A 60948-nucleotide genomic window follows, 5' to 3' on the forward strand; every position below is an offset into this window, starting at 1 on the left:
CACATTCAACAAAAATTCATGTTGGGTGATGAACCAAAGCAAACACCCTCACACTAGCAGAAAGAAAAAATCAAATCACAACAAGAAATCACCAGATTCAACAAGTTACACAACTAATACCACTTCGCAGTATTTAGCCGAATGAAAAAGACTACAACATCAGCTTCAATGACAGCCAAGATTATTATTAGTACTGGCCCTGAGCAAAGGTTAGGGGTTCGGCTTGGACCCCCAAAATTTTTTTTAAAAAGCGGGGGCCACCAAAAAGTTGTGCTGTATTCAATAAATAAAGAACTATAAAGTTATAGAGCACTCGGTAATTCAAAACGAGCATTTCAAATAAGTGAAAATTGATTATACAATCATGATTTGTACTTTAGCCTCTAAAAATGCAAGAAGAGCGATCTTTAAGTGATTATTTCAATTTTGTGTAACGACTCGCATAATTTTGAATTTTAATCTTGTTGAATAATAATAATATTGCTTTTTGAAGTTGGCTTATCCTTTTATCATTTTGCTCATAGCATAAAGGCCTCATTTTTCCAAGTTCGCTTTGGGCCTTCAAAGTGACAGGGTCGGCCCTGATAGGGGCAGACCTAGGGGGTTCAATTGGGGTCTCGGGTCCCCACACACCTCCCAATTATTCCTCTATTTCTACTATTTTTTAGGTTTTGTGTGTAAAAATTATGAAGAATGGTCCCCTCAAAATTGTGTTGTTATTACATAAGAATGATATTTTAGTTGTTAAATCACTGAATACATATAATTTGGTCGCCCTGCATTACGAATCCTGCATCCACCACTGGCCCAGATTATTATATGCCAAGGCTAAGGTCTACATTAACGATGATAAATTGGGTTCTAATCCCACAACATAGAAAAAGCAACCACATTAAGTAAAAGGACGAGGTAAAAGATAAACCTTCTTTCGAAGACCACTTGTTCCGGTTTTCTGGCCTTCGATCGGCTTTGTCGGAACAGATTTAATCTGATCACGAATCCAATCACAAACTAGTCAGCAACAACCAAATCCTCTTAAGCTTATCAAACGGGTGTGTGATTGTGTGTTAGAGAGAGAGAGAGAGAGAGACCTTGATGCCTTGAGACTGGGCTACGGAGGCGGGAGAAGAAGAAGAAGCTTTGACGGCGAACGGAGGAGCGCTGCGAGGGGGCTTCAGAGACGAAGAGAGGTTCGGGAAGAGAGAGGAGGAGGGGGGAGAGAGGAGAGGGAGAGATCTGACGGGAGGAGAGAGAGGGGCGTTGGGCGATGGAGCGAGCTTGGGGGATGAGAGAGAGGCGGCGGTGCTGAACGACGACGCCATTCCGTGTTGCTCTGCTGCTGAGGTGAGTGAGTGCGTGCGTGTGTGAAGGAGAGGAGAGGAGAGGAGAGGAAGGGTTGCGAAAGTGGAGGGAGTTAAAGATTTGATCCCCCTCCTCAATTCATCAATGCCATGTGATGTGAGAGAGATTTTTCTATGCCGCGTGTCCTCGCAACATCTTTATCTACAAGACTTCTGTCTTTTTGCTAGTACTATAATTATTTTCCGTTTGAATTGGGGAGGGGCCCAGGATAAATATTCCAAAGATCACTCCAACCCTTTGACTCTAGTATCAAATTGAGGTTTATTTACACAAAATTCGAAAGACATTTTCTCTTTCTTAAATTTACAATTATGTTATTAATATAATCAAATGTATACTCAAATTGAAGGTGGGTGGATTTGGATTAAAAAGTCAAGTGAATTATTATTTTTTGCCTCTGTTCAATTTATTTATCTTTTTGCATTTTTTTTTACTTTACTTCAAACTTTTGTGACTTCTTGATTCATTTTGTCAAGAAGAATCGAAAAAATAAAAATGTATGATCGAAACTCATAACTTTTTTAATAAAGACAAAAATAAGTCAAAAAGACAACTTATTTTACGTATTTATGTCATTTTAAAAAAAAATGTAAGTTTCAATCAACATTTTAAATTTTTTCGTTTCTTCTCGCCGAGACAAATCAATAAATCACAAAAATTTGATGCAAAACTAACAAATGCGAAATTTTTTGAATAAAGAAAAAAAAAGACTATTAATTGACTTTTAAAGCCAAATTAACCCTGAAACTTGTTCATTGAAATGCTTCCTACCAAATAAAAATTTTACTCAAATTTGTTAAAGTTGTTGGGTAAGGGAAGAGATGCTCTAACATAGTTTTGGAGTGGCATTTTAACATTGTTATGTGCTTAGGTGGTGTTCTCACCGAATGAAAGTATTGTATTCGGTTCAAAATTAATTCGTTTCAAAATTTTAATTCATCATAAAATAGTCATATTATTTTTCAAACGAAAAATAAAATGCTTTCGCATATACGTGTGGATGTTTTTCGCATCCCGAAAATTACTTCTGTCCCTGAAAGATGGTCTCTTTTCTGAAATTTAACTTTTATTTGGAGACACAATTATTACATGGTAGTACAACATTCAAGTTTCAACTTTCAACCCTCACAAGTATTTAAGATGGCAGCTATTTTGAAAATTTGTTTGAAAGGAGTGGAAGCGACTTTATGCATTATGCATTAAGCTTTGAATATCGTACCAGCTATAATACTAATTTTTTTACTGGTACGGTAAGTATCGATACCAAATAGATATTGGATACTGTTTTTGGATTTATTGCTATATGTATTATTTTTTCACATCAAATAATTTAGTACAATATATTTATTTATTAAAAATATATAAAAATTAAAAAAGAGTTCAATACCATCCCGTATTTGACCGATACTAGAAGAAAAAACTAATTTTAGACGTAGTCCGGTACTGTCCAATATTGACCGGTACGATCGGTCTTTAAGCCGAAAACAAAATTAATCAATACCAATACCAATACCAATATGTATCGACCTGTATGGCATGGAATTCAAACCTTGGTATGGGCAGCCTTGGACAACCAGAAAAAGTAATAAAGGAACAACTTTACAGGATCGGAGAATACATAATATTCCGTATTTTGTAATGAACTAAAGTTGGAGACATATTGGTAGTTCATTTTCGTTGTGTTTCAATTACTTCACAGAAGTAAATAATCGAATTTTATCTGTTAAGACCCCGTTTGATAACAGGTTTGAGAGTTGGGATGAGAGTATTAATCCTATGGGATAATATTCTGTTTGGTAACAAAAAAAAAGTTCGGACTATTAGTCCATTAGGATGTCCAAGCCGGCTAATAAGGGTATTAGAAATATCCCTTGGGACTTGGTATTCATAGTCCAATCCCAATCCATTTTCATTACCAATTACTTCTATCAATCTGATCACATCATCTAATCTCATCTCAACCAAACATGATATCAATAATCTTATCATCTAATCTCATCTCAAACAAACATACTCATTATCAATCTCTTCTCATTAACAATTCATTCTCATTACCAATCTCAATTATAATCTTATCTCCTTACAAATCTCATTCATCTGTCACTGTTATCAAACGAGGATAAACTTATTAGTAATGTTTATTGGCTAGGTTTATTTTTTGAAATTTTTTTGTCAATCAATAGAAGAGATTGTTTACATCATGTATGAAATAAAAAATATAAACCCGAAACATTACATCAATTGTAAGAGTCTACGGGATAATCAAGTCCAACAAGTCAACCACTATCTCCTAGTAAATAAAGGAAGGAAAAAACACCACATGCAGGTATGGAGATTCGAACTCCTGATCTTCTAGTAAATGTAAGAGTCATGACCAACTAAACTAGCCCCAATTAATTTGGATTTATCACTTGAATTTGATCGCATGTTTTCCCGGAAGAATAATCAATTTTACTCCTAAAATGAGCTTTCCGCATCTTTGGTGGTGGATCCAATATTGGGCTGCATCATGTAGCCTAAAGTCACATAAAGCGCGAGCGGGTATAGATGTGGAAGTACGAGCGTAAAAATGTCTCTCAAAAATCTTCAAAATAACTTCGAGAGCGTAGACCAGTTTAAAGGATCGGTCCCGCTAATAGGTGCCCCGGAAGTACTAGTTTATGTGTAATAAATGTACTTAGATATATGTACTCACAAAGCACAAAGTTTCACCACTATTTTCTAAACTAGCCATATATATTTATAATACTTTTTCTAATGACAATCTTACCCTCATTAGTTAGATGAGACCTAATGAAATGTATTTCGAGCAATAACTGCAGGTAGACTTCTAGCACTTCAAAGGGTTTTTTTTTCCCAATATGAAAACATGAAAATTTCAATTCTAGTGGGCAATTACTATCTCTACTAGCACTCCTTCATTCAGTGTATCGAAAGAGAAAAAAAGAAACAGAACAAATTTTCATAATGCATGTGGAAAATCAAACAATTGGATAGTACTATAACAAACAAATAAATTAACTCATGAGTCTCAACTTTTGAAGTCCAAAAAGAGAAAAAATTACAGTAGCACAACAACTATACAAAACATGATACCAAAATGAATGAAGGCCTCTTCTTCACCAAGAAAATATTTTCCTAGAAAAGAATCAAATTCATTTTCCACTAAATTGTTCCTCGTTTTGACACTATCACCAGACTCAATATTATCGTCTTCTTGAGGAAGCTAATTCAAGTCAAAATTATTTATTCTTTTTAATTTGGTTTAACCCATGCTCCAGATATTCATCATCCATTCTCCTATGCATTAAAAGACCGTTATCTATTTAAAATAGTTATACAAAAAAAAAAAAAACATCTTCATCTAGTGAAAATAGCACGGGAAAAAAATCTTTCCATGTAACTCTAAAAAATCTATGGAGATGAAGAAAAAAAAATTCATACCTCAATTTGGTTGGTGAAATGGTAGAATTGGTCTGATTTGAGAGCGAGCATATGAAGTGCTTGGTTGAAGTCTCAGAGAAAATAAAAGTGGCGGGTTCCACTTTCCCATTCTTCCTTTTTTATTTTACTTTAAATATAGAGGAAGATAAAAGAGTCATGGTCATTTTTGTCATTCAAAATACTTTAGAACTTCTTTTGAGTAGTATTTTCAATGTGGTTATTAATCAATCTTCAGATGGATATAACAGAGTGCAATTAATGTACCTAAACTTGTACCCAAAGATGTGCCACACATGGGCACCCCTTAGAATTTGCCTCAAAGGATTATGTGACTGAGATGTGGCCTACATGTAACAGCTGGAGTAATTATCCGCATTGCCTCGTTCGTAGTCTTAGAAAATTTCATTGCTTGGGCCTTATGCCTGAAGAGCAGAATCCAATGGGCTGGTGGCAGCCGATTTGGACTTGGCTCTTGGGCTTCTAAAGAGGAGAGTCCATTATTTCAGCAGCAATTTACCTCTCGGGAAAAAAACCATTAAAGAGTGATGGGCGTGAATCCAATGGTTTAAAAACCTGGCCAGCGAGCGAACTGGGAAAATAATAGTGTACAACATAACACACTCAGGCCCCATTTCAGAACATTTTCTTAAAAAATAAGTACTTATTTCACATTTTCAAACTCAAAAATAATGTAAATAAAAAATATATTTTTTGATTTTTTTTGCACCATATAAAAGATCTCGATAAAATCAATTAAACAAGATCCATATTGTTAGGAAAATTATTTGTGTAAATACATTATTTTTGAGCTTGAAATTACCTTCTTAAAAAATAAGTACTTAATTTGCGTTCGGGAATGGGGCCTTATTAGTATGAACAGGGCCGGCCCAAAGTATTTGGATGTCCTAGATCAAGTAGTGGAATAGTGCTCTACATAAATTTTCTAATTTAAAAACAATAAACAAAAATACTTTTCTATATATAATTTTCATTCATATTATTCAACATGATAAATATTTTGGCCTTAATAGCTTCTGCGGTTGCAATAATATTTAGTGAACGCAGGTTTGAATCACAGTAGCCCCAATTTGTGTGATATGAGGAATTTTTTTTAGCAAAAAGACACTACAAAAAAATACCCTACCTGGATTTGAACCTAGACATCTTATGTGAAAGAACAAATAATTTACCATTGAACTACCAAATGAGCTTGTATTATAGTTGCACATAGAAAATATATATTTATCTAGAAAGGGGTGTCCCATTTTTTACCCAAAATGTGGAGGCTCAAGGCGGCAGCCTATTGGGCCTTCCCATTGGGCCAGCCTTGAGTATGAATGGCTACATTTTTAGATTCGTGAATGTGTTAAAAGTGACTCACAATACACTCATTGGAGATGCTCTTATGTAGGGCTGTTCAGCGGATGAATCGAACTGCCCAATTCGCACTAAACCGAGACATGTTACGGACGGATACGAATCTAAAAATACTAATTCTGACGGACCCAGATTGGTTCCAGTTCGATTCTGCTCAATCCACCAATCCGCAATGTTCCTATTATTCTATGGAAGGTTATGAATGATGTTGACCAATTTGAACAAAATTTCACAGATATAAAGTAATAAACATGTATTCTATGATGTTTTTATGTTGAAATTTCACGGATTGTCTAGCATGCATTGGTTCTCAACAGGAGGATGACCTTGTTGTTACCAGGAATGTTTCCTTCGCGGCAAGGGAATTCGTTATGGCAGATGCCCTTGGTGTGGGGCATTTTATAGTTTAGGGTAGGTATTGTTTTGATTGAGTTTCCTATCTTTTATATTTGTAGGTGTTGCACCTTGAGCTTATTCGCATAACTTAATTTTAACTATTCCGTTTGACAAAAAAAAAAAGAAAAGAATGTGCCTGTGTTCGTCCTTATAGCATCATTATGTAAAGTTTCTCTTTAACCACTTTAGTTCGATTGATCTGCGACCGGTTCAACAGTTTAACCCTTTAGGCCCAGAGCCAGAGCCCAGAGGTTATCAAAATGGAAGCCGATTTTGGACATATACAGTTTTTCAAATAGTTGGGACCGGAGCCTAGCCAGGTTGACAGTTGAACTGGCTGGGTCGGTCCATTTTTTGAAACACTGCTTGAATCAGTGGGAAAGTTATTCATTGCACTTGGAGCATTGTTCAACCTTGCTAACGCCATACATACGTACATATATAAAGAATTACATACACACTCACATTCTGGGTGCACTAAACGACCTACAATGTGAAGGTGTTTGTATCTGGTCGTTTATGTTCGCAGTTTTAGGATTATTATTTTTCAAAAAATAGGAGCAGGTAATTAACTCGGATTTTTTTTCTCAACAAACGAAATATTTTACATAACTCGAAAGGGGTACATCGAGGAAAAGCAAACTTAATTCGGATTTTGTTAAGGATGAACTCACGGAGACTTCACCCACGGACTTTGCTCTAATGGTTGTTGTATAGGATAGCCAAATGACCAGTTATTACCGTGTAATTTCGTAATGAATTTGGACAAACTGTAAAAAAAAAAAACAAACTGTAACTTATGTTGTTTTATTCAAAAAATGTCAAATTGGATTCTCCTCATGACCCACATGATGAGATAGATGTGGTATTTCTAAAACAAATAAAGGGAAATGATTGCAGGGGAGTTGCATTAACAAAAAATGGAGTGACAAAATCAGCAGCCCAAATAAAATATAGTTGTCTAATGTTGTATCAAATTTGGTACGATATTAATTATTAATTAATACAGCAAGAGGCAAATCCAGTAAGCCTTTTACTTAATTAGCAAATGCCAAATAGAGAGCATATTTTTGAGAAATGATTTTGCCACTCTATTTTTTGTTAACGCCACTCCCTTGCAAGTGTTTTTTGCACCAAAAATACACTTACATGGGAGTAGCGTTAATAAAAAAGGGAGCGGCAAAATCAGCGGCCTATTTTTTTCCTTTCATTCCAAATTCTAGCAGACTAGCATGCCATTCAGCTCCACTGTAGAAGCTTGGTTTTTAATTATGAAAAATGCTAAAAACATCCCTGTGAGTTGTCAATAAGGTTTAAAAAGTATATTGAAATATGTGAAAAACCTCTAAAATATGTGAGAATTTATTGAAAAGTGTACAAATTAAATGCATTAGAGTCTGTATTATTTCTGTCTTTTTTCTTAGCTTATTGTTAGCTTACTGAGCTATCAATTGAATGACCCTTTTATTATTTATGTTTTACTCGTATTATTATTGTTGTTTACGAGGGGTTGTACATTTTTAGTGGCTTAATGTCTCATCTTATGGTCTTTTGCTCTTGAAAGTTATGCGAATTCTTTTTGTCTTTATCTTCTGCCCAATTAAAGTTAGGAAAATCATTTTCACTTGTTTTATTTAGATGACTTTTGAAATCAACTTTCGTTAGGGTTTCACTCCAACAAACACCTGCCAAGTAAGCTAAAGTTATCATGGATTATTTATTAATTTTTGCAAAAAATCAATTCATTTGAATATCGATAAGGGCTTGATCGTTCATTCAATTTTTGTATCCAACGACGTAAATGCATCAAGCCCTCACCGATATTTAAAGGAGTTATTTTTTTTACACACTTAAAAATATATTTTAAACAAATTATACGATTCCAATCATTCAAGGTGTGGTAATTCAAGGTGTTGAATCCCATACAATCTGATGTAGAGGTGTACCATCAATTTTTTAAATTGTTTTGGCACTTCACTATTTGATAAATGCACTCCGAAATTTGACTTTTAATGTACTTTGAAAAATGTGTTCTAGCCTTCTAGATGTATTTTAAATACTACCTATATTCCAAAATAAATGTCCGGTCCGCAGAACGAGAACTTAAAAAATACATTTTCTACAAAAAAAAAAATTTAACTTTTGTTTCATAAACTAAAAAAACTCATGAATATCTAGTAAATTGTTGAAAAAAATTTGAATTTTTCTTGAAAAATTTGTACTATTAATTTTTAAGTTATCGTTTTGCAGATCAAACATTTATTTTGGGAAGAACAAAGTAATAAAAGACCAGTTTTTGAGTGCATTCATAAAATAAAATGGAGTGCAAAAATCATTTTTTTTCTTTTTTTTTTTTGTTGGGTTTTCTTTTTGGTCTTCATGAAGACACGAACCATGTACTACCAAATGTTCAATGGGCCAGAAATTACTCAACGAACCAATGAGATTCAAAAGGGGAAAGAACTAGAGGACTCTGGGTGGGACCTTCTCTTTAATCATTCCATACACGATCATCGTCGTTAAATCTGCCGAGGTTCCGTGAAAAGATCAAATAGTAAATGAATAATTCCGGTGAGGTTTCCGTACCCCAACCCCTTGTACACCGCTCGACACGTAGCACTGTCACTTTTCACCACCATCTCTCTCCTTGTTTATTATCCTTCACCACGCTCTCTGGTCTAACTTCACCCCCACTCTCTCTCTCTCTCTAAAAAAAAGTTGAAAAAAGAAAACCCATGGAATAAAATGGACGATGCTAAATAAATTGGAAAAAGAGGAGAAGCGACGTATGGGCACCGTTCTGCTGTGCTCATTTTAGACATTTTCACTTCTAGTTGAAGCTCTTATTAGTAGTAACACATAAACCTCTCTGCTTCTCTCTCTCTCTCTCTCTCTCTCTCTCTCTCTCTCTCTCTCTCTCTCTATAAGTAGTACTCCTATGTAACATAATTCTTGTAAGTCTATACAAGTAATACAATACACTCCTGCTCCCGTCTATATATCTGTTTGGGTTTTCTATTGAAAATCCAAACAGAAAAAGATCAAGACAGCGAAAGCAGAGAGAGACAGAGGGAGGGAGGGAGAGAGAGACAGAGAGAATGGGGAGAGGTAAGGTGGTGTTGGAGAGGATAGAGAACAAGATCAACCGGCAAGTGACGTTCTCGAAGCGGCGGAGTGGGCTGATGAAGAAAGCGTACGAGCTCTCCGTCTTGTGCGACGCGGAGGTGGCTCTGATCATCTCCTCCAGCCGCGGCAAGTTCTCCGAGTTCGGAAGCACGAGGTTCGACTCTCCGGCCCCCCTCCGTCTCTCTGTACATACATACATACATATTTGTTTCGCAATTCTGTGAAGTTATTAATTCATGTTTTATTTTTCAAACGAAAAACAAATTGGCTGAAAATGGATTCATTCATGGGAGGAGCGAGAGACGCATGTGAGAGAGAGGGGCTTCGGTTCGAACCGTTGGTAGTAAGTTTCAAGATAGAGGGGAGTTAGGGTTTAGTAGTAGGTCATTGTGTTTTGACATGGATTTTGTTGTTCTGATGATATTGGCTGTAAACAGCTAATAGGAAGGCGACACGACTTGTGGAATCCTTTTTCTTCTCTCTCTCTTCCAGTACTACAGATCAAAGATTTACAGTACTCTTTACTCAGAATAGGCAATACGGCGTCTAGGGTTTCTCTCTGCTATCCCTAATTTGTGGAGGAAGCTAGTCCTCTCTATTTAGGGTTCTGTTCCTGCAATTCCCCGGCCCTTCTTCTTTTTTAAATTAAGCTATTTCGGGAGAAGAGACTGGGTTATGATTTTTCACAAAATCTCATTATTTTTTTTGGTGAGAAATTAACCAGATCTCATCATTTTTCAAGAGAAAATGCGAGAAAACGAAAATAGACATTGGATATGCATGTGTTCATCATTTTATTTCTCATATATTTGGTGAGATTCTTCTTTTATCCTTTTCTTTTCTCAACAAATCCTTCAATTCAAAGAAATCTTAGACTCTGTTTGGCTCGTGTTTTAAGGAAAGTTTTTTAATTAGGGTTGATAAATGGAGAAAGATACTTAGAGAAATAAGAATAATAACTTAAGAGAAAACTTTTTAGGATCGTGCGGGGAGAGAGAGACAAAGAGAGGTTATTTTAGAGATTCAAAATGAACACATCTTAGTTTCAAAAAACTTTTTTGGTTGATAAATTACGCAACTGATTTCTGTAAAATTTGTAAAGGTACATATTAAAAAAATAAAACATTAATTACAAATGTATCTTCACAATGCTATGTTTGGATTGAGATTTGAAATTTTTTTTGAAAAATAGTAGGGGTAATAAGTGAAGAGAGGTAGGGAGAAAAATGTTGGAAATAGGGGGAATCTAGGGGGAATTTTTTGAAAAATGCTTTTTAAGTGTTCATTTATATTGAACGAGGGTTAACAATTACTTCTAAAAGTTTTATGCAAATTGGAATTTAATTTTTTCGGATTAGTTTTTGGGAGCCCCTCTCAACATATGCTAGAACCGTCCATGATTCCTTCAAAAATAAATAAAATACAGTTTTTTGAAAAAAAGTTTTTTGTATATCAATTTTTTTTTTTTTGATAGACAACAAAATTTTATTCAGAAATCTTAACAAATGGTACATTAAAATAAGGGAAGGGAGAGGGGAATTCAACCAAAGATTAGATGAAAAAAAATTGCTGGGACAAAGCCCAAGCACGCCCAAACATAAAGTTTTCTGTATATCATTTGGAAAAAATAATTCTAGAAATAGAAGCCAATTGTAATGTCAAAAGACATATTCATGGCTGCAAATTGTGGTTACCGGAAGGATAAATTACAGGTCAGTCCAAAAAGTGCCTCCTAATTTTCATTAAGGAGTATGACTCATTTTTATTTACTTGCAAGTCTAGGTAGAAAAGTGTGGGCCTCATCTTGATGATGCCATTTTAGATTGGGTTGGAGTTCATGGAAATATGGGCCAATTGCCTGGACTAACCCGTAATTTATCCCCAGAAAGAAACATCGTATGGCTAGAAGTGACAAGTTAACAATAGCAAATGAGCTACCCTATAACTAATGGATGGCTCATAAGGATTTTGTTTAGGCAAATTTATTAATCTTCCACTAAAGGGAACAATAATAACAATTTTGCTAGAATACTCTCATCCCCGCCAATCATATACCACCCGATATCCCACAACAAAAAAATAGTTGGCAAGAGACCGAATATAGAAAACATTACATTAACAAACCAAGAAACTTGAAGATTACAAAACCATAAGCAAAGGAATGCAAAATATCATCAAAGAATCAGTCCAGTTATCAAACAAAAATTAACTATCTTTGGCAGCCCAGGATATTGCCTGATCGGCTGCAGAATAACCTCAACTTTTCCTCCAAAGCACCACTTATACAGCAACACCTCCAACTACATTTCAGTAGCAGAAAACACTTCCAAATAGCTCTCTTGGAGTTGGATCTTCCATTCGTGCTATTCATAAGATGGAACGGAGAGTGAGAAGGTTGAAAAGGAAGATTATTAAGAAGAAGCTTCTCGCCGGAGTTTTGAGTTAAGGCCGATAATATTTTTTTTTCGGTCAAGCGGAAAATTCAATAAAACTTAAAGAGAGTACCACATTAAGAGTACAACCAGAGTTTTGGATACTAGAGCACAAGAACTCGCAACCTAGTCAAGCACTTGCCTGATATTCAGGTTATCTCTAATTACAAATTCCCTCATCGCGATGGGCATGTCCATAACAAACACGAGGTCTTATGTGCATTCTGCACCCATCCTGGCAAGGTGGTCGGCGCATTGATTGGCCGAACGAAAGATATGCCCAATCGTAGTGTTAGTCTGAGTCAGGAGGGCATGGATTTCATTGATCAACACACTCTGGGGGTGATTGCCTGGGTTTCCTTCTGTGGTGAGGTTCACTGCTACGAGAGAGTCGAATTCAATCTTCACATTTTCCAGCTTCCTTTCTTGTATGACTTCCAGCCCCTTGTATATACTCCATAGCTCTGCCTCCAAGCTTAAATGAAAGCTTCGCTTGCCATAGTATCCCATGATCCAATCTCCCGAATGATTTCTGAATAATCCTCCAAACCCTCCTGTTCCATTCGATTCATACCAGCATCCATTCGTATTCAGTTTGACATTTCCTGCAGATGGGTTAGACCAATAATAAAATAAGATTGTTCCCTCTTTTCCTAGCTCTTTCTGCAGATGACTTTTGAAATAGGAACTCTATCTCGTTAGCGTGGAAACTTTATATTCATCTCAAAACCAATTAGCAATGAGTGGAAAGATTTTAAATGTTATTAAGTGATCACCCATTCCACTTCCAAACAATGTGGGACTCTATTTTCTTGACATTCCCCCTCACGTGCAGCTGCGTTTGAGGTCTGTCACGTGTGACCACTTTTGGGTTTTATCATCGTGCAACCTTTTTGTTGGTTTGTCATCGTGGGGTGTGGATTGTGAATTTTTATTATGTGGGGTGGAACGGGCTCCACTTTGATACCATGTGAAAACTTTATATCCATCTCAAAATCAATTGGCAATGAGTGAAAAAGTTTCAAATGTTATTAAGTAATCATCCATTCTACTCCCAAGCAATGTGAGACTATATTTTCTTAACAATTAGGCAATGGATATAAGAGTCTTTGTGGGCATCAAATTTAGAGGTGGGAGAAGTTTTAACTTAAAAAAATTTGTTGAAATTGAGGAGGCCGAAATAGCATATATGAATTGTCTGGATGAAGTCGGGGACTGGGAGAATGATGAGGACTTCGAGGATGATGAATCTCTCTCCTTGAAATTTTAATTCCGTGGTTTGTTTTAGGGCTTAGGTGGGTGTCTTGGTGGGTTTTTTTTTTGGTATTTGTAGTTGGTTGTCTGGCGTTTTTTTTTTTTGTGTGTGGTTTTGGTTGGCTTTTTGCTTCTTTTTTTTAGGTGTGATTGTAGAGTGCTGTATGCTGGTATGCCTGGGCCGGAATCCTTTTAATCTTTGTAATCTTTTTCAAAAATTAATAAAATCTTTCTATTACTGATATAAAAAAAAAAACAGCAGCATTCTACTCAGCACTTAGAAGGATTTTGTTGTTTCACCACAAAAAAAAAAAAAAAAATAGAAGAAGAAGAAGGAGGAGGAATTTGTTGTGATATATAAAGTGCTTATACAACAATCAGTATGGCTTTGGTGTTCGAACTTGATATATTTCTTTATGCGCTAGCTCAAGTGCGTTCAGGCGAGTACCCGAAGGTCGAAGTGGTTTTTTTTTTTTTTTTATCGTTAATTTTTTTTGTTAGAAACTTGACAAAAGGTATATCAAGAAAGCAAAAAGAGGGACATATATAACTCTTGCCTCATGATGTTGATACATGAGAGAGAGAAAGACGCAAGACAAAGCATCCAACAAAAAGTTAAATGGAACCCAGAAAACTCCTCAACCTATGCCTCAACAATCTCAGGAGGTGTTTAGGTTATTACCCAAATGAGAGGAGGGTATTTTGGTCTTTCAACACATTTTGTGAAAATGAGAAAATGCAAAAAGTACCTCAGGACCTTTTTTCACTTCTACTCTCTAAACCTCAAAAACCAAAACTTATTCTCCTATAATGCATTTTAAAAGAACCTACCAAACAACCAAAAGGTGAAAAGGAGAAAATGAAAATGTGAAAAGGAAGCATCCAAACAGGCCCTCAAACTCTTTCCCACCTCAACCCAAATCACACAAGAATACAAGAACACCGGAACACCATCTTTGATTGATCACCGAAATGCCTTGAATTTGACCATGCAACCTGACCTTTCCAGCTCCCCTGAAGGCTGAAGTGTTTCTACCCACAAAGTAGGAATTTTTGTTGCTGCTCCAATTTAAGGCAGAGTTTATAGAAAATTTGGAGTAGGATGCAAGAGAACATAACGGTCTAATAAAAGGTCCCAAAAAAAAAAAAATTACTCTCCCCGTCTCAAAATGGATGAAAATTTTAATATTTTGGATTTCTAAAAAATTTATCTATATTTTTGAACTTATAATGCTTTTTATATACATCGTGCATCTTTGATAAATTTTACTTTGCTTTATAAGACAAATCTTATTTTGAAATCATAAGAAGCATTGTAATTAGTAAAATATACTAGAAAATATTTTAAGAGGCATATACGAATGTCAAAAATTGTCATCAATTTTGAGACGGAACGAGTGTATGAGGGAAGATTATAACCACGAACGTTGTGATGATGCACTACTCCCAATCTTTATGCAGTGTGTGCAAGTATGTTTATGAATTGTCTTTGACACATGGACTCGGGTTCCTGTTGTGCCGCCAATTTGATCTCATCCCGAGCTATAAAATGTGATTCAAATTGTTCACTTTGTAGATCTTGATGCATACAATAGCCCCTTACAATTCAAGTAAATCAAACAAAAAGATTTTTTGATTCAATCACCAAGCTATCAATACCCAATCGATTTTATTTATTTTTGCTTGGCAAAAGAAAATTTTATTAAACTCGAAGAGGGTACATCGAGTAAAAGGAAGGGAGAACTAGAAAGTTCACCACAACCCTAAAAAGGGAAGGAAAATAAGAGGAAAGTTACACCCAAAAAAAGATACCTAAATAATGAGTCTTCTAACATTGTCAAGGTTTGATTTGATATCTTTCACCGTATACATCTTTATATCAAACTTGGCTTTGATCCACATGGCTGCTCTTGTTTTGATTAACTCTTCCAATATCCGATCGACTTGATTTGTATAGGGTGTTGTTCGCGTCTAGCTCTAAATAGTAGACGGTTAAAATTATCTTTTCGACCTCAAGAAAATCTGAATTGACGGCACAACATGAACCCGAGTCGGTGTCACGTGCATTGGTGGTTGCAAAGACTGCTAGTAATACTACATATGGTTCTTTCCTTTTGTCGTAGTTTATGGTTCCCTTATAATTTTTTTCAGCATAAGCCAAACAATTGAGCGTTACCGGCAGCATTGTTACGCAGCTCAAGTCAACAATGCTCATGGGCATGAACCAGAGGTCTCTCTCTCTCTCTCTCTCTCTCTCTCTCTCTCTCTCTCTCTCTCTCTCTCTCTCTCATATTTGTGGTCAATTAAAGGGTCTTCGATTAGTTCTAAACGCCATATCTCCATTGACGATTGTTTGGTGAATGCAGTGTTCGAGGCAAGAGCTCACAAGGCTAGAGGCCACATACGAATCCCTTCTGCACACACAAAGGTTCACTTCAGCTCTATAATTAGTATAATGTCTTAGATCCTGTTTGGGCGACGAACTTTCACCTTTTGGATTTACAGAATCGTCGGTGCTTGGGTTACGCATAAAAATCTTTTCCACCAAAGTTCAATTTGGGGAATGAATTGCAAAATGAAGAAACGAAAAAACACCCATGCAGAGAAGCTTTTTGAATACTATTATCCTTCCCTCCAAGGCTCCAAAACCTTTTTTCAGAATTTATTCTACACATATCTTTTCAAAAAATCTGTAATCTACAATCTATAATTCAAAATCTGAAAAATAATTAGCCCTAAACATTATTATCCTACTCGTCTTGAAGAATGCTATTGACAAATGTTGTGGGCTATTAATTAGTCCCAAACATTATTCCAATAAGAAAGAATAACAAATCTTGTGGGCATGTGTGAAAGATTAAGTCCTACATCGGATAAATAGAAAAAGAGTTGGACCTTAATATACAATTGCATGGCTCACCACTTACAAGTCTTAGCCTTTTAAGTGGATATGAGTCATTCAATGTATATTGGGTTCAAGCGATGTGGTGTGGACTTTGTGGATACTCTCCAACGGATTGGGCCTGCGCACACACGGAAGACCTCAGGCGGATCAGACTCCTAACATGTGTGTGTGAGTGTTTGCGGGAACCTCATTGGGATGTTTTTACCTCATGATGCATTTTGCTCTCGTCCTTTTAATCTTTTGTATTCGTAACATTTGATTAATAAAATCTCATTTTTTTGCCGTTAAAATGAAAAGGACGATCAAAGAGCACATCATAGTTTATTCTTCACTTCATATTTCAAACACTACCCTGATCAAAACAGTTTCAGACATTCATAATCTATTTCAATCATAATGTAAAGTTCACAATACAAAATGACCAATTTTTTTTTTTTTTTGTAAAATCTAATTATTCAAGTTTTGTAAAATACTAACGAATCTTTGTTTAAGGCATTTGCTAGGAGAAGATCTTGGAAAACTTGATGTGGATGATTTGCAAAATCTTGAGAAACAGCTGGACCGGGCGCTCTCAAAAGCAAGAGAAAAGAAGGTATTCGTTTATGCTAAAAATAAGGTCAATATAGTTCATAACGTTCTATTTAGGTTACGTTCCTATTTCCTGGTACTTCATTTGTCGCAAAAAAATTTCGTTCTGGTTTCTGAAAATAGAAAATTATCGTGCAGACAAATATGCTGATGAAGCAAATGGAAGCATTACGCGAAATGGTAAGGAAATTATGAGAAGAAAATCAAAACTTGGCCTTCAGTGAATTGCTGCAGTAGATTGGTTATCGCACATACCAGATTATCATACTCGTCCAATTCATTTCACAGTGCCAACGTACACAATATGGTTAACTGAGCAAATTCTATGGTTTTGCTACTGGATACTATAGAAATCAAATTGATAACGTTTAGCATCAAGTTAGTATTTTAGCAGTTTTGTGTGTGTGTGTGTGCGCGCGCACTAAGCATGAGGTTGGTTTCGCTATTTTAGCAGGGTTTCACATTTGAAAATCTAAAAGAAAAAACTTTGAGAATTGGATCATATGATGTGAAAAAGATTTCAAGAGGAGCTTTCAAGGAATTAGAAGTATTAAATCCATAGGATTTTGTAGGCTATGGTAGGTGGTTCATTGCGTCCGAAGTTGATATCTTGCCAATTGCTTGGAATTTTTTTCTAGGCTTGTAGAGTATATGATTGGCTTGGGTGTAGGTGCCAACATAGTTGAGAGTCTTGAAATGTACACTCTCTACATAGCGATTGATTCTACTATGTATCTTCCTTTTGTTATTGATGCAGTAAAGCAGCTTATAACAGTATATTGTGCTATTGTGCTGATCGAGTGTAAAAACAAAAAGAACAAAAAGAAATCCAAGGGGTTGGTCTAATGATTAAGGTTTGAGAGACTTAAGGGCTATGATGCACGGATATAGACATAGACATGGATACGGGGACACGAGATTTCTAAAAAAATAGAGACACGAATATTGTAGGGGACACACCACGTGTATATTTATTTAAGTAATAACAGTTTGACTTCAAGGTATACTCAAAGAGCACATGTAGATCCTAAGGTTGCAAATAAAATAGCCCACGCACCTTATTTTTCATACATGAGTTGTAGGCTACTAACCAGTACAGCCAAACTGTTTGCAACTTTTGAAATCAAGAATCGAGGCCGAAACAGGTTTCGATGTCGAATCTCCGGATGAAGCAAATCCAGGATGGATGAAGACCGTAGCAGTGGTGGAGACAGGCCAAATTAACTCTGGGGTACTGAACTTTCATTGGCAGGAGAATTCTTGGATTAAGGAGCTCTTAGATGTGGAAGTCAAGAGGAGAGCAGAATATGATCCTCGGTTTAGTTTGGTTTGGTTTGGTTATTGCTTGGTGTGGAGCTTTTGGGTGGTCTTTGATCGGTTGTATTTTGGGTAGTCTTTTGCTCTGTGTTTGTTTCTCGTTGGTGCCAAATTTCCCTTCTTCTCGGTCTCTTGCTCTTCTCATTTTTGTTTAGGGGTATATTCCATCTTTGTCTGAGATCTCTCCTTGCATGGATGAACGGAGGCTTTGTCCCTTATGGTGTTTTGTCCAACTTTTTGATGGATCTTCTTTTTTCCTCTCCCCGTTTTTAATAAATTTTTGCCTATCAAAAGATAAATAAAAAATAAACATCATCGATCTTCTTCTTCTTTTTTTATTATAGGCAATAAAATCTTTTTTTTTCGATAACAAAAAAAAAACTTTCGAAATCAAGATTGTAGTAAACCTATTCCCACTTCAGTTCTGTCCACTTTGCCAGTGCAGCATTGATTATGTTTTCTCATATCAATAAACATATATATCTGCATGCAGGAGCATGGTCTTGAAGAGAGAAATAAGCAGCTCAAAGCAAAGGTACTCGCTCATTTTTTTGATATATCACAATATAGTCTCTGTTTCTGAAATTTGAAATTTCAGCTTGAGGAAGAAGAAGAAGAACATGTTCGAGCTATTCAAGGTTTATGGACTTCTAGTTTCGCAGTTGGCAACACTGGTATTCAGGTGCAACCTGGTCATGATCAGCCCGACTTAAATTTTGGGTAATATATACTTCCTTTCTTCGTCATCATTTTTATTTTGTCTTGTGGTTTAGAGTGGAGCGGATGGACCGCTCGGCACCGCTGCCAAGCGGGATGCTTGGTAGCATCCCCGGGTCCAGCTTCAACATGATGCATGAATTTTAGTTCAATTATGGTAACCAGAATAATGAAATAAAATAGAAAGGAGGTGCAATATGGAGTTCTACATTTACACACGCACAAGAACCCCAAAAAAAAAATTTTAAGAAAAAAGAATCAGGTATGGAGACTTCAAATTAATTAAGGAAGTTGAGAGGTTGACTTCAAATAACTTAATTTTTTAATCTATTCAGCTATTGTTTTGTTTTTGAACATTTTTTCAATTTTTCAAAAAAATATAAATAAGCTAAGTCAAAATGACCTATTTTTTGTCTTTATTCAAGTTTTTTTTTTGTGTTCGTTAATTTTGCGTCAAATTTTTATGACTTAATGATTCGTCTAAATCTGAAAATTAAAAAAAAAAATTGATCGAAACGCAATTATTTGATTAAAAAGACAAAAATAAGTACAAAAGACTGTCTTTTTGACTTATTTTTTTCTTTATTCAATCACAATTTTTTTCTTTTCTGATTTCTCTTGTTGAAACGAATTAACAAGTTACAAAAATTTGATGCAAAATAAATCAATGCAAAAAAAAATTGAATGAAGACAAAAAAATAAAAATTACTTAACTTCTTTATCCAAAACCACCCAACATGTATTATTTTTATCATTAGTGAACGCTTTTAGCTTTTAAACATGAGTGAATAACTATTTCAACCCAAACTCAAAAAAGTTTAGAAAAGAAAAAAGGAATTTAAAATTTTTAATAAATTAAGCCGAACATATGTATATATCTAGTCTTAATTGGAATGCTTTAACATTGAACAGGGGTAGAATTGTCCTGTCAAAAGAAGCAACGACCCTGCCTGAAGACAACTGCAACCTTCCTCATGAATGGCTTCTTTGAAAGGGAGGAAAAAAAGAAGGAAAGAGGCAAAAAAAAAAGGGTTCTGTGTTTAATTAATTAGTAACCAGAAAAAGGAAAATAAACGAAAAGATTGTGTGTTTGCATGGCTTGACTATTGGAATCAACCTCAGACTTCAGTGTGTCAATCGTTTGAAATGTTTATATTTTTTTGATTTGATGACAAAAAAGCATCAGCTAGTGTCTCTCTAGTGTGCTTACTGATCAGATCGAGGAGGAACATGTTGGAAGGATTCGGATTCTCACTGGCCCATGTTTTGGAATTGAAGAGACAATTCTGATTTAGACCGTCCATTAATAGATTCAATGATTCGAATTTTCTCATAAAATCTTACCGGTAAGAGATACTTCAACTTTTACTACCGGTAAGAGTTCAAAAATACATCCAAAACATGAGCTAGAGAAGATCCATTTTCCATATCGGAAACATTGCAGAGAGCCCATTTCTACTGGACAAATTGGGCCTATTAATTTCTTAAATTTGTTATATTTTTGACGGGAATGTATCTTCTGATCAATAATTAGTCGTGACAATTAAGAAATTGCATATGGTTGATCATTCTGATACTTGACGTAGACTACTTTGTTCATTTACAAGTTTTAAGAATTTTCTTTACTCTGTGCATAATTCTCAATAAATTTTTCTATCTATTTTTCTCTATTTATTACCACTCATTATATCAAAAAAAAAATTCTCAGAACTAGCATGCCTCAATTTTGTCTTTGCGTTTTAATTTGTCTTTGCGTTTTAATTTTTTCAAGGAAAGTGGCAGCTTCATATGTTCTTTTTCTTGCGGGCTGCCAAACAAACAATAGAAAGTAGAAAATAGATCCGGGCCAAACACTAGCAATAGGTACCTAGCATGCCTCAATTTTTTTTGACTGAACCCGATCAACTCAATATTGTTAACAAATCCAATCAAAGTAAACACAGTACAATAAGAGAGGATACTACCAATCCAAAAATACATAATTAATAAAATAAAATACAACAAAACCAAAAAAAAGATTGCCTCTATTGAAACCAAAGACCAAATGAATGTAATGTACTATAGCCAAAAAAAATGAATGTAACGTACATCATCGATCGCACTTGATGTCCGAGAAAGTGCAACCAAAGGAAAGAATTTTCTGTTTATGCGGTTTAAGGTGTGAGAAAATTATCTCTAAGGATAAAAAATTACATATTTTTTGGTAAGTAAAAAAACATGTAATTTTCTATCCTTAGAGATAATTTTCTATCCTTAGAAAATTACATGTTAATTCTCATTAAGGATGAACTCAATTTTCGTTTACCTCTAAGGACGATCACATTATGAAGATTGTCATTTTACCCTTCATAATGAAGATTATCTTCGTTATAAAGATCACATTATGAAGATTACCCTTTTCCCCTTCAATAAGGATGATGTCCTTTATTATTTTTTGCTATTGTAGGGCTAGGGTACCTTAGGGTTTAGGCACTTTCATAGCGTTTTAAGGTGCACTTTCCTATTATAAGGTTTTAGTGATTTAGGCATTTTCGTAGAGTTTATGGTTTTAGGCACTTTCGTAGGGTACCTTAGGGTTTAAGCACTTTCATAGAGTTTTAAGGTGCACTTTCCTATTATAGGGTTTTAGTGGTTTAGGCATTTTCGTAGGGTTTAGGGTTTTAGGCACTTTCGTAGGGTACCATCGGTTTAGGCTTAAGTACTTTTATAGGGTACTCTAGGGTTTAGGTTTAGAAGCTTTTATAGGGTTTAGAGTTTTAGATACTTTCATAGGGTACTCTATGATTTAGATTTAGGCACGTTTTAGTGGTTTAGACACTTTTATAGGGACAATTTTGAAAAATATTCCAGAAATACTTAACGGTTCATTTCTTCTTTTTTTTTTTGTCTGGACCTAAAACCCCCTAAGTTGCTCCCGTTTTGTAATAGTCTTCGATCATCTGGACTTTTAATTACAAAGCTTTATCTAGCAAAATCTCATTTTTACTATCATGGATTAACTCTAATTTTGTATGCTTCTTATTTTTTTAACCTAACTTTAACCTTGTGATAGTTTAAAGCAAAGTGGAATTTGAGTGCCCTTGGCCTGGCTTTGTGAGTCTTGAACTGAAAAAGCAAAAGGCCATTGCTTATACATATTCTCAAGCAAGCAGATTCTTCTTCCTTGACCGAATTTTCTCTTTTCTTTTTTTAGAATTCTACCCCATCCTTTTTTTTTTTTTTTGTGAGTGTGTGAAGGATGGAACATCAAGAAATTCATTAATATAACTCGCCATGTGCACCTTAATACAGCTGTAAAAAGACTAATTGCACAAGTGAATGACGACTAAGAGCATCTCCAGCCTTCACCCATATTTTTCTTCAAATTTGAATCAAATTTTTCGTAAAAATCCATTTTGGGTAGACACATTTCCAACCATCAAACCCAAATTTTACACATCTCCCTCTTTCTCTCTCTCTCTAACTAGCCGTTGGAGAAATGGGTCAAGGTAAAAGTTGTCTCAGATTTGGGTAAGAAAATGGGTAAAACCCAAAATGGGGAAGGGTTTGGGTCAAAGATTGGAGAGAGATTTTTGTGATTTTTGCCCCATTTTAAAATTTGAGTCTTAAAATGGATCAAGGCTGGAGATGCTCTAACACATTCAAATCAAATGAGAATTTTTTCTTCCCGAATGGAAAAAGGAAGGGTCCACTTATTTACGGTTGCTGTTAAAAAAACAGAAATTGCATGTTATTTATAGCAGAAAGTCCAATGGTACAGATGAAAAATCTGTACTAGTGGGTACAAACTCCTTTCTAGGCTCATTTTGGGTCTGAAAAAAATGATCGAAGTCGCTTATGTTGTTTAAAATATTTGCTTATGGTTCCTGCAAAAAATATGCTCAATCCGGTATCGGTAAGAGCATTTACGAACCATCCAAATTTTGCTCTAGAATTTAGGCTTGAATTCTGGGACAAAGTTGGACATTTTGTAGGTGTCTTAACTGATATCGGATTGAGGTAACTTTTTATAGGAGCCGTAAATAAAATATTTTAAACAAAATGAGCGGTTCCGATCATTTTTTTGAGACCCAAAACGGGACAAAATAGGATTTATACACACTGGTGCAGATTTTATATCTGTACCAATAGCACCATTCTATTTATAGTTCCATCTCATGGAAGTCATGTTATGGAACTGTGCTATCTACACAGATGTGAAATCTGTGTCAGCGCACAGACCTCTTTTAGACTCATTTCGGGTTTTTAAAAAATGATCGCAGCCGCTCATTTTGTTTAGAATACTTTATTTATGATCCCTACCAAAATTCAGCGGACTAGGATATCAGTAAGAGTGTCTAAGAAACATGCAACTTTGTCCCAGAATTCGAGCCTAAATTCTTGGACAAAATTGGATGTCTCGTATACACCCTTACCGATGTTTTATTCATTTGATTATTGGTAGAAACTATAATCAAAGTATTTAACACAAAATAAGCAGCTTCGATAATTTTTTTGGGACCCAAAACTGGCGTAAACGAGGTCTGTGTGTGCTTGCACAGATTTGAAATCTGTGTGGATATCCTATGTTATGTGGCGCACAATCTGTCTAAAATTCTTAATTATTAGTAATAGACAGATTTTTCACAATTACGATCAATTTACTTTTATCAATGTTATATGTTATTCCTTGAGTCGAACATTAGAACCCCCAAAAAAAGAGTGTATAAACTAATACATCTACTTTTGTTACTCAAAAATCAAAAAACAAAAACCCATCACGACAAATGCAATATTGGCTTAGTTAAATTGACATAGTTATAATACGTGTTCTCTTTGGAAATAAGTATATCCAGATTCCAATAAAAACAAAAAGAACATGCATAAAATTGATACGGATGTCGAGTGCGACAGATGAGAAGTTATTGGACGTAACTACTCCATAATCCAGCCAAGAGGTCTTTTGACCCAACGCATTAGGGGTGCTCTTCTATACTAGAAGAAAGGAGGCCAAGTTTGATGGTGCTAAAATCTAATTATTCTCATACGCTCTTTATCGGTCACATATTTATCTGGAAGTCATTACTAAATGTATAGATTTCACATAAATATATAATAAAATAGGGACTCGGGATGCTTCCAAGCACTTCCTATCAAGCGGGGTGTCGAACGACATCCGACCTGTTCATCTCGGCATGGATGACTCGAATTAAATCTGACCGCATACACATCTAAATCATATATTGCTCAATAAAAATCTGAGCCGTCGATTTTCGAGATGAACGATTGGATTCATCGTTCAGCACCGGTATAAAGCATCTCCCAATCCGTAAAAAAAAAGCATTGCAAAAATGTGTCGGTGAATGGTAACTAGGGGTGGCAAACGGGCGGGTTTGGGTCAAATTGGGTAAGTTGTTAGTGGGTTGGGTCTTTAATGGGTCATTGACCCATTTAGACCCATTAACTATGAGTCTAATTACCCATACCCAACCCGACCCATTTATTTTAAAGCAAACCCGACCCGCCCATTAACCCAATTACATATATACTAAAAATTCTGATCGAAAATTTAGAAAAGTAAAAAAAAATTAAGATCGAAACTCATAAATTTTTTCAAAAAGACGAGAATAAGTAATTTTTTTTGTCTTATTGATTTTTTTTTGTTTTTATTCAAAAAATTATAAGTTTCGATCAAATTTTTTTACTTTTCCGATTCCTCTCATCAAAACAAATTAATAAGTCACAAAAAAATGACACAAAACAAAAAAAATGCAAAAAAAATTTGAAAAAGGACAAAAAAATAAGTCAATTTTTTAATCCAAACCCTTTGCGGGACTACCATGAGAGAAATTTATTCACGGCGGAACACAATTTCACGGGTCCATTCGCGCAATTAATGGATGAGATGTGTTTTTAATTTTGACTGATCAAAATAATTGTTACCGGTCACAATTGATTTTTAATTTGGATCATTCAAAATATTTTTGAACGCGTGTAATTTAGAACAAAATAATTGAATAAAAAAAAGAGAAGGTCATGATACTGGGGCAGAGGAGAGAGAGGGGGGGGCTCCGGGGGGTTTGGGTTTTTCGGGGGGGGGGGGGGGGCCCGAGAGAGAGAGATGGGGGCTCCTGGGGGGGGTGGGAAAGGGAGAGAGAGAGAGCAATTGATGAGTTTGGGTTTGGAAAAGAAACCAATTAAGAGATGAAATTTGGTAAGTTACTTTCATTGCCCATTGGGTCATTTAAGTTGACCCAATTGATGCCCAATTATGACCCAACTAATAATGGGTCAGCTGGGTTTGAACTCATTCTTACCCAACTAATAAATAGGTTGGGTTGGGTCTATTTTCTAGTTGACGGGTCTGAATTTGTTAATGAATCTGGGTTCAATTTGCCACCCCTAATGGTAACTAATCAGAAGATTCAGAACCATTGACAAACAAATAGCATTCGCCATTCGGTGAAGTACGTCACACACAACGACTTTTTTATTTTTTATTTTATCCGCCAACCACAACAACTGATGTGCAAATTGCTGATGCATACATTGTCACCAAGCGTTCAAGATTTCTCTTCTCCCTCTCTCTCTCTTTATCGTATCCCTCTTCTTCTTCTTCCGTGTACTGAAGGTGACGCCACAACGAAGTTTCTTGAATTTGCTTTCTTTAATTACGTGTAAATTCTTGTTGATACCCTTAATTCCTCTACCTGTTTCAACCCTCTCTCTCTCTCTCTCTCTCTCTCTCTCATCGCACAATGGTTGACACTGAAAGACCCACATCAGGTTCGTCATTTTCATTCCATTCCTTAAAACTTATACGCGAAAATTTGCAACCTGTTTGATATTATGCATACAAATGTTTTTTTCTGCATAAATAATCTTGGATTTGATCAGAAATCCGATGTATGAACTTTTCATGTTTCGGGTGTAATTCTGTGTATGATTGTTAATTGCACATTGACTTCTATTCTCTGGGTAACTTGTGGTTTCCGTTTAGATGCCAAATCGTCATTTTTCTGTCGATTTGTTATCTTTCATTGGGATCTCCGGAAATTGGTGTTGGACTGTTGTGGGTATATTTAAATATTTTTCATAATTGACTTTTACGGTTACTGTTGACATGTTTAACAGTACGTGATTCGGAATCTGAATAATTGTAGAAAAATACACGCCCTTCACGTTTCTTGGATGGGTTCGTTAGATTGTAAGGCACATATGTTGTGAGGCTCCTCTGGAAAATATCACAATTGTGAAGGGCAGTTTCAGGAACCGAAAAATGGGTCCAATTGGGTTCGTTACCAATCCGATGAGGTCTCAAAACATGGGGTTGGAAGTTGGATTTTTTCAGGCATGAATAGGAAATAAAATTTGAATCCCTGACCTATTTTGAAGTTTGTAAAGAGCTCCAAATCGTTTTTGGGTAGTTTCTCTGTTGTGATCAAATATCAATCAATCAATCAATTCGAAAAGTTTTAATTTTTGATTTTTAAAAATTGAGAGAGAGAGAGAGAGAGAGAGAGAGAGAGAGAGAGAGAGAGAGAGAGAGAACCTGGAGCGAGAGATTTTTGGTTACTGGAGAGTTGGGTCTTATAGTATTATGTAAAAGTAAAAGTGTGAAACCCAGGAAGCAAGTAGTTGCCTCCCACCAATCTACCGGCTATAAACTTCGTCACGGTTTTTTTTTTCTTTTTTTACGAATTAATTTAAATAATATGATTCAAGCTTCAATTTTTTAATTCAATACAGTAGATATATGTATTCTCGTGCATAGTATGGGAACTACACTCGTATTGTAAAAGTTTGTAGGTTTCTCGTCGTTGGACAACCGCTGAGAGTTCCAAGCGGGTCAAACTACTAGTGTATCTTCCATTGGGCATATGATTGCAAGCAATCTTATTGATTGGTGAATGGTTTTAGTATTTCTTGTCAATGGTTTATATTACTCAATTAAATTGCTACGTTCGTCTTGATGCATTTTCCTATGTGGGTCATTCTATGTTCTGCCTTGAAAAAAACAGATGGAAGTTCGCTTGTTGTTTGCTTCGGGGAGATGTTGATCGACTTTGTGCCAACAGTTGGTGGAGTTTCACTAGCAGAAGCACCTGCCTTCAAAAAAGCTCCCGGTGGTGCTCCTGCTAATGTTGCTGTTGGTATAGCAAGATTAGGAGGTTCTTCTGCTTTTATCGGAAAGGTGCACGATTACCTTATTTTCTTCTTCCTTGAGCTACTGGTGTGTGCATTTGTATAAGTCCCATAATGAGGATCACTCATACGTCATAATCATATCCATTGAACCCAATTTCAGTCTGACCCATGTACCATAGCATCATGCTTTCTGGGTGGGTTTTGTTCTTGAATGTTGCCAAAATTTGAGATGTTAAGACTTTATTGTAGAAATGGACATATTTGTTTACAGAGAAGCATATGTGTATTGGCTTAATGTTGCATTTCCTTTACTTGTCTTGTGCGGTATGATCATATTCTTTTGTTGTAGCCAAAGCAGTGTATCCTTTGTTTGCTACTAGCTTGAATGGGATTTGCTGTGAAATGTTTGAAATCTGTGTTAGGTCGGTGAGGACGAATTTGGATACTTGTTGGCCGATATTTTGAAACAAAACAATGTTGACAATTCTGGAGTGCGGTTTGACCCCAGTGCGAGGACTGCTCTAGCATTTGTTACACTCAGGGCTGATGGTGAGCGTGAATTCTTGTTCTTCCGTCATCCTAGTGCTGACATGCTTCTGCATGAATCAGAGCTTGATCGAAACCTTATTAAGCAGGTTTGCTCCCCTTGGCCACTTGTGTATAGGTATTTTGCACAAAATTTACTGTTTCTGGTGGAAATGCTGATTCGGTCCAAAATTTTACATTTCTATCCAGGCAAGGATTTTCCACTATGGTTCAATTAGTTTGATTGAAGAACCATGTAGGTCAACTCATATTGCTGCCATGGCAGCTGCCAAAGAGTCTGGTTGCATCCTCTCCTATGATCCAAATTTGAGATTGCCATTATGGCCCTCAGCAGATGCTGCTAGGGAGGGCATAATGAGCATATGGGACCAAGCAGATGTCATAAAGGTACAGTTTTTAAATTATGGCATTTCACTGTTACTTTTAAAGCCTATCTTTTGTTGGCTGCTTATAAGGGTTAGTAGAATGTCTTTACTTTCAGTAATTTTTTAAGAATGAAACTGCTGCTTTCTTTGTACTCACAGATAAGTGAGGATGAAATATCCTTCCTGACTGGGGGTGATGATCCTTATGATGATAATGTGGTGATGGAGAAGCTTTTTCATCCTAACCTTAAGCTTTTGCTGGTAACTGAAGGGTCCAATGGTTGCAGATACTACACAAAGGTATGTATTTCTGTTCATTGCTTTGATTTCAAGGATCGCACTGGAAACTCAGCTTGAACTTTGATTGCTGCTTCTTTTTTCTTCCCCAGTCAAATGGCATTTATGTGCAGTGCACGTGGTGGTCTGTCTTGAGTAAGCAATAAAATGAACCTAAACAGACTGGTTTTCTTCTTATGTAATGCCGTTGATTTTCGTAAACAATCACAGGGCTCACAGAACATTATGATTCGTAATATAATTTGAACCAAAGGCCCTAAAGTTTGTTAAACAGTGGAACATGCATGCTGACCAATTGCTTTACAGAAAACTAATTGTAGTTTTAGTTTACCTGATTACTTCTATGGATCTTGGTATATATATCAAGTCACTTGGAATTCCATGGTCTTTTACCTGTTGTGAACGTACTGTGCAGCAATTTAAGGGTAAAGTTCCCGGTGTTAAAGTTAAAGCTGTCGACACAACTGGTGCCGGTGATGCATTTGTTGGTGGGATACTGAACAGTTTGGCTTCTGATTTTTATCTTCACGAGGTAAGTGGTCCTTGCATGAACTTGTGGGTTTATGCGGCATATTTGTTGTTTTAGCGACCCGTTCTTCCAAATGTTTCTAGTGATCTGTTCTCCATGATTTTGAAAATATTTTGCATCGCACGCCTCGGCATCATGCCGTCATTGATATAGTGTCTTTTTCCTTGTTTCATTATTAATTGATTTGTCTTGGGAGCCTCAACGATATGACTCTTTTGTTACTCCATGGTAACAGTGTCTTGCAGATACTTCTCCCACGGAGCATTTTGGAAAAGCTTATTTGATGGCTTTACAATGTTCCCTAAAGTTCATAACTTTGCCATCCTGTCTGTGGTTCTTGATGTGATTAATCGTGGAACAAGTGAGAAATTATAGGGCATCCAAGGCATCTAGAGTCCATGAGATGAGTTTTAACATCGTATCTTAGAAAGCCGAAGTCAACAGCCCAGATATTACATTTTTAAAAGCATCACAAGTACTTCTTCCACGGGTAACTTGGGCTTTATTGGTGGTTCTATTTGCCTTATAACCTACTGATACTGCCTCATGTTATACTTTAAGATCACTTGGTGAAGTGCCGAGCTAAGCCAGCTATTGCGCTTCTCCATTTAATTTGACTTTCTCTTCAGAAAGCCCTGTGCTTTTCCAGAAATTTGAAAAGGACATCATACATAAATAAAACTTCAGCTATCTTGTTCTGTTCTTTACTTAAAACCCTGTGGAAATCTTCACTTCACCCCTCACTTGAGTCAATCTAAAGGACCTCACACTGCAACAAGTTAACCGAAACTGTGCACGAGATGGTTTCAATCACTTCATCTCCACGCCTAATTCTCCCTAGCCATGATTTTTTTGCGCGTCATAAAACTCGGTCTTGACTTGTTGGCAGGATGAGGAACGATTAAGAGAAGCTCTTCTTTTTGCGAATGCATGTGGTGCCCTCACGGTAACAGAGAGAGGCGCAATTCCAGCCTTACCCACGAAAGAGGCAGTACTCCAAGTCTTAACGGGAATCACTGCATGAAAGACGAGAAATTGTAACCTTTTCTTAGTTTCTTGAATCTGTTTCCAGGCTCCCCTGCTAGGGTAGCAATAATGAGCTCTATATTCCTTTTCCTCTTTGATGTATGCCATGTTTTTGCTTTGTTCGTCAATAAATGCGCCCAAGTCCCCATTATTTCTAGCATGGCTTTTAGGAGTGATGCTACGGACCAGGACATCAGCGCAAGCTCCAACCCATGATCACTATGATTGGTTCAAGTTATTATCCTGTGTGGTGTAATTTAGTTACACGTGGTGCATCTGTATGTACTAATTACTCTCTTTTCCTACTACTTCTTATAATTACAGTTCAATCCTAATTCTGAAATGATTTTGCTCTACGATACTGACCTTGTGCTTTAGCTAACTGTTACTCTAAATTTCTGAGCTTATTCTGTTGTTTTCCTATGAATCTAGTAAGAGTGGTACTAGATCTAGGTCTGTTTGTATATAAAGCCGTATTTAAAAGTCTGTTTATGAAAAGGTTTTGAGTAAATATTTCTTCTTCTAATCTACGAATGTAAATCAGGATATGTTCCTCTTTGTTCATACATGCAAAAGATAAAAGCTTGTCATCAATTATTTGTAAATCCTATTCGGTACTTACCACCACATGATTCAGATAAATTGTTTAAAATAAACTGGATATTGTAAAGGGAATGATATGTCTGATTACCAATTAACTAATCTTTCTTTTCATTATCATTTTATTTTGTGTGTCAAAATCTTTCCAAAGAAATTCCTTACTTTCCTTCTTAACCTACCTCCGAATACTATGTTCCCTCAACGTCACTCTCTGGCAAAACGGGTTTAAGACTCAAGAAGGCTTTATGGTTTAAAGGCCTGAAGTCATTACTTCTTTAAAATTTTAGATTTTAAATACTGATGATAATCAAAACTGGATTAAAATCTTTGGGTAATACAGACATATAACTCATACAATATTCATCTTATTTATGATCATGGGGGTGTTCCCTTTCGGGAGTTCCTAAAGAATAATAAAGAACTGAAGAGAAACTTACAATATTATTACTGCAAACTGTTAATTACAAAGATCAAAGGCTCCACTGCTGAAGATTGACTCGACCAAATACAATTGCAACAAATGCTTACAGATAGCAAGTGTTCAAATGCTAGGAGAGTCATGAGTACAACTGAAAGACTCAACCTTATTTATAGACTGACCCAAAATTAGAATGACTGGCAACCTATTAAGAAAAGAGATCCGATTTTTCAAAAGAAAAGTAGATGCCGCGTGATCACTGGCCCTCATCGTCACATCTAACTTTCTTTTTAAAAAGGTAGGGTCTTCATTATTGATGCTTGAAGATATATTCAGGAGTGGTTGTGGTCATCATTTCTTCTGGCTAGTGAAGAGTGGTTGAAACTGGCTAGTAGAGAGTGGTTGAAACAGTAATATTCTGCTTTCGGCAGATATTTCCAAACTACTTTTACTGCTATCCCATGTGATGACAGAAATGCTGTCGAGCTACCTTTATCTTCATCCTTCCATGGCATTATTGAGGTTCTGGATTGCTTTGTCATCAAAATCATAATCTTCATCTCCTCCGTGATCAGATAAATTTGATAAATCTTCTCCTGTTAGTATTGCTCTTTGCTGGTCTTTCTGTTCCAAATAATATCTAACTAGATTATCATATCTTGTTTCAAAATGAAATTTTAACTCTGGAATGCGATCATTGGACCTAATTTTTTGAAATAGGTCTTCACATACTAAAGGTGCTTTCCCATAATCATATAGATTATCATAATGAAAACCTTCAACTATGGTGAAGGCAATGGCATGCCTGATCTGCTTTCTTATAGAATTTGCTTCGCAAATCCTTGGATCATCATTATCACAGTGATAAATTCTTCTGAGGATTGTATTTGCAGGATTGGTGTTGATGTGAATATTGTGGTAGGTAGGGATGAGTTGTCCCGTAGATGTCCATTTTGAAAGCTTTGATTCCACTACCACCTCGACTGCTGTATTTTGATCTGCCATGGAGTTGAGAACACATGCTGCAATTTTTCTTCCAAATCTGTTAGTGTCTTCTGGGTCATGGAATATAATTTGTTGAATATATCCAAAATCCAAAAGAGTTACTTCTGTAATTTCCACCTTTTTATCTTTGAAATTAAGATAAAAGGGTTTGAAGTGCTTCATGTCTATGTTGGCCATAGGGATGCTGTAGACAAGTTGGCATGTACAAGTCATCCTCTCCAAAGGCGTTTGAATACAAGTTGGTTTAATCTTTGGACATGGCACCACATCTTTTTCTTGTAAATAAAGAGTTTTCAGGAAATAGTGAGTCCTGGAATACAACCTTCATTCTGGTTAATCTTGATCAGTTTTGAGAATAAGAATTCTTGAAAATGAACTCTATCTTACCTGGCTAAGTACTGAATATGATGGATAACATCTGGGGGGAATTTTGAAAGAAAAGTGGTTGCCTTTGCCCTTTGGTTGCAAAAGCTCTATTGGACCATATTTCTTACTCCACTCACTCTTTTCTTCATCTTCCAGTGGGGAAGACTGCTTTCTCACTTTTACCAGTGGGGTAAAAGGGCTTCTAATTTTCTTGAGCTCCTTCTCTGATTCTAACAACTTCTTTTTGAGAGTTGTTATCTCTTCTTCAAGCTTTTGTTGATTATTGATCAACTGTTGGTTAGCCTGTTCAAAATCTTGATTTCTTTTATTTAAAAGTTTGAAATTTCTAGTCATTGTTTCGCAATGACCACAAAATCTTATTTGCTGGGAAAATGGTTGGTTAGAAGATAGTTGGTTGAAAACCTGGTTATTTTCAAAACCTGCAGTTTCAAGAGCTGCCTGAGTATTTAATCTTCTAAAAGACTCCGAAAGGTAAAAATTATTTCCAATGGTGCGATTTGCCCATTGATTTGCTTCTGCAAAGGTATGGAAACCTTTCCATGTTGAGGAAGGAATTCCATCTACCTGTTTTAAAACTTCTAGCCAATAGGAATAAATCCCTGGGACATGACATATGGCTACACAATAAAATAAAAATCTTTTTGTTGGGTTTGACCCATTTTGTTGATTAAAAAAATATTTAAAGCATTTAAACAAGCTAAGAATCTAGGGACATCCTTGTGAGAATCCCAAAGATTATCTGAAAGACATTTCTGTTCCTCACTGATATTGTGGATGAGGTACCTGAATTTGGATCTGGATTGTTCAGGGAAAACTCTGAGAGTCACACTCCCCTAAAGGTTAAGAATTTCTGATCTGTTCTGGTTGAACTGGTTGTAATGCTGGAAGATGCCATCTGAAAATTTGGAAATATTAGTATTTATTTCCCTGGATAAATAATCTGCTAAGGTGTTTTCTTTTCCTTTATTATGCTCAAATTCTACTGTATAACCATTTTCTGTTAATATATCTATAAAATTAAGCCATCTACAATTACTGATCTTTTTCTTATTGAGAAGTTTATGGAATTTAACTATTGCTTCACAATCTGTTCTGACTGTAAAGGGTTTAAACAACCATAACTTGAAGCTATTAATGGCGTTAATAACTCCGAGTATTTCACAATCTATGCTGGCTAAATTTCCCTTTTTTCTATATTTTCCACTAGAATATCTACAAATCTTTTCTGTGAATTTTGCTGAGTACTTGGTGGGTTTGCTAAGGAGTATTGCTCCCCATCCTTTCTCACTAGCATCTACTTCTATTACTATGTAATCAGATTCTAATGGTAACTCTAGTTCTGGTAAATCTCTACAAATTTCTTTGATTTTCCTGACAAGATCTATATCTTGCTGGTTGAAATATTTTTGACCTGTTGGGTCGTTTTACTATATAAAGGTCCTATGATTTTACTAAGATATTTTATATATGGTCTAGCATAATTCAAGGTTCTTAAAAATGACTGAAGCTTCTTTTTATCTTCTATTTTATCGAAAAATTCTAGGATCTTCTGTGCAATGTGTGGTTGTAACTGAATTTTTTCTTTCCCTATTCTTGCTCCTAAATATTTTATATATTCCTTGCATAGTTCCATCTTCTTTTTGCTAATGATTAAACCATTATTTATAAATAACTGAAATGTTATCCTGAGATGTCTATAATGTTCTTCCTGTGTTCTACTAAAAACAAGAATATCATCAATATAAACAAGAATAAATGAATGGTATTCTTTGAATATGTTGTCCATTTTTCTCTGAAAAATACTGGGTGCTGTTTTTAAACCAAATGGCATGACAATCTATTCATAACATCCTTGAGGACATGTGAATGCTGTCCATGGTCTACTAGACTGGTCTAACATGATCTGCCAAAATCCTGATTTGCAATCAAACATACTAAAAATTATTGCATCCTGAATTCTATTAATAAGCTGTTCTTTACTGGGTATGTCATAACTATCTAACTGAATATTATCATTAAGACGCTTATAGTTTATGACCATCCGTGCTTTTCCTCTTTTGATTTCTGCATGATTTCTTACCATAAAGGCTGCACTTCTGTGTGGGCTAGTACTCTCTTTTATAACTTTAAGATCTAGTAATTTCTGGATTTGTTTCTTAAATTCCTCTACGTCTAATGGGCTGTATACAATTTTCTGGGTACTAATCTTAAAATCTGGATTAATAATTTTTAAATATGCTAAGGTCTTGTTTTTATTCCAATGTTTGATTGGATTTTCTCCTAAAATCTGGGTTTCTTCTGCCAACTTAATTAATTCTTCTAATTGTTCTTTATCTGTCTTCCTCTTTTTGGGATCAAAAACTGACAAAGAATATTCTATTTGATTAAAATCTACTGGATCATAATCTATCTGGATTAACTGCTCCTCTTCTTCCATTAACCATTCTGTCTCAATATTATCATCTACTGTTTCTTCATATGAATCTAAACGTTTTTCTGGAATATCTTTTAGTATTTCATGTATCTTATCTTTTACTATCCTATTTTCTTCTATTATTTTTCTGTTCTCGTTAGTAGGTCCACCACGCGTAGCTGACAACTCTGATTCTAAATGCTGGGCGTGTAAGGTTTCAACCTGTAGACTACGCTTGTGAAAGGTGACAAAATGTCTGCTAAATGTAATACTGTCATTCATGCTGTCGATAAAGTTTAATCCTAAGATAAACTTATAGCTGTGATTGATTTCTCCTATCCATACCATAGGTAACGGGTAGGTATGCTGCTGTTGGATTCTGTTGGTAAATCTGATGCTACTATTCATAAGGCATGTATCATAAATGATACTGGTATTATTCATGAGATCTGCTCTGGCTATGTAACCTGATTTAGTAAAATATTCAACTGGTATAAGATCACGACTAATATGACTTTTGCTGGCTCTTGTGTCTACCATAACTTTGGTTTCTATGATCTTTCCTGGATTCTTTCCTCTAGCTGGTAATAAAATCTCACAATTTATCTTTATAAGACTGTTTTCTCCTATTCTATTGACCGACTCAACAATATTGCAGTGGTCTTCTATAGTTTCAAATACTTCAAATGATTTTAGAGGCTGGTTTTTCTCATATAACTGGTTTCTTAATCTACTATTTTCTATTTTATACGTTTCTATTTCTATAGACAAGATTTCTATTTTCTTTTCTAGTTCACTCACTTGTTTTTCAAACTGGAATTTGGTTCTATCCAAATCTAACCTAACTGTGGCTGCTTCTAATTTGGCTTCTTAGAATGCTAATTTTGAATTCTGGTTTAATACTGATTGCTGTATGCTATCACTTAAATCTATCAAATCTCTATTTATTTGATGATTCTTTTTGAGACAAAATTTACAAACATTTTTCTTACATTTATCACATATGCTTCTAAATAATCTAAAAGGATAACCATTGCATTCTGAGCAAGGTTCACTATCCTGTTCTATATAATGTTGCCACTGGTGTATACATTCTATACTAGAACTTTTAATCATAAAAGTATATTTTGGTATGTAGCTGGGAAGTTCATCTTTTGAACTACTACTGCTACTGCTATCATTATCTTCTAAGAAATTTATTTCTTCTAGTTCTGTACTGACTAAACTGTATATTGATTCAGTATCACTTTCCTCTAATTTTATTTCTATAAACTCAATATTATCAAAATCTTCTAATTCTGCTATAAGATTTGCTTTCTCTACGTTTTTCTTGTTTTTCCCTTTATTAGGGCATCTGTTTGCTAGATGATCTTCTGAATCACATATAAAGCATTTACATTTACGGTTCTGAGTTGGTTGAACTCTTTTCCTAAAATGTCTCTTAGGTCTTGGTCTAACTGTTGTCTGCTGGGTGCTTGCCTGTAAGACTGACTTTTCCTATATCTTTTCCTAGGATAATAGCCATGTTTTTGATATCCATAATTATACTTTCTTGTCTGTGCTATTTTCTTACGGTATTTACTGGCTTTCTTCTGATATTTATAGAATTTGTTTTTCTTTTTCTTTCTTTTTTCTTTGCCGTATCCATACTGTTGTGGAGTATATATGACTTGGCTACAAAAGTTTAATTTATTTTTCTTTATTCCTTTCTGAATTTCAAGTGTAGTGCACTTGTCTCTTAGTACTGCAAAAACAAACTGAATTCTAGGGCCTATTCCTAGATGCTGGTTTTCATCTCCATTAGTAACCTTCCATTTTTCCCATATTTCTTCTCCTAAAGGTCCTGAAAGTTTCCTAAAGAATTTATTACTAATTTCTGAATTGAGTGCTCTTCCTGTTTGTGATGCAAGGGCTATGAAGTCATTACAAAAGCTGACTATATATTTCCATTTATGTAACTTAAGCTGTTCTAACTGTCTTATAGCTACATTCTGATACGTTGTATTACCTCTATTAGGATCTGCTCCTATGATCAAGGTTTTGATTAAATTGGTGAAATTGTAAACATTTGGTCCTTGGGCTATTAAAGTCGCATACTAGGTTTCAAAATCTCTTTTGTAGGCTTCTACAATTCCTTTTGCTGTGTCTTCTAAAAATGATTCGCAATATGACCACATCTCTGCTGAAGAGTGCCAATTGGTCATTTCTAAAAGTTTTCTTACTAAAGCTTGTTCCCATCTATCTATTACTGCTTTGTGAAACTGAGGATCAAATGCTGCAATGTCCAGCATTAATCCTGTTCCTGCTCGTGCCATAAGAGTTATGTCTCTATCTACTGGTAACATTTTCCCATAGGTTCTGTATTCTAGTTCTTGAGCCGATGGCTCAATTCTAGACCTACTGATTGGAATATTTCCCATTCATATATTTCATTTGGGAGTACTGGTGGAGTATTATCGTATGTTTCCATTTTGACTTCTACCATATGGCTTTCTGTTTTCTTAACTGGTGGTTGATAATATTTGGATCTAGGGTCTGAGTGACAAAACATATCTTCTACTGAAAGGTTATTCTTCCTACTGGAATCATATTCTAAAAAAATTTCTTCTAAGACAAATATATTATTTTGTAATAGATATTGTCATTGGACTTTTGAACTATCATCTAATTCCGGATGCTCGTACTCAAGTTTTTGGATGTAGTATCCCTTTAAAATCTGGTAGTCATAATAGTTTAAGTCTGGCCTATAAACTGGTTCTAAAAGTTCTTTTAATCTGATTATGTCAGATTCACTAAACTTAACCAATTGATCTAGGATGAACTGAGGCTGTTCATATGCCATATAAATATGCTCTGTTTCTACATCTGAGTTTCTAGCAAATTCTGTATGAATAGAATTACTTACATCTGAATGTCTTCCTGCTGAGACATAATTACTGAATCTAAGATTAACTTCTCCTAGATTGTTGGTATAAAAGCTGCTGTTACTGGGTCTGAGTTGCTGTTTAGGCACTAAGTTTGTGACTTTCCATTCAAGTTCTGATAACATTTCTGAATCACGTTTTTTGGCTTCTATGACCTGGATACCTCTGGTACCTAAAGCTTTTAAGGCTCGATCTGTTCTAAGCTTGTATCTGGTGCTACTGTGATTGCTCAATTTTCCTATAAAATTTACACATACCAAAAGGTTATGGACATCAGGATCATGTGATATCCCCTTGCCTTAATTCCTATTTTTATATGCTGGTAAAATTCATTAAGTCTCATCTGAAAATCTCGTATGCAATAAACAATCTGGCAATTACTGTTCATGTCTAATTCCATGCTTCCTATTAAAGCTTGTTCTTGATTTGTAAACCGATTATCAAAAATCATAACCAATACTTTGGTTCCCAAGTCTTGTCTAGCTAAACCTTTTATTCCTATAGTAATTAAACCTAGGTGTATAAGACCTAATCGTAACTGTTTAAGCTCATTGAAACTCTTCTGAGTAATCATCTCTAAAATTTCTAGCTGATCTTCAGTTATAACACTGACTGGTTTTTCATGGTAGCTATTATAAGTTCTGACTCCTCTATTGAAGAAATTCTGTGATCTATATAATACAGTTGGGTTTAATAATTCTAAACTATGATTTCTGAATCTGTCTAACTGCACTTCTGGGTCTATGATTCCTTCTATTATATTTTCTTCAACTGGCTGTTTTCCAAATACCTTGTTTAGCAAAGGAATCCCACTAACTTTAGTTTTACTGCTAGACGCCATTACTGGGTTCCTGAAGATTGAGGAATTTCTGGTCTCTTTCCTTTGTTTGGATCTGGAGTGCCAAATATATTATAGTAAAAGATATGGTTTTGCAAAGATCTATTGGATCTTTTGGGTTCTAGATGTCCGGTTGAGGCTGAAATACTAATCTGGTTTATTTTAGAGGTTAAGACTTCTAAAGCTTTTCCCTCCTGGAGTTTATCTACCTTAATAGACAGCTGGTCTAACTTTTCTGATGTCTCTACTAGCCTATGGCTAAGGCTTATCAAAAGTTCAATAATTGTATTATTTTGCTTAATAATAGTTTCGTCTGTTTTGCCTGTTGGCTTGAAACTGGATAATCCAATAGGATCTGGTTGAACTTTTCCCGAATTTTCTAATGCTATTTTATAAAATAAACTATCGCAACTATTCATTCTCCATTAGCTAATTTCTTAACTTCCTCTAAAAGAATCTCTATTTTCTGGAGTTTACTATCCACTTCTGCTTTGACTTGAACTGAGTTCTGTTTTATTCTGTCCACTTCAAATCTAAGACTTTTCACTAATTTTTTGGTTTCTGTTTCTATATCCTTGGGCTGAGTAACATCTAACTTACTGATCAGATCTATTATATCTTGTTTGCAGGGCAATTTCTCTGATATTAGAGCTGTTTTTCTTCTAACTTACTGATTCTCCTTAATATTTCCGAATGTAAATCCTTAAAATAATCTAGATTTTCTAACTGCTTACAAGATCTAGATCTACTAATTCTTTCCAAGATCTGGGTAGTTTGCTCAAGAGATTTTGTTGAAAAATCTTCAAACTGATTTCTGATTACTATATTACCTCTAACTTTTAAGCTAAATTTTTTATCTAGGTTATTGCTAAGTTGCTCTATTAGCTGGAAACCTGTTCTAATCTGGAAATTTTGTTTTGACTGTTGGGATCTAATCTCACTTAAACTAGGACTAATTACCTTAATTAATTCATTAATCATAACAAACTAAACAATAAAAGTAAACAATAATAAACGATAATAAACTAAACAAATAAAAGGATCTATAATCTGGCTACTTGAATTAACAAATAGTACTGTAGGCTCTGATACCAATTTTCCCGTGGGGTACTGTGTAAATAAAAGGCGAAAATATGAATAATAGAAAGTGGAAACACAAAGAAATTTAAAGGGGTCCTAACTGTGAATATCTAAAAATTCTGATGAAATATATATAAGGTACTGTAATTAGTTTTAAAACTTCTGAAAATATTGGTCTGTACTGTAATTATCCTAATGTCTTACACGTAATTGTTCTTTCAACACTTGATTATTTTCTGGCCTGTCCTGATTTGGGTCGTAGGTCAGTGTCCTGCTTCCTAGACTTTCTGGACTTTTAGCTCTTGAAATGAAATGTACACGATTGGTTGTGTTTATGCGGTGGTGCATATGTAACTTGAGACACTACATTGTAATTTGTATATCTGCATGATTTTTCATGTTCTGGTTTGAATGAAGGTCAAGTTCAGAAACGCATGCAACGTATCTTTTTATGCTGTTGAAAATCCTCACTACTTGTTCCTGTACAGTTTCAGTCGTATAACCCATGGAAAGCTCGAATGACTCAAATTTCAAGGCGTGGTGCGGTTCAGGATTGTGGATGGAGTAGGATCTTGTGCATTGTCATACTTAACGAAAGCATGCATAAAATTTCAATTTATTTTTTTACCTGAAAGAAATTAATCTCATTCTTAACTGGAAGTCATGTCAAATAGTTTTCGTTAGGGGTGAAAAAACCCGACTAGCCTGAACCAACGGAAAAACCGATCGGTTTCTTCGGTTTTTGATCGGTCTTGTCCCGGTTCAGATTGGGTTCGGTTTTGAAATCTGAACAAAATTTAATTTTTGGTTCGGTCTCGGTTGCGTGGAATTCCGGCCAGACTGAACCGAACTGAAAGTAAAATCTAAGTTTTATACCAGTTTTTAAGTAGTAATTCTTACCTTTGACCAATCTGATCCGTTGATCTGCACTCTTAAAATCTGGTCCATTGATATCTAAGCTAAGTTATATCTAGCCCTAAAATCTAGTAGTGGGCTTGACCCAAAATTAAGTTTTTTCAACGTGGCCCAAGTTGGCCCATTTTGGTCAGACCGACCCGACCTGATACCAAACATAAATAAAATCGGTCGGGATCAGTCCTGGAAAGTCATGCCCCGAACCGAATCGGTCTTGGAAAAAATTATCCCGAACCGAACCGATTTCACCCCTAGTACTTTTTCGTTACGTAACTTTCTACCATTTAGAAGAAAAAAAAAACTCACAATTCATCAACTCAACTACACAAAAGCAGTAATTAGGTCAACCAGATTTTGGTAGTCACGTAATCGGGTTGCATTTTTTTATTACTAACGAACAAAAGAATGAGTTTGAGAATGCACATAATTTACGACCTAGTTATCGATGTTTGATCGATTTTAAAATGGGAAATGATTTTCACACACCCTTTTTTGATTATGGCACTCCATTTTTTGTCTTTTAATGAAGTTTTTGTGTGATTTTTTTCACGAAAAAGATAAGAAAATGAGTACTATAATCAAAATAGGAAGTGTGAAAATTATTTTTCATTCAATTTTCCTATAGACTGGTAAAAAAATGAAAACAACTACTAATTGGAATCATGTCGGTGGCCCAAAAAGTGGATCCACAAACGGCCCACCGGTCGGCCCGATCCGCGGTTCGTTACCAACGTGAGTGAGCTGTAGACAGTAGGGTACATACAAACAACGGTTTAACGCAGAAGATGGTTAAAAACTGATCGCCGGTGAGATCAGAAGCGCCAATTGGTATTTGGGCAGTCGAGGAAATGGCGACCAACAACACTTGGTTGCTTCCTGAGATCGGACCCGATGGCCTTCCACGGGAAGCCCCTGTCATCGCCTACACCGAAAAGGTCTCTTTCTCTCTCTCTCTCTCTCTCTCTCTCTCTCTCTCTCTCTCTCTCTCTCTCTCTCTCTCTCTCTCTCTCTGTGGCAATTGTGATTTTCCTTCTGTTTTTTTCAGATAATTGAGCAAGAGCAGCTTCAGTTGAAGAAGTAAGTTTGAATTCTGCTCCTCCATTGTACTGGATCTTAATTTTTTGTTTTTTTTTTTTTTTTTTACACAAGTCATTTTGACTTAAATTTCGCTTGAGTTTGTTAGAGCTTGCCTCACATTGGTTAATTATAACCTCCAAAACTAGTATATGAGCCTGGGTGGCCTCCTCACTCATTGCCTGGTTTTGAGTTGGATGCTTTGACATGGTAACGGGCTGGACTTTCGGAAGCTTTTGAACAAGACTCTCTTGACTGATTGCCCCGTTGTTTTTGCCAGTGCACTTTGTTTCGTTGCGGTTTCAATGTTATGGATCCCTTGTTTACCTCGCGGGGAAGTGTTAGAGCTTATCTCACATTGGTTAATTATAACTTCCAAAACTAGTATATGACCCTGGGCGGCCTTTCTACTCATTGCCAATTAGTGTTGAGTTGGACTCTTTAACAGAGTTCATGACATTCTAATTTAATTGTGAATGGACAATTGATTCCACACCCGATTTATGTGTAGCTTTTCATCTAAAACTATCCAGCCTCACAATGGAATTGCTTCGTGTACTGTTTGTGGCGTATTAGTTGTTCTCCTTGCTTCGTTACCAAGGGACCTTCATAAGGTTGCGTCATGAATTTGTGTGTGCAAGTGATGGAGGATAAATTTGAAGTGAACATGAGACAACTAGTTGGGGTTGTCGAAAAGCGTCTGCGTCTTAGTAAGATATACAGATTGTATTAATTAGTTTTCTCTATGTAGTATGTACAAACAACTGGTGGGTGAAACAGTCTGCTCAAGAGAGAGAATATTGATGAACGTTTGGCCAAACAGATAAGAGTGATATCTATGCAGTACTAACTTGAAGAGTAGTCGGATTAGATAGCTTTACTGTAGGAGTTGTTGTGGGCAGTGAAGGCTGAACTGCTGAAGGAAGGAGCCTTCTGGTAAGAATTCTGATCGGTAAAATGGCAATAGGTCAGTGGAGATGAGCTAGATGAAAGCAAGATGGCCTTAGAATGGAAGTTTTAGAGACGGAATCTAGCATGTATGCGGTATATGACTTCATGAAGGTGGAGTTTCTAACAGTGGGGGTCTGTTACAGAGGCTTCCTCACCTGGTTACATGCACAAGTGAAGGCAAAGGGATAGGTGCATCTTTCTCATTGGCCTGACAATGAGATGTTAACCACTTCTCGTTGTAAAGTCAAAATCGTAAGACGCCACAACTACTGCAATTGTGGAAGGATGTGTTTGTCATGTTTGGAGGTGCAAAGCACGCCATACAAAGCACAGGTGCTCCATAAATGTTGCCGTATGAGTACCGCATACAGGTACGTCAAAATACGTACCCAATAAGCTAGAAACATATCAGCTATGTTTTGGTATCCGGTACGGCGCCGGGACGCTATCAATACGGGATGGGTACGTGGATTGGTACGACACTGGTATGCCAGTTCTCTTATTTATTTATGTTTTTTTATGTACTAGATACTTAATTGTTAACATTTTCAACTATTTTTTCCCTCCCATTCTTATGTCATATTTTATTTATTTATCATTACTTACAATAGTTTTGTATTTGCAAAATAACTAATTTGAAGTACCCACACAAAAAAGAGGGGAAAAAAATTTAATATGGAAAGTATAAGTTTAATAAGTAGAGGTGGGACATCCATGAATGATAAGGCCATGTTTTTCTATAGCATGCTAGAAATACAAAAAATATTGGTGTACCCTCGACGTACCCATACCCTATATTTTTAGGTTTTTCCCATATCCCGTACCCCGTTCCCTTACCTATGCTTCATGGAGCACGCCAGATGTTGTTGCTAACAGATGAGGTTATCTTCCTGTGGAGAATGTGATGATGTAGGCTGAGCAGGCTTTAGAGGGATCTATAATCTGTATATGGAATATGCCCTTCGCTTCATGGCCTTAATGTGGAGACACTCTATTTATAGGAAGGTTGAGCCATAAAGGCCAGCTCATATAGTGGCAAGCTAGGGCAAGTACAAAGCCACAAATGTGGTTCCCTTTAACTGGCTTGATGAAAAGCATAGGAAGAGGTGTAAAAAACCATGAGGTCACACTTCACAGTGGCTGCAACAGGAGTTGGGTGTACCTTTCGTATTTCGGGGTGCAATGAATACGCCATATGTCTGTCATAGTCTCATGAGTAGGATTGTCTTCATTTGAAGCTGGTTAGTCTCAAATTGTCTTGAGATACGATGAGAACCCTCAACTCTAGCTAGTGTTGCATGTACTCTTCTATTTGTCCTAACGTACCTATTGCGAACGGTTATGGTAAGGATACAATAAAGGGAGATGTGCCCAACCAATTAAGAAGATTAGACAATTTGATTCTTGCTTATTCTTTTTTCTGATGTCGAAGAGGAAGAAGCTCTCACATTTGACACCAAGGAAATTTCTAGCCTCTCACATGGATTTGAGGGAGAATTTCTTATTCTCGCAATTAAATTTCAAGTACTTCAGATTTAAGACATCTTATATGATATTTAATTTGCCAGTTTGGCAATTAGGAGTGAAAAGCAAAGAAATGATTAGTGAGAAACCAAATCAGGATTCAAATATGTTGAAACCAAGATAGGAAGGATCATTATTCCTGAGATTTCCTTAACTTGTCTGCATTTTTTATATTTTGTGATGTAGAAGCTTCTATGCTTAAAAAATTTATGGCTCTTCTTCTAATAATTCTCCTAGATACATTGAAGAGAATTATTCCAAAATCCGTGATGTTGAGCGTGAGCTGGAGAATCTTACATTGGATATGAAACTCATTGCTGGACCAAAAAAAGCAGGTTGGATCATTATCTTGATTAGTTCCCTGACTAGAATTGCGTGAAATCTCTGTCTCTCTCAAAGACACACACACACTCTCACCTCCCCACACACACCATGCGCACGTGCAAGCACAAATCACCATATGTAGAGTTAAGTGACCATTGTCATTGTTCTCTTGTATGGCATCTACCAAAGCACTTGAACATATGAGGAAGAAAATTGAAATGTCAACTGAGAGAATCCGTGTTGCAAAGCTGAATGAAGAACAAGCACGAAAGGTTTCTCCCTCTTAATTCATTTTTTCATCTTGTTTCTTTAACTCCTTTTCCATCGCTCCTTTGAATACTCCTTTCATCCTCTTTTATGAGTGCTAAGAACATTTATCTCCTGTGTCCTATGTATGCTGCTTCTTGGAAACTATTTTCAGCTGTGGATGCCGCATGCAAACATGTGTAGAGCTCTATGCTGGAAGGTTAAAACATATCTCGAAACTGTTGTGATAGCTTGTTTCTGTATCCATGAGGAAAATGTGGCCTAGAAGTATGAGCTAGACACACCTACAACAGTGTGCTGAGGAAAATTGCGTATTTTACCTTGCTTTTGGTCTATGTTGATTCTATTTTACCTTTATGTATGTGGTGATTTTACGAGGCCTCTTTTGAATAAACTAGCATTGCTGTCATTTTCAGTCAAGTATGGCTGAAGCTAGCAGCATTTGCAGTGCTTTGCTTCCCAGCTCCATGCACAATAAACGTAAGCAATTCTTGTGTCAAAGTTTTCAGCTGCCAGGAGTTTGTGTGAACATTTCTGTCAGATGATTCCTCATGGCTCATACACGTTAATATTAGCTGGGAGTAAAACATAAGCATGTGTTGGGGCCAAAAAGTCTTGTAAAACTTACTACCTAATATTTCTTAAAATGTATGATTTTCTGTTTAGTCATGTCTCATGCCACCTGGGTCTGAATCAGATTTGGACCGATTGGTGGGTGTATGGATGAGAAACTTTTATCAAAAGAAATTAGTTTTTACTTTTTAGTTATGAATGAGAATTTCAGGAACTTATTGTGTAATGACTAATATTAGTGCCTTTTTGTAATTATATATGTCTATTTTCACCATTCAGGGGCAAGTCAACGTAGGTTTCCTGATTTGGGAACCGTAATGAACTGATCACTTTGGGGAAAAAAGAAACAGATAGATGTTTCTTTGCATCTGTTTAAGTTTGAAAAACGGCTCTAAGCTTCTTGATCTACATGAATTTTCCTTCCTCTAGTTAGTTTTTGTGACTATTATTTAGAATTATAGCTTCCATTCCGCATGGAGAGTTAATGTTGCTATTGCATGTTTTTCTTTCGCACATTTTTCCTTCTTTTATCCATTCAATGCTCGGCTGCTCATCTCAGAGTTGGGAGGCGGCATCAAAGGCTGTAAAGGATGAGGAAACTATTAAAGAGAAGCTATGCAAAGACTTAAACAATCTGGTACATGTTTGTGTAATGTGAAAGTTCAAGTATCACTTTATAATTACTTTCTTACAGAAGTAGTCTTTTATAGGTTCAAGAAAGCAGCAACACTCAGTTTGCTAGACTGGAGGAGTTGAAAAGGCGACTAGAAGCTTTGAACCCGAGCAGATCATCCATTTCTGTCTCTTATGTAAGTCCTTCCATTTGCTTTTGTATCTGTCAACAGGAAAGATTTTCTTTGTTTCGTCATCTCATCATCAAAAGTTTCTAGTGCATTGTGATGCGGTATTTTTGGCCTAAGGTATGTTTAGTGCGGCTATGGAGATGCTAACATTCAATATATAACCATGATATTAGCAGTAGTTCTTCCCATTGATCATGTCGTATCGCCTAGTTAATTTTCCTTATGTGAGATGGACAATTAAGCACACTTTGTCATCTTTATAAGCCAGCCTGTTTTTTCCCTTGCAAACAAAGTACATATAGTCGTGAATGTTTATAAGGAAGCAAGGTTATAGATGCAATTTAGTTGTTTTATAAGGTTTAAGGAAGCAAGTTTATTGTTGTTCTGTTGAGGTGATGAGCAGGTTTTTTTGCCACTAAATGGATTCTAGGTTTTCAAGAGACGTATGAATCTGAGGATTTGAAGCTTGCTGTTGTTTTCTTTGGCTGATGAAGGTGATGATAAGAACACCTGAACAACGGGTGGTGTTAATGCCAGAGCACTTTTGTACAGTGCCAATGTGCCACGGATATTTCTTCTATTTGCCTGTTTTCCCCCCACCAAACTTCTGTTTTTTCTGCCTCTTTCCAGAAATCTCACCCTCCCTTGGAATAATGGATTAACTTGGCAAAACAACCCACTCCAGTTCTCACCTCTTCTCTCCGTTTATCCCATACGCCTATGGTCCCTTGCCCTCTTTTTATGCCCGTTTAGCACCTATCTTTCTCCATAGTCCCATCTAGTCACGTTGTTAGGGCTTCACCTCCACCAGTATATCTGTCAAACGTTGATTTTTATCTGTTCCATTTACCTTTGAAACCCAGTCAGCACGTTCCAATGCTAATATAGAGACGAAAACGACAGCCTCTCGATATAACAACACACGAAAATCAAAATCATAAAATGTTACTTGTCTATTGTGGTGCTTTACCGCTAGCATCACACCTTTAATTAGGTTTGCTTTTGGATTTATTATTTGGTGATTGGTAAGAACCGAACACACACACACACACACACAGAGGGGGGGTTGAGAACGGAGTTGATGGAAGTTGAGATGAGGAGGGGGCATAGAGGTTGGCTGTGGTGAAGCTCCAACTTTGGTGATGTAGCTGTTGTAAATTTTCGAAAGTGGTATACACCGAGATGAGTTTGGGCGGCTATTGGCACTGGTGAGAGAGTATTACACACAGAAAGAGAGCGAGAGAGTGAGCCAAAGCACAGAGTGAGAAGACTTGAAGGGTAAAAATGTCCCACTAATGTTGTGGCATTATCAGCATCAATATAGATGTGGAACTGAAATCAAAGTTTTATTGAGATGCTACATGCGTTAATTATATTGTCCACAAACTTAAAGTGATAAAAATTCAAGCAGTTTGGTGACAATTTCTGGACAATATCTTTACCATTGGAATAGTAACCTGGGAACACACTGTTTCTTAATCCCCCTCATTTGTTTAGGCCTCTTTGTATAAGTGTGTAGTTTTAGGTCTTAACTTCTTTTTTGTGGTAGTTTTGATATGCTGTAACTGTTGTGATCAATGGCAATTGGCAAGACTGGTGTGACTGCAAGAGGGTGGTGGTTGTAGTTTCTGTAGAAGGAAAATCAATAGAGGGGGTTGATTTTGTTCAGTTTGCCTATTGAAGGGTATTTTATGAACTTTGTGTTGTTCAAAAGTTGATTGGATTAATGCTTTTTTCATTGTACAGTTGCTACAGTATTCTATATTTGTTGGTCGGGCTTGATCATTTTTAGGTTTTAGTTATGTCTAGATTGCTGATCATAAAGTTGATTGTGATATAGTAGTCTCTTTAGCCCAAAGTAGCTTCCGTGAGGACTTAGTTTCCTTAGCTATTCACTGGCATAATGTAATAAACATCCATTGTTGGGCGCTTGGGCCCTTATCAGGTTCGGCCTGTTTGGGTGTTTCCTTGCTTCATCTCTGGCTCAAGCTTACGGCTTAATTTTGTGCCCTGTTGCTTCTGTAGTTCAAGCTTTTTGTTTATGATTGTGGCAGAAATTTCCTCCGAACCCACAATCTCAAGCTGTTGCCTTTATTTGATGTAGAGGCGATCCCTAGTTATTAGGCTGGAAGATTGTCATATGACAGCCAAACTGAAGTACTTGCTTCATCTCATGGAAAGTTTCTACAGCACTACCAACATGTCATGCATATACTAACATTTTCCATGAGGTTGATTCATGCATATTTGTAACTCCAGAAGTGCTAAAATTTACCATTTTTAGGATGGGAAACCAATGGGACCTAGAGAGAATAGCCTTGCTTTGGATGCTTCGTCTGTGCCTCCCTCATTGGCACCAGGTGGAACAGAAAACATAGCCAACAACGTAAATGCTGGAAATGCTCCAGGTGCAAATGACCTCAATCAACAACCTTCTGCTGAGGGCGAAGGAAAAGGGAAGAAGAAAATTATGATACAGGTAAGAGGAAAGGGATTAGGAGCTGTTCCTAAGGGTAGAGTACCTCCAACAACAGGTTGGACTGGGGCTGGGTTTGATGTGGATGGTAGAACTTGAGAGCACCATTTCGGAATCTATTCTCCATGCTAAGTTCATGGGATGAAAGATTTATCAGCAGGTCGTCAACTAGGTACATTGTTAGTCCATTTATTCTTTCATCAATTTATTATTTGATGTATGATCTTTCTAGCATTTGTCTCATTATTCATCAAGTGTCGATACGGAGTATAGCAACAAACCGTCTTGTCATTTTGTATTTTCGCGTGTGGGATCATCCTTGTTTCTCTCTACTACTTAAAAACTCTGATTCTCTGAATGCCATCAATATTTACAACCAATAGAGAGAGTTCAATTTCCATCATGCCCTCTAGTAGAGAATTGTCTTCATGGATGAAACAAGTCTTAAAAGCTCGCCGTTCAAAAAAAAAAGTCTTAAAAGCTCTCACGCCACAAGAAAAAAGAAAGAAAAAAATTGGTGAAAAGAAAATGAATGAAGTCGTTAAAACAATTAAATACTATGCTGCACATAAATCCCATCACCTTTATCTAGATTAGATTCTAAGGCCCCAGCAATGATATTTTCTGGGCGAAGGTTCTATCCTTCGTATCCATCACAAGTGGTTCTCTCTCAATTAAGCTTCAGGTTAAATTGCAATCATGGCACGTTCCTAATGGGAGCAGATAGGAATAATATGTACTGCAACAACTTGACTTACCCCCTAATGATGACATCTTGTCTACATGTTATTTTTTTCCTTTTTCAATCAACAAATTGGTTTTTAATGGCAATGACAAGAAAATGCACAAGGTAACTTCTGCTAGGCCATTATTTCGTTTAATCGTTTTCCCTTTCACTTTTGCTTCAATGTGGTCGAAATGGATCCATGAAGTTGCTCTCAAGAACGAAATCCGGCAATGTAATGGTAGTTTAAATCACTCAAAACAATCTAAATGTAGTTTAAACTTTCGGAAGAAGCTTTAGCAGATTTAAATGATTTGTAGTCACTGAGGATCGCAGTTCCAGAGGCCACCGGATTTCCTGATATTTGTAGGTCATGGGTTCTAGACCTCCTTTTAGGAAGGTCAAAAATGTTGAGAGCTCGGGGTGCTGCAGAGTGTGGTGGTCTGAGTTGGGTTAACATTAACAAGGGACCAATATAAATTACAACAACTGATACATCACTGAGCCTCTGGAATCATGCCCAATTTAGATTAAAATGCTTATTACATGTCGCATAATTTGTCAGTGTCACATCTTCTATTCCTGCATTATGTTACTTTGAGTCAGACATTCAGTGGTGATTGTCACATCTTCCATTTTGAACCAGTTTTGTTTTGTCATCTCAGTGATGATTGTTGCACCTTTGTATCATGGTTATTGAGAACCGCATATTCGAAATTTGAACGCTGATAAACGTTTCCAAGTTTCGTTTTCTTGGAATATTTAATTATTACATGTCACATACATCTTCTATTCCTGCATTATGTTTCTTTGATTCACCCATGTTCAAGCATCGCACTGTACCCGTTTTGTTTTGTCATCTCAGTGATGATTGTTGCACCTTTCTATCATTGGAATTGAGAACCGCATATTCGAAATTCAAATGCTGATAAACGTTCCCAAGCTTCATTTTCTTGGGATATTTCGTATTCGCGCATGGCATTCAGTTTTGATTCATCTAGTGCCTGTGAAGTACTAGACCACGTGCTTTTTAACTGATTTGATAGGACTCGGGACATTGTACACCACCAAAAACTGAATTATGCTAGAAAGCCTTGAATTGACAACAGGAAGGGTAGTTGCGGTGCGGGTCCTCCATTGTTTTGTTTTGGATCACAACTGTAGAGATATTTGGGTGGTCTCAGTGTTAGGACAGTTCTTGATAGTCCCACATCTGTCGAGTGCGTTCAGAAACTATCCTTTCTTCATGCAAATTCCTGAGTTGGGTTCACTTGCGATTTGGACTACTTATTGTCTTTTTTCACCTTTCTCTTATGGTCTGATGAAAATTAAAACATCATAGTTATGTATGTGGGAGGAGTGAAAGGGCTTGCATATTCCATAGTTAATCCACCGATCACTTGGCTAGCTTGAAACTCCATACTTGTTTACGGTTTGAATATTTGCATGAAGTCTCTCGTTAGTTTTTTCTTTTTCTTTTTCTTCACGAGCTCTTATTACCAACACTATCGTGGTTTGTCAACTCGTTATTCTTTCGTTTGTGGTAACACGTACTTGTGTTGCATTATTTAGTTGGTGTAGACTTTACCATAGGCTCCATTGCTTTCACTTGCCACGCAACATTCACTCGATCTGCTGCTTTTTGTATTGTAGTTTCACATATAAATTCTGTTTCTTGCAGCATTACTAGTTGAAAAATAGTTCTAGTAGTAGTAAATCAGAAATCAATGACTCCAACTTTCACGGCGGATATTATTCCTCCATTTTGATGTTATGTTAGAAACCAATGCCTCAAAACTTTCATTGCGGATATTATTATTCCTCCATTTTCATGCTACGCGGAGTAAAAGCTCTCACCAACCTACCAAAACACAGAAAAAGAAACCCTGAAATGCCAATGTGCAGAGAGTTGTGATAGATTCCATTTGTCATGCCAAATGTGCATTCATTCATCAATTTCCTATATATCCTTGGGAAACCAACAACATCCTGGACAAGCCCTAAACACAGAGGTGACATCTCCCCAATTTCTTCACCAACTTTTGCTTGAAATTTAAGAACCCCTGTTGGAAACACAGATGCTGTTTGATCGCAAACAGGAAAAAAGTTAAAAGACACTATGCTGTATTTAATACAGCAAGCCTTTCAGCCCCAGTTGAAACCACAAGAAGCAGCAGCTACAGCAACATTAAAAATGGTCTGGGTCTGAGTCTGAGGGCAAACCAAACATAATTGCAACCCATGTAGTATATTATTGAGACCATCACCCATAATGTGGTCTACTTGACTGCATTTCATTCGCATCTGCATTTCATTTGCATTTATGTTGCTAGTGCATTTGGTTTGAATTTCCCGCTTGGAGTTTTCCAATATACTTACTGTAGTAGTAGTTCTCTGGAAAAATTGTGCAATTTTAGTAGTAGTAGTAGTAGTAATTTATTTTGTTTTGAAATTATTTTATTTTATTGTGGGGTTTAGGTACAGAGAAGTTGGTCAGCCCGGTTATTAAGACTGATGACGTTTGCATCCCATGGATCATGCAAGTCATCACATGACACACGTAACCTCTCTCTTTCCCAATTTCTCACTCCCAAAATTTGGACCTGGGAATGCTGTCAAGCAGGCAGTGGTCTTTGTGTATCGAGACCGTTCATCTCGGCAGTTAATAGTTCGGATTGAAAACAAATTCTTCCACAGATAATTTTTTAATCCGAACCACTGAAAACACTTTTGGATAGCCCGAATACACCCTGCACTGGGTGCACCCGCTTGGCTGGGACTGCTTGGTAGCGTTCCCGGATGCCAAAATTTTGGCCACATGGAACGCCCGTCATCTTGTTCTTCTCTACGTCACTGGCACCTTTCGTTTGAGTTATACTGTGAGGATGGTTTGGGACTAAACTAATTACAGTCCAATTACGGACGAATATCCTCTCCGGCCTCTCCAAGGGTGGAGAAAATTCCTTTTCAGTGTCTTTGACCGTCGAGTCCGGCCCGCTTGTGGGTCTTTCTTGGGCATATTTGGATGATTTGAGACCATTCATTTTTTGAATCTTGTCGGAAGTATCAGTTGCGGCTACAATCATGTTGATTGATATTGTTTGATATGCTTTCAAATCATGTCTATTGTCTATGTTGCTTAAAATGTTTTGATTCAATGTTTCAAAAAACTTCACTCTTTTGACATAAATGTGACCAATTGATATATGATGAATATGATTTTTGAAGTAGCTAATGTTCTCGAAGAGATTCATACAATGAATGGTCCCAATCATCACAGAGAGCCCAGGAAGATCTCACAAACGGGCTGGCTAAACGGTTCAGAGTGATCTGTTGATCTACTATTTTCTCAATTTTTCCAAGTTCTGTCTCTACTTTGTTATGCATATGATTTTTTTTTTTATCTAAACAAATTAGATAAATCAAGTACACGAAGATAAATTATTGTTTTAAGAATGATAATAAATGATTTGCCGAGCAAAAAAAAAAATGATAATAAATTTAGAAGAGATTAAATCTTTCAGGTTTGGGAGGAAACGGGCGTTCGCCCGACATTAGGCTGCGCCACGTTTTCAAACTAGTAAAATGCTGAGAGAGTTATCTTGTGCCCAACCAATTAAACCATAGGTTTGCATAATTAGCTAAAGCCCCCCAGAATAGTTCTACTTTACATTATACAACAACAAAGGACGCCACTTCACTTTCAACGACAAGCAATGTAAAGAATTGCCGAATGTTGCTTTGATTGTATGCTTACACATTTTCCGTTCTGTTTAATAATATAGATTGCAGTAATTTTTAAACTTTGGATGACGATTTTGTTCATATATGTACCAGCCCTGCCTATTTCGAGATGAGTATTACCCGTTTTCTATCAAATATTTAATTTTTCTATTGAAGCATACAAGAACCCTTTTTTTTGTTTAGATCATACTCCTATCTTTCTTTCTTGTTCAAGTTGTTTGCATACGGATTTACCCGAATATGAGCCGAGTATGGTAAGTTGTTCAATATCTCTTTTAGGTATGAAGGCGGGGATGGAGAAGGATTTCCGATTGGGAATCAGGGGTGGACTAAGATCTCCCGATCCTTATCTTACCCGTTATTGTTTCTATTTTAAACTGGTCCTTTCATTTTATATCTGAGCTTTTTTTTCATCATCATTAATGTGCAATAGTTCAAATTTATCATATATACACAGAGTATCGTAGTAAATTCACAAGAATAAAAAGAAGAATAAGTAATGCAAATGGTAAACAAAAATGTGAAAATTAACTACCTAGAAAGAAAACGAGGTTACAAATTATAATTTGGAAAAGAAAAATAGAATAGAACAATACGGTTTAGTACCTTGTGGAGTATCGCGCTGGGTCAACCAGGCCCAAAACCTACAGTGCTTTATTTTAACAGTAGGTTTTGTCAGCTCTAGTATTTATATTCTCACTTTTCCATAACTAGGAATCTATTCGATTGGGTCTTGTTTGATTCCTATTAGTATGTGTCTCTTCCATCGTACTCCTACTAATGTTTTTATTCATTTCTTTAATCATGCTTCCATTATAAGTTAGTACATGCCCAAATCTTAGCTAGCTACCCCTTTTCGATAACCGTTTAATTATTTGTTTCCATGTACGAAGTTGTCGTAGTAGATCATACAAAATGGACTAGTACTAGTTGTCATTCAGAAGAATCAGAACTAGGCTTCGGACCATTTGTTTTTTATTTTTATTCAAACACACGTTTATGTTGTCTCCTCATGAGATATTTCGGGGTGTTGGGTGAGTATATTCCACGTGGTACCCGCTCCGCACATCCAAGCCGTCCAATACACTTTTGAACGGCTCGGATTGAAACCCTTTCTCTCTTCTTATCCTAGCACTTTCTCTTTTCAAATTCGAGCCGTCTAAAAACGCAATGGGCTGTTCGAATGCACTAAGAGGGCACCGTGTGATACCCAGCCGGCACTGAAAATTTTTTTGTCTCTCGTATTAGGGGTTTTGATTCTCCTTCCTTGTTTTCTCTTCGATCTACTCCTCTATTAGAATGGTCATGACCTCTTGTGTTTGTGTTGTGTTGGGTGGAGTTCTATTTTTGTATTAGGGGTTTTGATTCTCCATCCTTGTTTTCTCTTCGATCTACTCCTCTATTAGAATGCTCATGACCTCTTGTGTTTGTGTTGTGTTGGGTGGAGTTCTATTTTTGTACTTGGATGTTTACTAGCTAGATTCCATTCAGCTCCCACGACATTGTTGTTTGGTCATTTTTTTATAACAAAGTTTCTGGATGAGTTTATCCACATTTCGACTAATTTTAGAAAACAATTATAAACCCACCGTCCGCTAGGTAACAGTTGTTTGTTCATTACTATCTTTTAAAATATTCATCCTAGCTACATCTAATTAAATTTGATGCTCTTTCCCATATCGATCCATCTCTATTGAGCTTAGTTTATTTGGAACATGCATTTGCTCTGAAATTTTACTTCATTTGTTTCTAATTGCGGACTCCTTTTGAATGTTCTAATTAATTAAGAGAACATCATCATCATTATACATGTCTATTTACTTTTTCTTATCAACCATGAAAAGAAAATGACATATCATCAAAGCATTTTGAGGATTTTGTTTTCTTAATTCTATTAGTTTGAAAAGGAACGATAAAAGGGTAGTGCCATCAACTTCTACCCGTTAAATTCCTAAATGGACGTTTTCTTGGACAAAAAGAAGAACCAACCGTTGAAGACGGAGGAAGTATATATGGAGGAACTAGGTGCAGTGGTTTTTTCGTCACATCAATACATGGAAGAAAATTATCACGAGAAATCAGCTAGCACTTAGCATAAGATACACAATTAAACCCGTCACTTAATAAAGGATGATGGTATCTACTCTAGAAAACAAAAATTAAGGTGAATATATATACAAAGAGATTTCAGAAGAATCCCACTCTTCAACCTGTGATAACCAATGATTGGGAGGTCGTTATCATGAAAGATTATTCAGTACCTATGGGCACCGTCACGTGGTGCCTCAGACTCGTTTCCTATCACACATCGTGCCGACTGAGGACTGAGGAGCCTCATTCATTTTATTTTTGAAACCTACCGCATGTATGGTAGAAAAGGAGACGTGGCGGCAGTGTGCCCCACACTTCTTTACAAATCCGACGTGTAACCTCTAAACTACAAAGTCCCCTAATCTAGGTAAAGCCGGCCCCACCCCGACCCGACGAACAGTATCCAATCACGTGTTCCTACGCGACCCACGTCAGCCCTTGTTCCCCATCCCAAACACTAGAGTACTCCCATGGTCATTTCATGCACTAGTGACTCCACAAGGTCCTCCTCAAGCTCCGCAACTATGGCCTCCCCTTCCTCTTCCAACGCCACCGCTCCTCTCAGCTCTGACCTACCCAAATCATTCTCAATTAGCGCGTCGATGTCTTCGAGCACCTGGCAATCTGCTGACGGGAAGCTTCTGATTTCCGCACATATTTTCTCGATTAACTCCGACCCATGAATCGAATGACCGAACCGAACCCAAGATCCCCATGGGTTTAAACTCACGTAAGGCTTCAAAATCTCCACCAGGATTTCGTCCACTAGTTGAAAGATTAGCTTCCGAATGCACCGATGCTTCAAGTGAGAGTCGATTAATAATGTGGTGGCAGCGGCGGTGGTGGTGAGAATGGGGAAGGATATTTCGAGGTGGTTGAAGAGAGAGGGGTTAAGCGGGTGCGACGGCGAGTACCATTGGGCGAAGGACAACGGGGCATTTTTGTCTATTCCGGTGCGTTTGAGTATCCTTGTGATGTAGTGAAACGCCGTTCCACCGCCGTTGGTGGCGCCGTTGGAGCTATTGTAGAGGGATATGAGGTCTTGGACGGTGGGCGTGTGTTTGTTTGCTTGGAGCTTGTACGTCACCTGGCTCGTACTGCTAGATAACTGCGGTGGGCTCCTTTTCGATGGAACAGCGTCAGATCCTCCATGTGCCTGTTTTAAAAAGCCCCCAACAAACAAACAAACAGAAGGAAATGATTCATAACAGTACACTGTCAAAAAAAGGGAGAGAGAGAGAGAGAGAGAGAGTGAATACCGTTTTTTGAGGAAATCTTGCTGCTGAAGAAGAAGGGTAGTCTTTCTTGACTGGAAAAAGGGTAGGGACATTGGTATTGAGGAGTTCGCTAGATAAGGGAGTTTTCTTGCTTTTCTTGTCCAAATGATTCGTCCTGTTGGTCACTGACGAGGACCGAACAAAGGGCTCTTCTTGCTTGTTCCGATACACGTTGGAATTTGCTGGGTGCTTTTTGAACAGTGGACAGTGACCCTGATCATGACTCGCAGTCTTCCTGTGTTTCTGGTACTCCGGATCCTGTACCGGTACTACTGGTTGTGACTTTTGCTTTAACGGAATTTTTCCCGGTTGAGATAAAGTTCCGTTAATGGACGAAGATAACGGGGACTGCAATGTCAGTTTTGGAGAGTGAGTGGTCGCTTGATTCTGTTTCCTGAGCCTTGGACTTGATTCATCGCAAGCAATTTCTGGACCCTTTGACGGTTTCCTTACTTTAAGTAAAACCACATGATCATCACCATCATCGTGGTCTTTTCCTCTGGTCTCTCTGTTTCTCATGGTATTGGTTATGTCAAGACCAGCTCTCCTGCTCACCTTTTCTTTAACTTGCTTCACAATCTGCCTTGCATATCTGCCCCCCGGGCTTAAATTCTCATCTTCATGTCTCAGAACTTGATCTCTCCTCCTAACTCCCTTCATCGCGGACAAATCGTTGGTTGCTCCGGCGTTTTCCTTGTTGATTTGGAGCGAAAGCCGGTGGTGGTATTCGACGTCTGACCTCCTGGCGGAAGATATTCTCGGAGTCTCCGGTAACGAACGGGTCCCGATGATGTCGGTGTCAAAAAGATGCCTGGCTCCGACTCTGCTCGACCGGCTTTGACCCATCTGCGGGCGGGATTTAGACGGGCGAACGCATGTCGAGGACGACGACGAGGTGGAGCAGGTATCAGCTGGAGGAAGAACATCGAGGCCCATCAGCCTGGCCACGAGATTCGGAGTCTTGGACCCCGGAGAGGTGCTAAACTCCGAGGACAAGTCGTCCGTTCTTGTTTTGACTTGGATACCCATCTGGATTTTTTCAAGACCGTTGGATAAGATTAAAAAGGACGCCCAATAGCATCATCATTACGTGCTAGTTTACAGAACCAAGAACAGTAATCTCTTCTTAAAAAAAAAAGAACATGGGAAGTATAAATCAGCATATAGATATTGGAGTAAAATTATACTCCCTCCATCCCAAAATATTTGTCCGATCCGCAAAATGGGGTGTTAAAAATAATACAATTTTTGCAAGAAAAAATCAAAAGTTTTTTAACAACTTACTAGATATCAATGAGTATTTTTAATTTGTGAAAAAAGTTTGAATTTTTTTTTGAAAAAATTACATTATTTTTATCACTCCGTTTTGTGGACCGGATAATTATTTTGGGACGGAGGGAGTAGTACTCTAGTACTAGTAGTTTAAAAAATTCATTCGTCAAGAAGTAACAGAGTCGGAATCTTACTGGGATATTGAAAGATTCCTCCCCTTTCATGATTGATGATGGAAATGAAGCGAAGGCCTCCTCCATCTCCAAGCTGTTCCTTGGTGCTTCTACTCCTGCATTATTTTCAGAAAACCCATGTCTAAATATTTCCTCATTTGCCTATAGACATGATACAAGTTTATTAAGATTTTGACATTAACAAAAATAGTTTTAACATTAGTAGTATTATTTATTAATGGAATCTATAATAGTGTAGAAAGAGAGGGGGAGAGGGAGGACCTCTAATGGGTTTTTCAGGGAGGAAAGAGTCAGGCTGGAGAGGCGGCGGTACTTGGCGTTGGTGGTGTAAAGGGAACTGAAAATGGTGAAAATCAAAGAGTTGAAAGACAGCATTCATACAGCCAGAAGTTGTGTGATTTCCTTCTACTCTTTCTTTCTTTGTGGATCTTCGGCCGCCGCCGCCGCTGCCGCCGCTTCCCCCGGTCTTGGTGCTGCTGCTACTGCTGTTGTTGCTGCCGCCGCCGCCCCAGTACAACCAGTCTTTGCCCATATCTGGCTAGACTTCTGATCAACTTTTTTTGTTTTTGTTTTTTTGAACGAGATCTGAAAGAGCAGGAGGAGGTGGAAAGAAAGAAAGAAAAAGGAGATTCTAGCGGAGAGGAAGAATCAGAAGGAAAATGACAGAAGCCGAAGTAGTAGTATTAAAGGGAGAGTCTGATACTACTACTACTTGTTAGACTTCTCTCAGGAGCAGTGAGAGATAGGCATAGGTGATGAAGGAAGGGTATTAAAAAAAAAAGGCTGGTGGTGGGGGAGCGGAAAAAGCGGATCCATGAAGGATAAATCAGGAATCAAAGGCCCACTTTTTGGTTTTTGATTTTCTTCCTCAAGGGAATTTGAAGTACAGCACAACGGTGACAATATAGGCCATACGGCGTAACCCAAATTTTCTCTCTCTTTCTGGGTCTTATTGTATTTTTGGTTTATCTGGTTGTCTTTCACTCACTCCCAAGTTTCACCAGACCAGACCAGACCCGACCCCAGGCCAGAGAACCTACTCTCTCTCTCTCTCTCTCTCTCTCTCTCTGTCCTAACAGTTATAAAAGCGAGGTGGGTTAATAACTTAATGGGGATAGTACTGTAACCTTCTGCTTGGGTTGTGGTCCAAGCCCTCCAGTTTTTTACTTTTAGTGAAAAATGATTACTAGAAATTCTTGGTTGCAAATCGCATAGTAAATGGTACTCGACGGGCACATTTGAGCCGTCAAAAAATATGACTGATGGTCTAAATTGAAAGTACCAAATGGATTTTAAGGGGGAGGAGGAATGAAAGAAAAAGTGTATTTCAATCTGGATCATCAGTTGCATTTTTTTACGGTCCGAATGTGCGTGTCGGGTATCACGTCAGCCGTATCCTATTTGCACCCAAGAATTTCTCTCGACTTTGAGTTTCCAAGAATGTCCTCCACGTTTGTGGCAATAAATGATAAGGCACTTTTTTTAATGCATAATTTCTTTAAAAGAGAGTGCATTGTGAAAAATTTTAAAAGTCAACTTAAAATTGGAGAAACATTTGGGACGGGGGGAGTAATTTTTTTTGGGTATGTTCCAACCCTTAAAAATGATCAGGATAAGTCATTTGTGAAACTCGTCGAGAAAAATATCCATGTCAAAATAAGTATGATCTAATTTCATCTCATATATGAAAGAATCGCTTTTGTGTGAGAAGAAAAAAGAAAGCCAAAAATGTTTGAAACTTGTACCGTGTGTATATATATATATATATATATACAGTCAGTCTCAAATGAGGGAGTCTTTATTTTAGTTAAAATGCGGACCTCCTCATTTCTCCTATTTTTCGATCGAATTTTGATGATCCGAGCCGCTCAATGTGTTCAGAACATGATTTTAAGGGTACCCGCGAGAAATCGGCAAAAAAAATGACCGGGAAGAGCTTCATCCGAGCAATTTTTGTTTGAACCGTTCGATAAAAAACAAACAAAAACTGCTCGGATGAAGCCCTTTCCGGTCATTTTTTTTGCTGATTTTTCATGGGTACCCTAAAAATCACGTTCTGAGCACATTGAGCGGCTCGGATTATCGAAATTCAATCGGAAAATGGAGGTCCGCATTTTATTAAAATGAGGTGGTCCTTACGGGAGACGGATTATATATCAGATATATATATATATATATATAATCTTCAAGTAAGGACCTTAAAATAAAGACCTTATATGCGGACCTTCCATTTCTCGCCTTTCCCGATCTAATATCGATGATCCGAGCCGCTCAATGTGATCAAAACGTGATTTTAAGGGTACATGCGAGAAATTGGCAAAAAAAATGACCGGAAAGGGCTTGATTTGAGCAGTTTTTATTTGAACCGTTAGATAAAAAACAAACAAAAACTGCTCGGATGACGCCCTTCCCGGTCCTTTTTTTTGCTGATGTCTCGCGAATACCCTTTAAATCACGTTCTGAACATATTGAGCGGCTCGGATCATCAAAATTTGATCGGAAAATAAAGGCCCGCATTTTTTTAAAATAAGGTAGTCCTTATAAGAAGGGGTATATATATATATATATATATATATATATATATATATATATATATATATTGCACAAACTCGATTTGTGCATATAGAAAAATGAGTTTCGATGATACTGATTTCGGCATTGATATTCTACTCGGCTAGTTCTATAAAATAACGATTCCAATTACTTTTTGGGGTCCGGATCGAAATGGACCCAAAAGATTAAAATCGGAGAGGACTAGACCACATAGATAGAATAACTAGAAAGGAACTAGTCTGTATTTCTGAATCATGACACACAAGTTAACTTATGTTAGATGTGGCTCTTAGCCCATGTGGTTGTACTACCCTTTGCCTTTTTAAAGGAAAGGTCTGAAGTTTGAGTCTAAGGAGAGACGTCGAACCCTTTTGGTTGTTAACTTATTAATTGTCCGCTAACCTCTCATACATTATGGAAAAAAAAAAAAACCCCTTATGCTGCCCCGGCGTATTTAAAGAGTAGTAGACTGTAGACTTTAAGTATTTTAGTAAAATGTGAAATATATTATTATTCTATTCCTTTATTTATATGTCTCGTAATACGTACGTTAGGAGTCCGTTTAGAAAGTCAAATATCAAAAATAGGTAGAATCTTTTGTTTCCTTTTGTATTTTTGTTAACTTAAGGAACCATTCTAAAGAAGAAGAAAAATTAATATCCTTGAAAGACAGTTTTGAAAAGGCAATTTTCGTTAAGTGTACCGCGAAATAG

General features: G+C 36.7%; 5 protein-coding genes across 8 annotated transcripts in view; 3 read left to right on the plus strand and 2 right to left on the minus strand.

The window, feature by feature from the left end:
* The window catches only part of LOC131318967 (phosphoglucomutase, chloroplastic), a 16154-nt gene extending 14727 nt beyond the window's left edge, over positions 1-1427 (minus strand). For both annotated transcript variants that reach the window (XR_009197844.1, XM_058349043.1), the window contains exons 1-2: positions 1092-1427; positions 923-988 (exon numbers count right to left, since the gene is read on the minus strand). Coding sequence is in view for 1 of the 2 variants with exons in the window: in XM_058349043.1 (XP_058205026.1) it covers positions 923-988; positions 1092-1322 (297 nt within the window). In the remaining variant the exon portion in view is untranslated. The remainder of the gene's footprint in view (positions 1-922; positions 989-1091) is intronic.
* Positions 1428-9309: 7882 nt separating this feature from the next.
* LOC131318970 (agamous-like MADS-box protein MADS3) lies at positions 9310-20271 on the plus strand. Of its 2 annotated transcripts, XM_058349046.1 has the most exons (8): positions 9316-9859; positions 15543-15621; positions 15758-15819; positions 16789-16888; positions 17023-17064; positions 18695-18736; positions 18800-18921; positions 19831-20271. In XM_058349046.1, the coding sequence occupies exons 1-8, from the start codon at positions 9678-9680 to the stop codon at positions 19907-19909; spliced, it is 708 nt and encodes a 235-aa protein (XP_058205029.1). In that variant the 5' UTR covers positions 9316-9677; the 3' UTR covers positions 19910-20271. The 2 variants fall into 2 exon arrangements, with proteins under 2 accessions (XP_058205030.1, XP_058205029.1); XM_058349047.1 differs by lacking the exon at positions 17023-17064 and having other exon boundaries at positions 9310-9859.
* Positions 20272-25373: 5102 nt separating this feature from the next.
* LOC131318968 (probable fructokinase-7) lies at positions 25374-30164 on the plus strand. The gene is made up of 7 exons (XM_058349044.1): positions 25374-25683; positions 26919-27091; positions 27468-27680; positions 27781-27978; positions 28116-28256; positions 28669-28785; positions 29672-30164. The coding sequence occupies exons 1-7, from the start codon at positions 25656-25658 to the stop codon at positions 29804-29806; spliced, it is 1005 nt and encodes a 334-aa protein (XP_058205027.1). The 5' UTR covers positions 25374-25655; the 3' UTR covers positions 29807-30164.
* Positions 30165-41082: 10918 nt separating this feature from the next.
* On the plus strand, positions 41083-52751 carry LOC131318969 (uncharacterized). 2 transcript variants are annotated; one of them, XR_009197845.1, is made up of 8 exons: positions 41083-41323; positions 41434-41465; positions 44175-44272; positions 44451-44533; positions 45661-45738; positions 45812-45910; positions 48189-48552; positions 51583-52751. XR_009197845.1 is itself a non-coding variant. In XM_058349045.1 (7 exons), the coding sequence occupies exons 1-7, from the start codon at positions 41237-41239 to the stop codon at positions 48477-48479; spliced, it is 768 nt and encodes a 255-aa protein (XP_058205028.1). In that variant the 5' UTR covers positions 41083-41236; the 3' UTR covers positions 48480-48778. The 2 variants fall into 2 exon arrangements, 1 of the variants encoding a protein (XP_058205028.1); XM_058349045.1 differs by lacking the exon at positions 51583-52751 and having other exon boundaries at positions 48189-48778.
* Positions 52752-54810: 2059 nt separating this feature from the next.
* Positions 54811-58419, minus strand: LOC131318966 (uncharacterized). The gene is made up of 4 exons (XM_058349042.1): positions 57944-58419; positions 57683-57777; positions 56199-57245; positions 54811-56095 (listed from the first exon to the last, which is right to left on the minus strand). Exons 1-4 carry the CDS (start codon positions 58212-58214, stop codon positions 55397-55399), a joined length of 2112 nt encoding a protein of 703 aa, XP_058205025.1. The 5' UTR covers positions 58215-58419; the 3' UTR covers positions 54811-55396.
* Between the last annotated feature and the right edge of the window lie 2529 nt (positions 58420-60948).

Source organism: Rhododendron vialii, chromosome 3a (genome assembly GCF_030253575.1).
Source record: "Rhododendron vialii isolate Sample 1 chromosome 3a, ASM3025357v1".
In the NCBI taxonomy this organism is placed as follows: Eukaryota; Viridiplantae; Streptophyta; class Magnoliopsida; order Ericales; family Ericaceae; genus Rhododendron; species Rhododendron vialii.

What these genes read in the sequence shown, in the direction of transcription:
- LOC131318970 (XM_058349046.1), top strand. Translation starts at nt 9,678, where the DNA reads ATGGGGAGAGGTAAGGTGGTGTTGGAGAGGATAGAGAACAAGATCAAC. An exon ending in CTCATGGGCATGAACCAGAG is followed by an intron (nt 15,622 to 15,757) that starts GTCTCTCTCTCT and finishes TGGTGAATGCAG; the next exon opens with TGTTCGAGGCAAGAGCTCAC. An exon ending in TCCCTTCTGCACACACAAAG is followed by an intron (nt 15,820 to 16,788) that starts GTTCACTTCAGC and finishes TCTTTGTTTAAG; the next exon opens with GCATTTGCTAGGAGAAGATC.
- LOC131318968 (XM_058349044.1), top strand. Translation starts at nt 25,656, where the DNA reads ATGGTTGACACTGAAAGACCCACATCAG. An exon ending in ACCAAGCAGATGTCATAAAG is followed by an intron (nt 27,979 to 28,115) that starts GTACAGTTTTTA and finishes TTGTACTCACAG; the next exon opens with ATAAGTGAGGATGAAATATC. An exon ending in CTGATTTTTATCTTCACGAG is followed by an intron (nt 28,786 to 29,671) that starts GTAAGTGGTCCT and finishes ACTTGTTGGCAG; the next exon opens with GATGAGGAACGATTAAGAGA.
- LOC131318969 (XM_058349045.1), top strand. Translation starts at nt 41,237, where the DNA reads ATGGCGACCAACAACACTTGGTTGCTTCCTGAGATCGGACCCGATGGC. An exon ending in GAGCAGCTTCAGTTGAAGAA is followed by an intron (nt 41,466 to 44,174) that starts GTAAGTTTGAAT and finishes TAATTCTCCTAG; the next exon opens with ATACATTGAAGAGAATTATT. An exon ending in ATGAAGAACAAGCACGAAAG is followed by an intron (nt 44,534 to 45,660) that starts GTTTCTCCCTCT and finishes TGCTCATCTCAG; the next exon opens with AGTTGGGAGGCGGCATCAAA.
- LOC131318966 (XM_058349042.1), bottom strand. Translation starts at nt 58,214, where the DNA reads ATGGGCAAAGACTGGTTGTACTGGGGCGGCGGCGGCAGCAACAACAGC. An exon ending in CCCTGAAAAACCCATTAGAG is followed by an intron (nt 57,778 to 57,943) that starts GTCCTCCCTCTC and finishes AAAATAATGCAG; the next exon opens with GAGTAGAAGCACCAAGGAAC. An exon ending in CAAGATTTCCTCAAAAAACG is followed by an intron (nt 56,096 to 56,198) that starts GTATTCACTCTC and finishes TTTTTAAAACAG; the next exon opens with GCACATGGAGGATCTGACGC.